The sequence below is a fragment of the Protopterus annectens genome, chromosome 3.part1 (genome assembly GCF_019279795.1).
Source record: "Protopterus annectens isolate FY-2018-M chromosome 3.part1, PAN1.0, whole genome shotgun sequence".
In the NCBI taxonomy this organism is placed as follows: domain Eukaryota; kingdom Metazoa; phylum Chordata; order Ceratodontiformes; family Protopteridae; genus Protopterus; species Protopterus annectens.
In genome coordinates this window covers 1,738,159,759-1,738,231,847 of record NC_056732.1, presented here as the reverse complement: position 1 = coordinate 1,738,231,847, position 72,089 = coordinate 1,738,159,759, and positions in this window count along the sequence as shown.

The window sequence follows — 72,089 nt, the reverse complement described above, 5'->3', positions numbered from 1 at the left end:
CCCTAGAATGGATGGGAAATGTACTGTGAAGCATACATTCTCAAGGAGTCTAGAGAGAGCTTGAATCAGTTGGTCACCCAAGTAAGGGAGAATTTGAATTTTCTGTGTGTTACAGAAGGCTACAACTGGAGTTAGGCACTTTGTAACAAAAAAAAAAAAAAAAAAAAACAGGGCTCTGTACTGGTCCTGCTCCTTTTTGGCATCTATTTCTCTGAGAAGGAGGCAAATGCTGAAGGTTTATGGCTAAGTTTGCAGATAATTGCAAGCTGAGAATTATCATCGACTCCCCTATAGACATTTCCCATTACCTGCATTTTTTGTATGGTACCTGTATTTCTTTTGCACTATGTTATTAATGTCTGCCCTCTTTGATTATCTCTGTACTATACCTGCAATGTGTATTGTACATATGAACTTTTGTATAGAAGATTTTGTTTTTGTATATGAGATTTTTTGTTTTTTTCATGGAGCTTATCTCCTCGAGCCTCTACTGAAAATGGACATGTATCCAGTTAGACTAGCCCGGTCAACAAATGTAAAATAAAAATAAAATAAATTAGCATTCTTTGAGGTTTGTCTCTAACAAATGGTGCCAAAGCCATGGTCTTAAACTCAATGCTAAGAAATGCACAATTGTGCCCTTTGGGAAGTCAACCACCCCAACTAATTACGATGTTAACAATATGCTCCTAAAACTCAACCCACTGGCCGGGGATCAGGGTACACAAGTAGGTAATAGTCTTACCTTCAACCACCATGTGGCCATAGTGATGAGGAACTCATTTTATGTTGTGCAACTTATAAATAAGGGTGTGGCATCTAGGTTCAAAGAGGTCATTATCTCACTGTACTCCACCCTTATCAGACCAGAGTACAGTGTTCCCTTTGATATGTACCTGACCAGGCATATGCAGCAATTAGAGCGACCTCATATTCCTTACAAAAAGAATACAAGGCATAACAAACATGCCATATGTGGAGCGTTTTAAAGCCCTTTCCCTCTCTACTCAGTCTCCTACAGACTGCTGAGTGGTGAACTATGCCTGGCTTACAAGGCATCCGCATACCCCACACTTCCAAATCTCCTACATACCAAGTCAGACAATACCAGAAATACAAGGTCTAGAGACCTGAATTTTGTCTGTGAGGTCTAGGGACCTGAACTGTGTCTGTGACTTAAACAGAACACGCTGGAGAGACAGATGCATGTCCCAGACACTGCCCCTCCTATGGAACTGGCTTCCCATCCATGTGAAGCTGAGTTCATCTATTAACCAGTTTAACAGCAACCTAGACCAGTAGATGGGGAACAGAAAATTTACACTGGGCCTGGTACCCATATCGGTTATGGACAGAGGTAGCTCATGTCCTGTTTGGATACAGGATATCATTATTCTTTTGGGAAAACATGGCTAGGCTTAGACCCACCCCTCAGGCTGTTAGCCTAGCAACAATCTATGAATCTTGGTGCCGTAGAAAGACCAAAAAGCAAGCACCAAACTGAAAATGTGATGAGCCAGACAGAAAATCTGAGAAATTTCCAGTGAGAATGTGGAGGTAGGTATCCTTCAGGTCTAGTGATACAATGTAAGCTTGGGACAGTGAAAGACAGAAGGGTATGCAAAGAGCATCTTGAAAAGTGGGTACCATTAGAAAGACACATGGAAGACAGAGATCCACAATGGGTCTCCATTGTCATTTCTTCTGGGCACTGTGAAAGATTCTGGAACAGAACCTTTTCCTATGAAAGAGGGTGGCACTCTTTTATGGTGCCTTGCTCTAGTAAAGTCCTGAATGACAGGGCTGGGCAAATGGAGCTGATTTTGCAGCAGAGAGGGAAAGACCTTTAGACAGGGGGAAGCTTTCCCATGGCATGGCACAGCCTTCTTTGATGACTGTCACAACCCATTAGTATGTGGTTACCACTTCCCAGAGGGGAAGGGACATAGAAAATCTTTTGAAAGAGAGGTGAAGGGACTGAGGAAGGGAGGGTGTATTTGGAAAGTCAGTCACCAGTTCTTGCCTTTGAAGACAGACCTCCCCTTAGATCCCTTATGTAGTTTATCCGAGAATCTTCCTAGGTGTTTTTTTTTTTTTTTTTTTTTTTTTGTTCATTTCTGAGAGGGCAGATGGTCCCTCTTAAAGGAAGTGGACTTAGCTGGGTAGCTCCTGTGGTACCTAGGGACTGCAGAAAGTAACATTTGCCTACAGTCCTTCATAGTTTTACCCTGCTCTTGTAAGGCTTTTGAAGAATTCTTCAGCTTTAGGACCAAACAGGAGGACTTGGTATCTAAAACCGTATTCTCCACTAGACAAAGTGTTCAGAGATGGGTTGGCTGCACAACCAAGCATGTCTAATGACTGAACCTGTGGATGCAGCCCTGGAAGTGACATCCACAGCATCATACCTGCATTTGATGCCATGCCTAGCAATTTGAGTTGCTTGTGACAGTAAGGTTTGAATTTCTTGCTTAGAATCTGCAGACTGTGGATCAGACATGAAATTATTCACAGACTGCAGGAGAGATAGCAATGTCTTACCATAACATTCCATCTGTGATGTTGACATTCACTAATCCTTGACTGTGGACTCTGTTCTGAGCCTCAGAACTGACTTGGCCATTTATTTCAGCTCGTGCCTTCCAAACTTTCGAGCTAGGCTGTACTCATAATGCTAGTCTCTAAATTAACTCAGATTGAGTTTGTTTACATTAGTGGCAGAGAAATAATTGACAAGAAGAGACCAGATATGTGTCCCAAATATGAAGCCAGTCTCCAGAAAATTCGATCCACTAAGAGTCTCAGGTTGGGAGAAGGTGGGGGGAGATTAGTGAAGATCGACAACATAGATGAAACATTATGGTAAGACAACTTCTTAAACTGATGTTGTCAATCTTGATGTAATCCTTGACAGTGGGACAGAGTCCCTAGCTACTTGAATCTTGGGAGGTCTTGCAGAAGAATATTCCTGAGCACCATCAAACTGAATGATGCAGTCCCCTAGAGAACTGATCTAATTTGTAATGAGTGATAAAGGTATATGGAAAAGACCATGTGGCTGCTGCACAGATGTCATCCAAAGAAGCGCTCGCATAAAAAACTGCAGAAGTTGCCACAGCTGTAGTTGAGTGCACTTTCACTGGACGTGGAAGGTGAAGCCCTTGAGAACTGTATATAAAAGTAATGCAATGCCTGAGCCATTTCGCTAAGGTAACCTTGGTAAGTGGGTTACCTAAGGAAGGTGAAAAGGCAACAATTTGGTCAGATTTTCTGAAATCCTTTGTTCTGTGAAGATAAAAATGTAGTTGTCTACGAACATCTAATAAATGTAGACAATATTATCCATTACTGGAGAAAAGACCAGTAGTTGCAATGTTTGACTGACATCGAGAACTGAAACTACCTTTGGCAAAAAAGAAGGGTTAGTCCTGAGGAAGAGTGTCTGTGAAAAATAATGTAGGGAGGTTTACAGGATAAGGCTTGAACCTTGGATACTCTTCCTGCAGAGGGGATAGCTACAAAAAATAAAGTTTTCCAAGTCAGAAACTTTAAGTCACATGTAGCTGATGGTTCAAAAGGGGAAAGGGTAAGAGATTGTAGAATCGTGGGTAAATCCCACAGAACAATTGGCACTTTAAATGGAGACCTTAACATAAGGATTCCCTTCAAAAAGGCCTTACAAAGTTTGTGACATAAGTGAAAAACCATTGAAACCAGTATGGAAATTAGATATCGCAGCTAGATGGACTTCATTTACTCTGATCCAGTTTCCTAGTAGAAGGCTTGTGATGGACCACAATGATTTGGAGGACAGGAGAGGAAAGGAGGAATACCTGGTAATCATGAGAATTGGAGAAGTCACACAGTGAGCTTGAGATGTTAGAGATCTGGATGAACCATTCCTTCTGGTTGAGATAAGAGATCTGGAGCTGGGTCCAGAATCCAAGGTTTTCTAAGTAGATGAGGTAAATGAAGGGAAACCAAAACTGTTGAGGACAGAATGGGGCAATGAGGATTATTCTGTTCTCCAACCTCTTTGTTTTCTTTAGAAAGTGGGATATCAGGGAAGCTAGGGAAAAGGCATACAGGAGACCAAGGGGGCCAATCATGGAGAAGAGCATCTGGGTGACTCCTCCAGGGGGGATTAGAGCAAAGTAACTGCTGCACTTTTTGTTCACAAGGGACACAAACGGGTCGCAACAAGGTTGACCTCAGGGGTGGAAAATCTTCATCCCCATGGGATTGAGAGACCACTCATGAGGCATTAGAACAGTTCTGCTGAGCTTGCCTGCTATCATGCTGGAGCTCCCCGGAATATGCATTGTCGTGAGAAAATGATTGCAAGAAATCACCCATTGTCAGACCCTGAGGGCTTCTTGACTAAGTGGGTAAGATTTGGTTCCCACTTGTTTGTTGATGTACCAGACCACCGACATGTCAAACTGAATTGCCACTGTTCCCAGAGGAAGGGCATCTTGGAGAACTTGCAACACCAAAAACACAACCCTCATCTCTAGAACACTGATGTGAAAATTGGCCTCCAGTTGGGACCAAGTGCCTTGGATCATCTTTCCCAGATAATATCCCCCCACCCTATCTGGAAAGCATCCATGGTCACTATGACTTGGGGCTGTGGAAGGATGAAAGGATGGCCTGAAAAAATCTCACTGGAATGGAGCCACCATGACAGGTCTAGTTTGCATCGATTGGTGATCAAGATGTGGTGCAACACTGGTTGATTTATTAAGGATCACTAGGAAGCCAGGAGCCACTGAAGAATTTGCATGTGATATCTGGCTAAGAGAACTAGAGTAAATTGCTGCTGCCACCAAGCCTAGCAGCTCTGAGATTAGTCTGTCTGGAATGCTTCTGTTCTGAATAATATGGTTGACTTATGATCTAATATTTTAGAGCCTTTCTACTGGGAGTGAAGCAAGTCCTGAAACTGTGCCTAGTACAGCTCAGACAAAGTCCAACTTCTGTGAATGTTGTAGATTTGACTTTTCATAATTTGAGATGCCTAAGAGGTGCAAAGATGTGGAGAGTAGTCTCTCGCCCATTCTAGTTGACACCTGGTGGTAGCAGTAAGGAACCAGTCATCAAGATACGGAAAAACTCAAACCCTGCAGTCGGAGATGAGCTGCTACCACTGCCCTGCATTTGGTAAACACCCTGGGGGTTGTGGTGAGACCAAAGGGCAGTATTCTGAACTGGAAATTACTTTCTCCTAGCTGGAAGCACAGGAATTTTCTGGATTGTTTGTAATACGCATCCTGAAGGACTTTTTCCAATCGTCTTTTTCCGAGTAAGGAAGTATCAACTGTACAGAGACCATCCGGAATTTGGTTTGACAAACTGCTTTGTTGAACTGACTAAGAACCAAAAATGGGTCTCCAGTCCTTACCTTTCTGGGCACTAAAAAGAATCTTGAGTAAAACCTGGATCTGCTTTGGTTTGGTGGGACTTCTTGGATGACTCCTTTTTTGGAGCAGATTTTGAATTTCTACAACTGCTGCTTCCTTGTGACTGGATGGAACATCCAAGAGTCTTTTTTCCATTTTTTGGTTTCAGTAAAAGGGAAGAAAAAGAAGTTGTCTTACCATAATGTTCCATCTGTGTTGTAGATCTTTATTCATTCATTACTGTTAGGACTTCAGTTCCGTCCTTGGAACCGACACGGCCATTTCCAAGCTCACGCCAACCAAAAACTCTCAGCTAAGCCCATAATGCCCCTCTCACAGTCTCTCCAGATTGAGTTTGCCTGCCCCCTATATTATAGAGATAGTAAGAGAAAAACAGTAGGAGACTGTCTGAGCAAATACCCTAACCAGGAATTCCTAAAGTCCACCGGGAGTCCAGGCAGAGGGAAGGAGGGTGGGAAGTAATGAATGAATAAAGATCTACAACACAGATAGAACATTATGGTAAGACATAACTTCTTTATCTGATGTTGTAAATCTTTATTCATTCCTTACTGTTAGAACAGAGTCCCCAGCTACTTGAGTCCTGGGTGGCCCTAAGGAAGGATATTCCTGAGCAACATAGAACCAAAAGATGCTCATCGTCTGGAGGCCAAATTCAATTTGTAATGAGTGATAAAGGCATGAGGTATTGCCCAAGTGACTGCTGCACAGATATCATCCATAGAGGCTCTGGAATGAAAAACCACAGAAGTAGTCATCGATCTAGTGGAATGAGCCTTTATTCTGGAAGGTAAGGATAGCTTACTCTGATGGTAGATAAAGGTAATGACGTTTTCTAAGCCAGGAGAATAGAGTCACTTTGGAGACAGGTTTACCCAATCTGGGTCCTGCAAAGGCCACAAACAATTGATCTGTTTTCCTGAAAGATTTAGTCTTGTCTAAAGAACAATGAAGCTGCCTATGAACATCAAGGGTATGCAACAGATACTCCTCTCTGTTTGAATGCAGAGGGAAGAAATCCGGCAGGTCAATAGATTGGTTAATGGAAAAAACAGAAATGACCTTGGGCAAGAAAGAAAGGTCAGTACGAAATGATACTCTATCCCTGTGGAAGTTCAAGTAAGGTCTCTTGACAATCAAGGCCTGCAACTCAGATACTCTTCTCGCTGAGGTAAGTGCTACTAGAAGTAGAGTCTTCCATGATAAAAATGTTATATGACAAGAATCAAAAGGCTTGAAAGGAGGGCCTGTTAATAACTGAAGTACCAAGGTAAAGTCACAAGGTTCTATGGGGGGCTGGACAGGAGGTTTAATGTGCAATACTCCTTTCAAAAAGGTTTTGCACAGGCGGTGTGATATAACAGAAGAATTATCAAATCCATTATGAAAACTTGCAATAGCTGCTAAATGTACAGTGATTGTCGATGCTGAGGCTCCTACATGTAGAAGAGTCGTCAGGTATTGTAGGATCTTTTGAATAGGCATAGAGAAAGGATCTAAGTTCTGATCTTTGGCCCAAGTAGAGAACCTAGTCCATTTACTGGAATAATTTTTCCTGGTGGAAGGTTTCTGTGAAGCCAGAAGAATTTCACGAATGGGAGATGAGATATCAGGCAGCCTGGCAATCACTGGAAGTGGAGAAACCATGCTGTGAGCTTGAGGCTGTGGAGACTGGCGTGAATCAGTCTGAGGATGAGATAGCAGACCTTGTGAATGATCCAGAATCCACAGGGTGTGAATCAGATGAGGCCATAGGAATGGGAACCAGACTTAACAGGGCCAATAAGGGGCAATGAGGACTTTGCTTCTCAACCTTTGAGCTTTCTGGAGGAATTTTGGGATGAGGGGAAATGGGAGAAAGGCATACAGTAACCCCGGGGCCAATCATGTGTTAGAGTCTCTCTCGGGGGTTCCCCTGAGGGGGGATCAGGGCAAAGTAGCTTCTGCATTTGTTGTTTAAGAGGGAAGCAAACAGATGACAGCAAGGCTTGCCCCAGCGGCGGAAAATCCAATCTGTTATTACCGGATTGAGGGGCCACTCATGAAGCATCAGGATGATCCTGCTCAGATTGTCTGCAATAATGTTGGAACTCACGGAAATGTGCATTGCTATAAGAAAGCGGTTGTAAGTTATCGCACAGTGCCAAATCCTCATGACTTCCCGACACAGGGGGTAAGACCTGGTTCCGCCTTGCTTGTTGATATACCAGACGACTGACATGTTGTCCGAATGAACTGAAATGGTCCCCGAAGGGGGGGATGTATGGAACGCTTGCGATGCTAAGAAAACTGCCCTCAGTTCCAGGACATTTATGTGCAAATTGGCCTCCATGGGGGATAAGGTGCCTTGGACAGTCTTTCCCTGGAAATGCCCCCCCACCCTAACAGGGAAGCATCCATGGTCATCAGGGCTGTGGGCTGGGGGAGACAGAACGGTCAACACCAAAAATTTGATTCTGGCTTCATCCACCATAGTATTTCTTCCTTGCAAAGGTTTGTAAGACGTATCATGTGGTCAAGTGGGTGAGTTAAGATCGACTATTGTGAAGAAAGGAGCCACTGTAGTATTCTCATGTGCAACCTGGCCAGTGGTACTAGAGTAATGGCAGCTGCCATGGAGCCTAACAGTTGCAGTACAAGGCAAGCTGGTACAAAGGTCTGTGGAAGAAGGGCTTGGATTTGGTGTCTTATTTTCAAAAGCCTGTGAGGAGGGAGGGAAGCTTGACAGGATGTTGTGTCAAAAATTACTCCAATTAATTGAATTGAATTCAATCCCCTAGCTGCCAGAAGCTGGTCCACAACCCACACTACATCTAGTTCAGAAAGACTACTGGTGTATCTGTAGGAGGCTGCTGAAGGAGAATCAGGTCTTTCAAGAAAGGGGCTAAACTGATGCCCCAAAAAAGGGGTTGTATGTTGGACAGTATCTGGTTCTTGGGAGATGTTTGAGAACTGAGATCATAGTCTGTGTAGCTGAATAAGCTATCGGCACCGTGGCTGGGGATGGTGCCGAAGCAGGTATGGTCGTGAAAGCCAGTGTTGAAACCAAGATGGCACTGAAGCCGATGGTGCTGAAGCTGGAACCACAATAGGAATCAAGATCAGAGACGGCACCAAGGGAGAAGACACAGGGCCTGGTGCTGAAGAGGTCTGCGCAGAGGGCGCCGGAGAAACATGGAGCTGACTTGATTCCATAACTGACGGGGATGCAGGAACTGAGCTACTCCGTTTTTCCTTGGGTTTCTTGGTCTTAGGAGGTGGTGAGACCTCCAACCCAGAGAGAGCCTCCGAAAAAGGCGTTTTGATTAAACCTTTCAGAATTAGCTTGTTTTTGCTCTCTGCTAGAGTGTGATTGCTAAAACTAGAACAAATATCACAAGCAGCATTTATATGGTCCACGCACAAACAGTAAACGCATCGAGTGTGGCCGTCCGAGTTTGGCATCTCACGTCCACATTTGTCACACTGTTTAAACCCCAACTTAACTTTGTCTGACATAGTACAGGCAAAGTACTGTTGTGTACACTTGTAGATGTTCGAGTGTATTCACTGTTGCAGTCATCAAATTTGGGGTTATCTGCTTGCAGTAGCCCTCAGTCAGCCTGATTATCAAAGTCTTGGGTCCTATGTCGGTTGCTGTCTCATCTTCCATGACGTCAGGTAGTCAGGGGTATAAAGCATGCAGCCGATGCCATTACATTAGTTTTTCTTGCCCCAGATGTCAGATGCCCCCATAATGGGAAGCAATTATATACAAGGTTACACCCCTAACAAAAAAGCATACACACCAAAAAGATTTAAGCATATTAAAACAAGAACAGAGGTATAGTCAATAGAAGTCAGAGGGCTAGAGGGAGGGTAACCAGGACTGCGACAGTGAATACACTCGAACATCTACATTTATGGTAAGTGTGCACAACTGTACTATGTTCTTCATGTTTCACTGTTGATGTCATCACATTTGGGTAGATTCCCAAAGCTAAGGGTGGGAGGAGGTAATTATAGCATTAGGACCAGCTATAAGGCTCTGCAAAACTGCAGTGGCAAAGCCAGCTCTGGATTTAGAAAAAATTGGCAAGTGGTAATGCTTGTTGAAGGTATGTACAGAACTCCAGGTAGCAGCTTCTAGGATGTCCCTGGTAGGGACTCCTCTGAGAAAGGCTGTAGAGGTAGACACAGCTCTGGTTGAATGTGGTCTTATCTCCTGTGGGGTAGGTTTTCCATGATGCTTATAGCAGAAATTAATGCCATGGCCTGTCCACTTAGAAATGGTTTGCTTTGAAATGGCCTTCCCCTCTTCCCCTGCAGAAAATGCAACCTGCAGCTGTTAAGATTTCCTGAGAGGTTTCGTCCTGTCCAAGTAAAATCTAAGTTGTCTGTGCATGTCCAAGGAGTGCAGTATTTGCTCCCCTTTGTTCTGTGAATTATAAAAGAAGGTTGGCAAATGAATGGACTGATTAAGGGCCACACTGGATACCACCTTGGGCATGAAGGAGAAATTGGTCCTGAGGGACACCCTGTCTGCATGAAAGATGATGAAAGGCTCCGCTGCCATGAGGGCCTGTAATTCAGACACCCTTCTTGCTGAAGTGATGGCTAGAAGGAAGGCTGTTTTCCAAGAAAGGAATTTCAACTCTGCATTTGCAGCTGGCTCAAATGGAGGTAGAGTGAGCTTTTCCAATACAAAGCTAAGGTCCCAGGCTGGAGTAGGGGCTCTCCTGGGTGGTCTTAAGTTTTTGACCCCACTGAGGAATTGCTTCAGCAGTGGATGAGAGAAGAGGGTTGGCTCTGTATTGTAATGAGCTGAAATTGCTGAGGCATGAAGTTTGATGGAAGAAAAGGAAAGGCCCTTGTGAAGCATCTCAGTTAAATATTGAAGAATATGAGGTAAACTGGGCACTGCTGTGCCCATCCCCTGAGTTTGGCTCCAGGAACAGAATCTTTTCCATTTTTCAGCATAGGATTTTCTAGTACTAGGCCTCCTTGCCTCCAGAATGACATCCATCACTTGCTTACTGTGGGATGGTAGCGGAGAGATCAGGTAATTAGCCAGGCTGCCAGGTTCAGGGTTGGATGCTGTGGGTGCAGAATCTGGCCCTCCTGCTGTGGCAAGAGGGCAGGGTTCTGAGGCAGGTGCCATGGTGCCAGCAGTGACACACTGCACAAGAGGGGGTACCAGTGTTGGCGTGGCCAGTCTGGTGCAATCAGTATTGTCCTTGGTTTGTCCTGTTTGATCTTTAGTAGCACTTTGGAGAGGAGAGGCAGAGAGGGAAAGGCATAAACTGATAGGTTTTTCCAGGTGAAGGACAGGGTTTCCACTTTCCAAGCTTGTTTGTGGGGAGCCCTTGTGCAGAATTTGTCCAATTGGTAGTTCTAGGGGAAGCCAAACAGGTCTATCTCTGGGTTCCCCCATTTGTTTCTCAGCATGTTGAATATCTTTGGTTCCAGTTTCCACTCGTGTGGGTCCATGAGATTTCTATTTAGGTTGTTTGCCAGTGTATTAATCTGCGGAGAGGGTATGAGTGGGTTCCCCCGCTTGTTTATGTACCACATAACAGTGGTGGTGTCCATCTTTACCAGTAATTGTCCTGGAAGAATGTAGTCCTTGAAGGCTGTCAGAGCATTCTATACAGCTAACATTTCATTTTGATTGATATGCAGGTGCAATTGACTTGGGTTCCATTTACCCTGAATGCACTGCCCTGCCAAGTGAGCCCCCCATACATAGTCTGATGCATCTGTTGTTAGGGTTTGGGCAGCAGAGAGTAGAGTGAATGGCAGTCCCTTGTTTTGGTGGCAGGCCTCTGCCCAAGGAACTACCTGTAGACAAGGTATGATAGGAATCGATTCCAGATCCTGAGAATGTTGACACCATAGGCTTTTTAGATACCATTGTAGTTTCCTCATATGCAGTCTTGCATATGGAATTAGTAGAATGCAAGAGGCCATGAACCCCAGGGCTTTCAGTATTTTCCTTGCAGATAGCTGGGTCTTTGTGGTCAGTAGTTTGAAGTAAGTTGTCAAATTAACTTGTTTCGCTGGTATGAGGCCATCTGGGAAGTTGTATTCAAGCTTCCTCCCAGGAATACAATTTGTTGGCAGGGTACAAGATGTGATTTCTTTTCATTTATGGTGTACCCCAGAGAAGTTAGTAATTTCTTTACAAATGCCACATGATTTAATAGTATGTCCTGGCTTTCTGCCTGAATTATAGACATCGTCCAGGTATGGGTATATTTGAATATTTCTTTGCCTGCAAAATGCAATGGCTGGAGCTAGGCACCTTGTGAATACCCTGGGCGCAGTAGATAAGCCAAAGGGCAGTGCAGAGAACTGATAGTGCATGTAGCCTGCTCTGAAGCGTAGATATCTTTTGCAAGATTCCCTTATTGGGATGTGCAGGTAAGCTTCCTTTAAATCCAGTGTTGCCAACCAGGCATTTTTGCCTAGCATGGGAAGCAGCTGATGAAGAGTCAGCATCTCGAATTTTGGGATTACCAAAAATGTGTTTAGGATAGACCGGTCCAGAATAGGACGCCAGGAATTGTTTTTTTCTGGGTATCAGAAAAAGTCTTGAGTAGAAACCTTGCCCCCATTCTTCTTCTGGGACAGGTTGAATAGCCCTGATGCTTAAAAGCGAGACAACTTCCTTTTGAGCCTCTGCCCACTGATTTGGGGGTAGGTCTGGCCAACCATTTGGGGTTGGTAAGGAGTGGAAGTGGAATCTGTACCCTTGGGAAACTATATTTAAAACCCATTTGTCCTGGGTAATGAGTTCCCAATTTTTTGCATGCAGGGCAATCTTTCCCCCTAAAGGAACAGTCAATTGAACAGGGCTTAGAAGGTTTAAAGTTAAGTAATTGAGACTGTTTACCATAGGGGGGAGTCTTACTACTCCCTGCTTTGGAAGTGGGAGTCCCCCACTGCTTAGGCCTGTGAGTACCTTGGGACTGAAGTCTGGGTGTTCTGCTGGTTCTGGGTTTGGACTGAGAAGGCCTGGAAGAGGCAGGAAAGGACCAATTCTTAGAGGGCCAATGCCTACTAAATCTGGGAGGCTGTACTTGCAGGAAATCTTTAACAGTTTGCATAGATTTAGCTTTTTTCTCCATCTTTTTAAGGAATTCTTCTGCTTTGTTGCCAAACAGGCGGTCTTGGTTTAAGGGAGCATCCAGTAATTTAGCTTTAACATGATCTGGCAAAGATTGTTCTTTAAGCCAAGCATGCCTTCTAAGTACAGACTCAGTGACAGCAGCCCTGCAAGATGCAAAACCACATTGCAAAGTATGTTTTCCAACTTGTTCAGCAAAATGCATTAAATCCTGTAATTCTTTATTTTCAGCACAGTCAGGAATTAACATCATTTTTTGTTTAAGCAATCCAATAATATGCTGCTGATACTTTTAACATATGAAACTGGCAGTTTAAGGCCCTATGGCCAAAGTTGCAGAAGTGTATACCTTCTTACCCAATCTATCCAGCACCCTGGAATCTCTATCAGAGGGGGTAGGATTTTTGGCAGTAGTAGCCTTAATGCGCTTGGGTCCCGGTGAAATGGTCTCAGGATCTGCAGTAGGATTTTTAAAGAGGAACCTGAGAGAGTCAGGAACCCTGTAATACCTATCAGGTTTTCTAGGAGCAGGAGGTACAGTATCAGGGGCCAAGCTAGACACCGAGAAGGCATCATCTACAATGTCCAGTACAGGAGGGATAGCTAAAGGCCTGTGTTGAGGCAGGAGTAAGAATTCCCTAAGCCTCTTTTTGGAGTCAGAGTAATCCTGGCTTTCCCAGCGGAAATTGCTCCCTAAGAGTATGCAAGGTTTCACCAAAAGAGAAATCCTCTGGAGGAGAAGCAGAGGGAATGGAGTCCTCTGCATCAGAATCCTCATAGGTAGATAAGAGCAAATCCTGGTCATCAGAGAAAACAGAAATTTCAGAATCCTGATCAGAAAAATCAGAAGGAAAATCAGTCCTAGGTCTCAGAGGGAGAAGGGTGGCTTCCCCTGATTAGAGTAATAAGGTCTTCAGCCATTCTTATTTGTTTTTTAGGCATAGGGGCCTGACCATGCGGTCTGGGCGTTGGTTTTCTGGGCATGGATCGAGTTTTAGACTTTGAAGAAGAAGATGGTGTCGGTTTAATATCCAAGTCAGTAGGCCTGAATACACCCTCAGAAGCTGGTGCCTGCACAGCAGCTCAAGACCCATCCAAGGTAGAGACATCCGCAGGTTCAACAGTCGAAGAAGCATCTCGCAGCATAACAGACTCTGAATGGGTCTCAGTAGAGGCCTGCGAATCTGAAGTAGCAGGTTATCAGGGGCTGTGAAAACACCTCACTGAGTACTGGCGACTAGCTTAGGAGAAACGTCATCGGCAGCTTTGGACCTATGCAGTCTGTCTTCACCTTTGCATTTTTTTGGAATGTCGGTAGTCGAGTGGCTTACCGAAGCCATTTCTGAATAATTGAAATGAGTACCAAAATATTTAGATGCAAAATGAACAGGCGATGAATAGTACAAGGTTTGAATAAGGCACAAAACTGAAAGGGAGGTACGTCGTGGTCAGGGCCTAGGCAAGGAATACAGTACGAATGAAAATCTTTATGAGGTAATTGATTTCCACAAGTAATGCAATTATTTACTTTTACTGACATCGGTTTAGGGCAAGAAAAAGTTTCCCCAAAGGGGTACTTAGCTTTTAGTTGAAGACTTCGGATCTGAAACTCGAAAACGAAAATTTCAGGAGTTGGCCGACCGGCACTTGCAAACTGCTTCTGCTTTGGGCATCACACGGCAAGAAAGACTGGGGTAATGGCTTCGTCTGTATGCTTTATACCCCTGATGTCATGGAAGAATAGACAGCAACTGACGCAGGACCCAAGACTTTGATAATCAGGCAGACTGAGGGCTACTGCAAGCAGATAACCCCAAATGTGATGACTGCAACAGTGAAACAAGAAGAACATCAAAGGGCTATACTAAAGGAAACAAAGGAAAGAAAAGGAGATAATACCAATGATGGTATTTAAAAATACCACAAGTGGTAAAGGAAGGCCTACCAAAGGCAGGAGAGATGGACAGTACCAACAATGGTAGAGATTTAATACCAAAGGTAAAGGGTAGGAAATATAAGCAGGTTATAGGCGATAGGTAAGAAAAGTCGAACTGACTAAAAAATGACAACGTTTTAAGAGAAACTGCAGAAAAACCACAAATTACCACTTAGCTTTGAGAGAGAGAGATTAGGCACGTCTGATGAGGAAAGCGGCAAATGAGATCTAGGGAGACTATGAGAGGGGCATTATGCATAGGTCTTGGCTGAGAGTTTTTGGCTAGGGCGAGCTTGGAAATGGCCATGTTCGTTCCGAGTACGGAACTGAAGTCCTAACAGTAAGGAGTGAATATTTACATCATCAGATTACATGTTTTGGCAATGATATCCCGTAGCCATTTGTCCAAAGATATCTGCTGCCAAGCAGATTGGTGCAGGGATAATCGTCCCCCAACTGCCTCCAGAGGAAGGCAATCAGGCCTCTGTTCAGGAGCGCTGGTAGGAGCTACCAGAGAAAGCATCTCTGGACCCCTGGTTCTGCGAGCCACCTCTGCCTCTAGGATGGCATTTTCCACTATTGCTTCCCCTCTGCCCTGGGGAAAGTCTTTGACACGAGTCTTGGAAAGTCCCTTGGGAATTTTTGAACCTAAGCCTCCCACTTCTCTGGTTCCTAGAATAGGGCTGTTAAGGAGTGGAGAAGCATATGCTTAAAGCAGAAAGAGTCTTTCCATCTTTCTCACATCTGGTCAAAGTCTTTTACTTTGGGTCCAAACAGTGATGATCAGTCAAATAGAGCATTGATGAATGAAGATTTAAATTGCTCCGCAAAGTCACACAAGCACATCCAGGCACGTCTCCTAATGGCTACGCCTGAACCAAACGCTCTCATCTCTTCAGCTGCGTGGGCAATTAGCCTCATGGAAGAGTTTGAAATTGATTCAAGGTTGGCAAGCTGGGTCTTGAACTCCTTCAGTTACTGCTCATATGACAGTATCTGAAAGTTCTTTGATCGATCACTCTGTAGTCTAAAGTGCGCCATGTAATTCAAAGACCTAAGAGCAAAGGTCGATGAAGAGGAAATGCACTTCTCGAATCTATCTGTAGTCCTAGACTCTGTTAGGAGGATGGATAGTAGGACTTTCTTCAGCAAGTTCCTTTTTTGTGGCTGCTGCTATCACCATGGCATCTGTGGGGATGCCCTTACTCCAATGCTGCTCTTCTTTAAGGGCAGAAAGGATCCAGTCAGGTCTCTTGGGGATTGGTTCAATGGATTGGTTCAATGGAGTCAGGGATCTTCCAAGCCTAATCAGCGATCAATTTAATGAACTTGTCAGCGGGCGGAGAGATCAAAGAGGTAGAGGGTTGGGCATGAAGAGCCTCCAGGTATACTGACTCCTCAGAGGCAGGCTGGAAGGAAGACCAGCCACCCCTTTAAGGATTTCCAAGATGTTCTTGAGGGAAACATTATCAGGGGGTGACCTGGGGGAACCTTCCTCTTCATCAAAATTGGTATCCTTACTGAAAGACTCCTCTGGGGAGTCTAAGTGCTTTCTCTTGCACTTTTTCTTCACAGGTACTTCCTCAGGGGGGTGTTCCGGGGAAGTATTCAAAGAAGAAACCACTAAGGTGGGTCGCTCCTGAGGCTTTTGTGCCCCGTCCCAGGGATGAGGCTGAGGGTAGCCAAAGTTGAGGGGATAGAGATGCCTGGCCAGACAAGGATGGCAAGGACTGGGAGTCTACAATGGAGAAGGCCATCCTCCCCCTTGTAAAGGGATGGCAGCCCAGAACAAAAATAGACTCCTTTCGAACCGTGGTCCCACCCTGCACAGAGGAGGTGGTCCCTGAAGCAGAAGCCTGGGTTGATCCAACAAGAGCCAAAGCACCTTGGAGCAAGGAAGGCTCCAAAAAAAGTCAAACCCTGCCCCTCAGAACTGGCCATGAAATCTTGGCCCTGGGAGACCTCCGGTTCCCAAGTTGAGCAGCTCAAGGCAATGAGCGGTTCTGGAGAAGAGGCTCTTACCACAACTGAGACAGTTGGAGCCAGGAAGGTCAGTGCCAGGGGCTCCAATGACAACTGGAGTTGGAGGAGAAAGATGAGATGGTGTTGAAGTAGGAGAGGTCCCGGTGCCAACTTGGCTTAGAACAGAGTAAGCAGACGGTAATCCCCACACTGTTAAGAGCTGGTCCAGCAGCCTCATGCTGTCCAATACTGAGAAGTTCTTAGTGGATTGAACGAAATAGAGGGAGACCTTGGTGGTCTTGACTCCACAAGAGGGCAAGGTGGTCAGTTCTTAAAATGATTGATTGAGGAAGAGTACCTAGACCTTGGGATGGATGTATTTTTTATATGCTCTGGTACCGATAAAACCTATGGTACTGAAATAGTAGTCTCTCGGAAATAGTCGTGGTAGGTGCCGAGTCAGTCTTGCTTATCGGTGCCGAAGGAACTGTCAACACTATAGGTAGTTTTGTAATCTTTGTGGATGGTTCTGAGGAAATACTCAGTACTGAGTGAGACCGTTTCTTTTGTTATGAAGTGGATGATGACTGGCTTCTGTCCTGGAGCCAGAAATGGCCTCATCAAAATCACATTTTAATATCAGTTTGTTTCTTCTCTCAGTTAACGTCCTGGTGGAGAAACTGTGACATTAGGAACAGTCTTCTTTCAGATGAACTGCCCCTAAAACAGTTGCGCTTCTGGCATCTTTTAAATCCAGAACTGCTGTTTGAAGGTTTTGCTGGGGAAGATTTATCAGCCATGATGCAGAAATAAAAAGGTTCACTTTTGTTACTGTCACACTGTTTGTAAAGCTTTTTTTTAGGTAGTTTCACTGTGTGATAGGTAATTAACTGAACATTTTCTCTTTTTGTTAAGCATCTGTTTGTTCTGATTTCCTGACAAGGAGTGCATCATATAACTGATTTATTTGCAGTTAAAAGCATTCTCTAGAGTCTCCTTGCTCCTTTATCTGTTTAAAACTTTCATTTAGTGTTTCGCTGCTGTTTTTCTGCTGTGATATAACATTTCTGTAGTATTTTTCTGCTTGAAATAGTGTAGCTAGTAGCTGTAGCATAGTCCCAGTTCAGATTTGCTATCTCAGGGCCTGTTTGTTTGCAGTGGTTGTTTGTTCTGAGCACATGTCCCAGGCCACCTTTAATTCGCAGAAGCCTTTCTTCACCTTAGTGAGAGTATTGTGTTAATTGGTTGCTGGCTGGTCTAAGGCTTATTGGTCCTTCTGAGCTTTTTTTTTTTTTTTTAAGTTTTCAGGTTGCACTTTCTGGTATTTAGGCCCTGCCTTTGAGAGGAATTCTGTTTATTCACACTGAACAGAGGGGCACTGACCACAACTCTAATCTGTGATGTATAACAATAAGTATCCATTTTTTTTTTGCTTATTTTTACTAGTTATTGCTTATTCTAACCATTCATAGCACTTTTTATTGTCTGCTGCCTATTTGTTACTGTATTTTATTGCCATAAACTAATCTGCACTATTGTACTGAAATTATTTGCCTTAGAGAGCCTGTTAAAATTATTTTTGTTACTGTCACACTGTAAAGCTTTTTTAGCTAGTTTCACTCTGTGAAAGGTATTAACTGGAAATGTTCTCTATTTGTTAAGCATCTGTTTGTTCTGAGTTCCTGCCAAGGACTGCATCTCAGAACTGATTTGTTTGCAGTTAAAAACATTCTCCAGAGTCTCCTTGCTCTTTTATCTGTTTAAAACTTTCATTTAGTGTTTTACTGCTGTGATAAACATTTCTGTAGTGTTTTTTCTGCCTAAAATACTGTAGCTAGTAGCATAGTTTCCCACCCTCCCTATTGGTGTCTTGTTCTTGGTAGCTTTGCAGTTGCTCACCACTAGTGTAAATTTGACAGAGAGAACATTTGGGAAGGCCAACTCCTTAGTTTCTTAACCTTGAATTATCTCATTTCTCCCTTTCCACTTTACTAAAAAAAACTTGACTCAGCTGCTTTTACAGTATTTGTTTCCTCTTCCTCCTCTTATCACTTCACCTTGTTTTTTTCTGCTACTTGTTCTCTAAAGCGTTCAATTCCATCTTCTCTGCTACATTTATTACTGCTATTTGTTAGCCTGTTTAAATTGTATTATTCAAAGCCTCTTAAGTTTTGGTTTAAGCACTTGGGCTTTAGGCCTACCCCTTAGCTCTCCCTGGCCTCTCTCCCTCAGATTCTGACAAATATGGATGGACAGTTTCTCCCACCAGCCTGGTTGATATGGGGCATCCGGAGACATTGTAGCAACTGCCTCATGTACACAGACAACCATCTACTACTACCACCTAGGAACACAATTTGTGAAAGATGCAATTACATAAAGAAGCTAGAGTCTATGCTCTCTCCCTCATAAGCCAGTATATCTGGCACTGAGAAGGTTGTCAACACAATCACTACACCTCAACAACCACCCACAACTACGTAACACACATCCACATATGCGTCGATTCTCAACAAAAACAAACCCAAAGGAGACCTCAGAGGCAAAAACACATGAGAACTCCACAACCCTCCACATCACATACCAAGCATAGTCCACACACCAGTGTATCGCAACCACTAAAGCCTAACCATAAACCCAACATATTAGTCATATCAGACTCCATTGTGAGACACAAAGATGTACCTCTCACCAGACTGGATAAGGAGAAAGCCACAGTTAGTTGTTTGTCAGGAGCCAGAATCAGCCATACCACACATGCACTCAAGTCTCACAATAACAGGTATTGTTATGACTCTGTCATAGTCCATGTTGGCATGAACGACTTGAGACATACCTCCCTGGACTATATGAAGACAGACATGATTGAGCTCACTGAATATGTGTCCCAGGCAGGAATGTCCCTAGCCTTAAGCAGCATTCTACCATAACCCAGAATGATGCCTCAATAAAAACAGAAAATGATTAACTTTAACAATTGGCTTAGTTTCTTGTGCCATTCCAGGAGGATCCAGTGCTCGACAGCCTGGGAAGATATGATCGACAGACTATGATGCTTTGCTAGAGATGGTCTGCATCTGTCTCACTTGGGCTTCAGGCTTCTGGCAAAGGCCCTTGCCTCCCCCATAGTGCCTTTTTTAGGAAAAGTCATGAGGTCGACACTACCAACAAATTCTCAACAAAATGCAAATTAAAGGTCATGCTGCTAAACGCTAGGAGTCTAAACATGAAACTACACTCATTGCAAGCATTCTGGAAGATGTTGACATTTGTACAGTCACAGAAACCTGGTTCAAAGCTGTGGAGAGCACCCCAGCCTTACATGGTTACCCATCCTATCATACATTCAGACCCCAAAATGTGGACAGCAAAACCAAAGGCAGTGGGGTTTGAATATATATTAAAGACGCACACACCTCCAGGCTGGTCAAATAGTATAACACACAGGAGACACTCCAGGTGGAGTTAACTGTTGACAAGGCCCCTATTCAAAATTATAGCTAGCTACAGGTCCCCCAATTTGACTCAAGATACCCACTCCATCTATCTGGACCTCTTCAAATCTGTCAACATTCAACCCTTTACCCTGATCCTGGGAGACTAATTACCCAACCACAGATTGGAAAAACTACTCATACCAGAACAGAAATGCCCAGAGATTCCTCGATTTTATCAGTGCAAATGCCTTGGAAAAGGTAGTTGATATCCCCACAAGAGGTGATACTATCTCGGACTTGGTATTAAACAACACAAGTAACCACTGCAGCACCCCTACAGTTTCATCCTCCCTGGTAAGATCCGAACATAAAGCAGTCCACTTTCGAAGTCGCCATCTCCCCTGATCCCCTCTAGCTAGGGTCAAACAAAAAAACTTCAAAGCTGATTACAACCTCCTGAGGGATGGTATAAACAGCTTCACAGACCCCTCCCCCATTGAAGGAACTGGCACCAATGTTCAAATCTACACCGAAGTACTATACGAGCATTTATATAGATGTATGCAATCAGGAGTACCTGACGGGACAAAATCATCCTCTGCAAGGAAGAGTAAACTTGTCTGGACATCTGCAATAAATAAACTATATAACAAAAGGAAAAATTGCTGTCCAGGACCAAGAAGGAGCAAGTGCCCAATTAGAAGCAATCTCTCCTTAGCCTGAACAAGCAAATACGAACACTAGTGAAACACTCTAAAGCCAATTAGAGTGAAAATTGGCCACATCTACCTTCTTCACATATGTCCACAATCTCAAAAGTAGCACCCAGATCTGTTCAGAACTGGTGGTCAAAGACACCACATACACAAATGCTGCAGATACAGCCAATCTACTGGCTGACAGATTCAGCAAAAAACTCTCCCCTCTGTCCCTCCAGTCAGTAAATCAGGGCATCTCCAGTACCTGACCCCCAAACCCTCATCTCTAGGCAACAGGTCATCACTGCCCTCTGAAAGGGAAAAAATACAGCCTCCATGGGACCCGATAATATCCCAGGCTGCATCGTACAAGAACTCACGCATGAACTTGCAGCACCACCTATTCAACCAAAGCCTGAGTAATGGCTTTGTCCCAGCCAAATGGAGGACAGCCACGGTCATCCCTTTGAGTGTCCACTGATTCAGGAAATTATAGACCCCATCAGCCTAAAGTACAGTTGTGTACCTACCATAAATGTAGATGTTCGAGTGTATTCACTGTTGCAGTCATTACACTTGGGTTATCCTGCTGGCAGGCTACCCGCAGTCGGCCTGAATTCCAAAGTCCTGGTCTGGCATCGGTTGCTGTCACCTCTTCCCTGATGTCAGTGCGCCAGGGGTGTAAAAGATGCAGCCGATGCCATTTTCTTCAGTTTTTCTTGCCCCAGATGTCAGGTGCCCCGAAAAGGGTAGGCTGTAAATATTATGATCATAAAAAAGCATGCACATAACCTTCATCTACAAGCAAATACACCACATAGGTTGTAAAGAATAGACAGGTACAGATAAGTCCCAGCAAAGAAAAAAGTGGGATGGTGGGAGGGTAACCTGGACTGCAACAGTGAATACACTCGAACATCTACATTTATGGTAGGTACACAACTGTACTATGTTCATCGTGTTTCACTGTTGCAGTCATTACACTTGGGTTGAATCCCAAAGCTGAGGTTGGGTGGCTGGGCCTAAATAGAGTTTGGAGTGGCTATGAGGCCCTGCAGAACTGCAGTAGCAAAGCCTGATCTGGATTTAGAGTAGAGAGGTAAATGGTAGTGCTTTGTAAAAGTGTGCACTGAAGTCCAAGTTGCAGCCTCCAAAATATCCTTGGTTGGTACTCCTCTGAGGAAGGCTGCTGAAGTGGCTGCTGCTCTGGTAAAATGTGGCCTAATGCCCTTGGGCACTGATTTGCCATGTTGAGAATAGCAGAAATGAATGCAGTGGCCTATCCATTTTGAAATAGTCTGCTCTGCAGCATATGCCACTAAGAGTTGCTCAGTTTTTCTGAAGGCTTTAGTCTTCTCCAAGTAAAAGCGTAGCTGTCTGTGTATGTCCAAAGTATGAAGAAGTCTCTCCCCCTTATTCTGTGGGTTTGGATAAATGGTAGGCAAATGTATGGTTTGGTTAAGAGCCATGCTGGACACTACCTTAGGCATAAATGTCGGGTTTGTCCTTAGAGAAACCCTGTCCTGATGGAAAATAATAAAAGGTTCCACAGCCATTAGTGCCTGTAACTCTGAGACTCTTCTTGCTGAAGTTATTGCTAGGAGAAGAGCGGTTTTCCATGACAAGTATTTTATCTCTGCTGTATTGGCTGGTTCAAAAGGAGGCAGTGTGAGTTTTTCCAAGACAAAATTGAGGTCCCATGTAGGTACTGGAGCTCTCCTTGGAGGTCTTATGTTTCTGGCCCCTATGAGAAACTGTCTTAGCAGTGGATGAGAAAAAATAGGTAGGTCCGTATTGTAATGAGCTGAAATGGCAGAGGCATGAATCTTAATTGATGAGAAGGATAGGCCTTTGTCCAGCATCTCAGTTAGGTATTGCAAAATCTGAGGAATATTAGGTTCAAGCGAGTCAATTCCCTGCGCTTGGTTCCAAGCACAGAATCTCTTCCATTTTTCTGCATATGATTTTCTGGTGCTCGGCCTCCTGGCCTCCAAAATAACATCCATAACTGCTTTAGAGAAAGGTGTGTTCTGAATGATTACATTATCCGCCATGCAGCCAGGTTTAGGGTTCTGAGTTGGCTGTGCAAGATCTGATTGTTCTGTTGGGTCAGCAAATGGGGTATTAGAGGCAATGTCCAGGCTGGGCCTTGAGACAAGCTCTTTAGGATTGGGTACCAGTGCTGGCATGGCCAGTCTGGGGCAATCTATCATTTTTGGCTTCTCTTCTCTGACCTTTAGGAGTACCTTGGAGAGGAGAGGCAGAGGAGGGAAGGCATATACTGTAAGAGCTTTCCAGCTGAATGAAAGGGCATCCACTTTCCATGCTTGCTTGTGATAAGTCTGAGTGCAGAATCTCTGTAGCTGGCAGTTGTGAGGGGAGGCGAATAGATCTATGTCTGGGTACCCCCATTTCCCTGTTATCATGTTGAAGATTTGTGGATCCAGTTTCCACTCGTGAGGATCCATGTGGTTTCTGCTTAGTTCGTCTGCCAAAGTATTTATCTTTCCTGGCAGGAATTGTGCTTGCAGATGTACTTGGTAAGTCAATGCTGTGTTCCACAAAGTCATGGCTTGCCTGCAGAGGGGGTAGGAATGTGTGCCCCCTTGCTTGTTTATGTACCACAACTGTAGTATTGTCCGTCTTTATCAGTAATTGTCCTGGATGAAGTAGGTCCTTGAAGGCTGTCAGGGCGTTTTGTACAGCTAGCATCTCTTTTTGATTGATATGAAGATGCATTTGGTTTGTGGGCCATGTGCCCTGAATACATTTTCCTGCCATGTGCACCCCCCAGGCCTAATCTGATGCATCTGTTGTTAGTGCCTGCCTGGCAATGGGTAAGGTGAATGGCTGTCCCTAGTTGTGGTGACAGGCCTGTGCCCACCATAGAAATTCCTGTTGCAGGCAGGGAATAAGAGTAATTACTGTTTCCAGGCTGTGGCAATGTTGAGTCCAAACACTTTTTAGTTACCATTGTAGTTTCCTCATATGCATTCTTGCACATGGAATTAGTAGAATGCAGGATGCCATGTAGCTCAGAGCCTGCAGAATTTTTCTTGCAGATTACTGGGTCTTTGTTGCCATGTATTTGAAGTAAGAAGTCAGATGCCTTTGCTTGTCTGGCATGAGATACGCCATCTGGGCAGTTGTGTTTAAGCTTGCACCCAGGAATATTATCTCTTGAGAGGGCACTAGTTTTGATTTCTTTTAGTTTACTGTGTACCCTAGGCAAATTAGTAATCCTTTTACATATGCCAGATGCCGTAGTAGAATATCTTTGTCCTTTGCTTGAATGAGGCAGTCGTCCAAGTATGGGTATATTTGAATTCCTCTGTCTGCAAAATGCAATTACTGGTGCCAGGCATTTTGTGAAGACCCTGGGCGCAGTAGATACGCCAAAGGGCAGTGTAAAGAAATGGCAGTGCATTGAGCCAGCTATGAATCTGAGGTATCTTCTGCAAGATTGTCTGATTGGGACATGCAGGTATGCCTCTTTGAGGTCCAAAGTTACAAGCCAAGCCTTCTTGTCCAGCATGCGCAAAAGCTGTTGTAGAGTCAACATTTTGAATTTTGGGATGTCCAGAAAAGTATTTAGAATAGACAGGTCCAAAATTGGTCCCCAGGCTTTGTCCTTTCTTGGTACTAAGAAAAGTCTTGAGTAAAATCCTTGTCCCTGCTCTTGTTGTGGCACTGGCTGAATAGCCCCCATCCATGTCCATGAGAGATAAAACTTGTTTTTGTGCCTCTTGCCATTGGTTGCGTGGCAGGTCTGGCATGCCTTTTGCCTTTGGAAGGGTGTGAAAGTGGAACCTGTAGCCCTGAGAGACTATATTTAAAACCCATTTGTCCTGGGTGATCTTGTGCCAGTTTTGTGAAAAAGAGTGCTAGCTTTCCCCATAAGGGTGCTGCCAAAAAATAAGTGCTTGGCATTGGGAGAGGGAAGTCATTGGGACTGTTTTCTATAAGGCTGTGATTTGTCTTCTCCGCTTTTGGAGGTAGGAGCACCCCATTGTTTGGGCCTGTATCAGCCCTGGGGAGGTTGCCTGCCTCTAGGGAGTCTGAATCTGCCTCTTTGTGGTCTGTATGACACTGGAAAAGACCAGTTCTTAGAGGGCCAGTTCCTGCTAAATCTGGGTGGCTGTACCTGTAAGAAATCTTTTACTGTCTGCATAGATTTTGCCTTATCCTCCATTTTCTTTAACACCTCCTCTGCCTTAACACCAAAGTATCATGCTGTAATGGAGCATCCAATAATTTTGCTTTAACATGATCAGGCAGATTCTGTTCCTTTAACCAAGCATGCCTTCTAATAACAGAACCTGTAACAGCGGCCCTGCACGAGGCATCCAGTGAATCATAGCCACATTGCAAAGTATGTTTTCTCACTTGTTCAGTTGCATGCAATAAATCCTGCAAATCTTTGTTCCCTGTACATTCAGAATTTGTCAACATTTTTTGCTTTAACAAAGACATTAAGTACTGCTGCTATTTGAGCATATGAAACTGACAATTTAAAGCCCTTACAGATCTGTCCAAAGCCCTAGAATCTCTGTCTGAGGGGACAGGGTTTTTGGCAGAAGCAGCCTTGACCCCTTTGGGACCATGTGAGATAGTTTCTGGGTCAGCTGCAGGGTTTTTGCAAAGAAATTTATGGGTGTCTGGAACCCTGTAGTATCGGTCTGGCTTAACAGGGGCAGGAGGTAAAGAGTCTGGAGACAGGCCGGACTCTGAGAAAACATCATCCACTATATCTAGAACAGGGGGAATTGCAAGAGGTCTGTGCTGAGGAAGCAAAAGAAAGTCTCCAAGTCTTTTCTTAGATTCGGAATAATCCTGGCTCTCCTAATGGAAATGCTCTCTCATGGTATGTAGGGTTTCCCCAAAAGAATAGTCCTCAGGAGGAGAAGCTGAAGGAATAGAATCTTCAGCATCAGAATCCTCCTAGGGAGGAACAGAATATCCCTGATCAGAAGAGGAATCGGAGGAAATGGAAACCTGATCAGAGGAATCATATTCAGTGTCTTGCCTAGGCCTCTTATCAGGAGGGGAATGGGAACCCCTGATTAGAGTAATAAGGTCTTCGGCCATTTTGAGCATCTGTTTCTTAGGCATAGAAGCCTGTCCTGGAGAATGCTGTACTGGTTTCCTTGTCTTTAAAACTGTTTTAGACTTTGTCTTGGATGCTGAAGTAGGCTTCATATAAAGTTGTGTAGGTCTGAAGACACCCTCAGAAGCAGATGCCTGCTCAGTGGCTCCGGACCCATCTGAGGGATTAATTTCTGAAGGGCCAATACCTTGAGTATCCAGAGGCCTAGCTGTCTCCATGTGGGAGTTGGTGATGGCCTGTGGCTCTGAGGTAGCGGGAGTCAGGGGCTGCGAAAGTGTCTCACTGAGCACTGGCGAACTGGTGACTGGCCTAGAAGAGGCTATGTCATCTGTTTTGGACCTCGGATGCTTGTCTTTGTCTTTATCTTTGCGTTTTTTATGAATTCCAGTCGTCGGTTGTTCTGACGGCATTATATAGTTAAACCTTCTGCCAAAATAATAAGCAAAATCGTACCTACGCTTAATAGTGCGTTGGTTAAATCTAGCACAAAACCGACAACTAGCAACATCATGGTCAGGGCCTAGGCAAGGAATACAGTAAGAGTGGAAATCCTTATGAGGTATTTGCTTCCCACAAGAAATACAATTGTTAACTTTTTCTGACATTGGTCTGGAGCAAGAAAAAAGTTTCCCCAACGGGGTACTTAGCTTTATTGAAGACTTCGGATCTGAAATTCGTTTTTGAAAATCTCAGGAGTCAGCCGACCGGCACTTGCGAACTGCTTATGCTTCGGGCACTGCGCGGCAAGAAAGACTGAAGAAAATGGCGTCGGCTGCATCTTTTATACCCCTGGCGCACTGATGTCAGGGAAGAGGTGACAGCAACCAACGCTGGACCAGGACTTTGGAATTCGGGCAGACTGTGGGTAGCCTGCCAGCAGGATAACCCAAGTGTAATCCTGGTATTATTTATGCTCTTAAATGCCCATGTAATTTATTCTATATTGGTGAAAGTAAGAGATCCTTTAGGATTAGACTACAAGAGCATATTCGTGATATAAGAAATAAAAAATTAGAAAGCCCTGTAGCTACCCATTTTTATGAAGTACATGGAGGGTCATGTGAAGGTCTAAAAGGCACTATTTTGGAACAAGTTTCAGCTATAAACACTATGTGTTTAAAAAATAAATTGTCTAAAGAAGCAGTTTTTATTTTAAAGTATGACACTTTGTTTCCTGGTGGATTAAATCAGGAGTACAATTGGAAGTTTCTTTTGTAAAGTGTTGATGAAATTGGTTAATTGTTTTATTGGTGAATTTTAATGTGATTGATGCATCTTTATAAGAGATATTTTTCTTTGTTTGTATTATCTCCTGGAAGGCTGTTAAGCCGAGGCACTAGAGAGGTTTTGGTGTGTTTTAATAAAAGGAAAAATCTACTGGCTTTGTTGTTTGGATTTATTCTGTTTTGATAGTGTGGTTTGGATAACCCAAGTGTAATGACTGCAACAGTGAAACACGATGATCATCTAGCCTGATCTGCAAGGCCATGGAACAGATCATGGACCTCATTAACAGGGACACTGGCAACCTCCAAATACTCGACTCCACAAAGTTTGGCTTTGTCAAAGGGAGGTCATGTCTGTTAAATGTGGCCAACTTCTTTGAGACGATCACCAAAGCCATGGACGGGGGAAGTCTGTGCACACCACCTACCTTGACCTGGGCAAAGCCTTCGACATTATTCCCCACTCGGGCATAAACTCTCTCAACTATGCATCAATCCATATGTTACCATATAATGTAACAAACTGGCTCACTGACAGAACCCACCTAATCAAAATGGGGGAAGTCACCTCAAGCAGTAGACCTGTAACAAGCTGCCTACCCCAGGGATTGGTCTTGGGCCCTCCGTTATTTGGGATATACTTCTCTGAGGTGCAGGCCAAAACCAGTGGGCTATGGCTGGCCATGCTTGCAGATGACTGCAAGCTGGGCACAATCATCAATTCCCCAAGTGATGTGGACGTCCTGCAAGAAGGTCTCACCCAAACAAATGACTGGTGCCAGAAACATGGCCTCAAGCTGAATGCCAAAAAATGCATCATCATCTCCTTTGGGAAAAGTAATGTCCTCACATATTATCACATTAATAATGATGTCCTAAGCACGTAATCAGTCGTGAGGGATTTGGGCACCCAGGTTGACAGCAACTTGCCTTTTGACCACCATGTTGCTTCCACTGTATGGAAAGCTTTCTATATGGCCCACCTTATAGGTAAGGGTATCTCATTCAGGGACAAAGAGGTCATAAGACACCTGTATTCTTCCCTTATAAGGCCAACTACTGAGTACAACACCCCCTTCGGCATGTACCTTGCAAAGCACATGCAGCAGCTGGAGAGACCACAGAGGTTCCTCACCAGAAGAATCCAGAGCTTCAAACACCTACCTTACACAGGGTAGGCTAAAAGCCCTGTCCCTCTACTCAGTTTCATACAGACTCCTCAGAGGTGACCTCAGTCTGGCATACAAAGCAATCTCAGACCCCGCTTTGATGGGACTGCTGCATATCTGCAAGTCAAGCTCCACTCGAGCAACCTGTACGAATGACCTCAACCTGGTCTGTGAAATCAATAGGACTTGTTGGCGTTACAGATTTGTGTCCCAGAGACTCCCCCATCTGTGGAATAGACTCCCTCTCTCCACATCAAGCAGAGGACCTCATTATCCCGTTTTTAAGTGCAACATGGATAACTAGATGGGAAACAGAAAATACACTCCTGAAATTCCACCTGTGTCCCTGCTGGACAGGGGCTGTGGGTGCTGACTTGTCTAAACATGGGCTACACTCTTGGCTAGGCTTATAAGGGCCTCAGGACCAATAGCCTAGTAATGTCCTATGATCCTATATAGGCCCCTCACAAACCCACACACAGACACAGAAGAGAGGAGAGCAACAATTTGTGTGTGTGTATAGAAAAGGAAGTACCAAAAATGGTAATCGAGAATACCTAAAAGGTAAAGGAAAAAGTAGGAGCAATGGTATGTAGAACCTACCTAAAGGTAGAGGGGAAAAAGGGAGAAAAATTACACACACACACACACACACACACACACACACACACAGAGGATAGCGAGAGCTGTGGGTACACAGCATCTGATACACAAAGCTGCAAACAAGATCTGAGGCAATTTAGAGAGGAACATTATGGGTACAGCCTAGCTCGACAGTTTGGAAGATGCCAGCTGAAGTAAATGGTAGAGTCAGTTCTGAGGTTCGGAACTGAGCTCACAGTCAAGGATTAGTGAAGACTGACATCAGATTACTTGATCATCAAAATACTTGATCTGCATTTGGTAGTTAATAACCCTGAAAGCAAAGGTGGCACAGGTGAAGACCTTCTTGCCCCACCTATCCATAGCCCTACTAACTGTCAGTGGGGAGCAGTTTAAAAGACATGTTTGAGGATAGGGAGACAGCAGCCTGGTCACCCAAAGGGTTCCTACAAAGATTTCAGTTCAGACACCTTGAAGAATCTGTCTTTTAGGTGCCAAAAGTTGAGAATTAGGAGTTGATGTCAACTGAAAGGCATCCTGATATGTACTGGAGGAAATGGAGAGGGGGCTAAAGTACCCATTTCCAGAAGACTGCAGCATCTCTTCTGAACATGTGAGATTCTCATTTGCCATTCAAAATGTCTCATCATGTACTGGATGGTTTCCCCAAAGGAGACTGCCTCAGTAGGGGGGTCAGGAGATGGGGAGTCCCCCTTCATCAAAGGAAAGCTGTTGAGGGGAATGCATCCATGAGGAATAATCCAGGAAGTGATAAGAATCCAGATCCTTTTCATCAGATGAAGAATCTTGAGTGTAAGTAGCTTGGCCTGTGACAGCTGTGACACAAAGGAAAGAGGTTTCAGGGCCATGATTGCTTTAAATAAGCCCAGAGAAAAGTCCATGCATTCTTTTTTTCTTGGGCTACTGTAGGAGAGGTCACAAGCCTAGTTTTCTGCTGCTTCTTTCTAGTTACAACATCCACTTGTACTAGTCTCAGAGGTTTGAAACATTTGCACATTTCAGGGTACCAGAAACCTCTTCCTTGACAATGATTTGAGGCACCCCGTGTGGCCCCTCGTAAACAGTGAGACATGGTTCATACAAGGCAGCCACTTGCAAGACCTCAGGAGCCATATCACCCTTTGATGGGGTCTTGGTAGAGGGCAACTTAGAGGGTATCTGATAGACCGCATTTTCTGTAACTTCAGCGGGTGCAGCTGACAGAGCAAGGTTGTCAGTTTTCTCAGAGTCTTCTGAGTTTTTTCTTATGTAAAAGGTTGACAAGCAGATGGGGGATTATGCCATTTTGGCACAGATCAGGCATTTTAGATGCTGAATTTCTAGGAATGTGCTCAGAAAGAAAAGCCTCGACCTAAGGGTTTTAGAAACAAATGGAACAGAGCTGGTTTTCTTGTCATAATCTGGACCTAAACAAAAAAGACACAATGTGCAAGTTTGTGTACAGGATCTGCCTACCACACTCTCATTTACCCTGCCTAGCTGACATCTAATGAAAGTGAGCTACACATTCAAAACACTTGAAAAATGAAGGTTCCCTAATGGGAAACTTGTCTGAAATATAAGAAGAAATGGTACCCACAATCTAATGAAGATTAGTCCAATATATGGCTGACACACACATTCGAGCTGGTGTTGAGATAGTCTTAGGTACTTGTGCTTATGTCCACCTATATACCCTGACGCATATATACTGAGGTTATGTGATGGATGTATGGTCTTGGGAAGGTGAAGATTTGGTACCGCAGCGGGACGTCAGCAGAAAAAACCTACATGTTAAGAATAGAGCAACAGTGACTTCAGTCAGTTAATCTGAGGTTCTCTGGGGGAGTGACAACAAAAACAAACCAGCACAAGGGAGAAGAGTGCCTAAATCTAATTTATTGTGGCAATATCTGAAAACTTCATACTGCAAACTGGTTTCAGCTGTGAGACCAGCCTTCCTCAGTGCAACAAAAATAGTATGGATAGCACATCCTGGTATATCCTTATATATCCAGAAATATTAAAGGCATATACACTCTAAAAAACAAATATGTACAAATTGTGAATAAAAATATATAGACAATGAACACGAAAAATAAATCCTATGACTAACAAAAAATCAGCAAAATCAGAAGCTGGCTCCAAATGACTAATTTGTTTCATTTAAACCAGGTTTGAATAAAGATCCTAACCTGGTAATCCATGAGGATTCCATATTATCTAAACTGTCATGCCAGCCTGCTTTAAGATTTCTGTGCATCTCAAATTTATCAATGATGGTGAATTTGAATTGTGCGGAGTGTGTTTGTATAAAGCATTAGAAATTGTATGATTTCTGATAGCGCTAAGGTGTTCACTTATCCGATGTCCGAATGGTCTGGAAGTTTGGCCTACGTAGAGAGAGAAACATGTACATGTGGCCAAATAGATCACCCAGTCAGTACTGTAGTTACCAAAAATTTTTATCTGGTATACCTTGGAGGTATTACAACTAGTAAATTCTTTAGTCTTAAAGATGTATCTGCATACACTGCAATGACCACAAGGAACACAACCTATCAATGGGTCACCAAATAAGGTTGTCTGCATGGGTATAGATGGATTATACCTTTTGTAATGTATAAAATGAGAGTTGATAGTTCTACCCCTACGATAGGAAAAAGCACATCTTTCTGGTAATATATCGTTCAAATGTTCATAAGCCCACAAAATATCCCAATGGTTGTTGATAATATCTCTAAATGAAGGTTTATTGCTTCCAACTGTAGTAACAAATCTGATGGGTTGAGATGTTAATGTATTGGGTCTGTCATGTGAGTGTTTATATTGTAAAAGTTGTGATCTAAGCATATCTTTAACTTCATTAATAGTTTGGGTAATGCGAAATCTATTGTAACCTCTACTTGCCAATCTGTTACTCAAATCTTGTTCACATTCTGTGTGGGATTCTTGGGAAGAACAAATTCATTTCATATGTAAAAATTGAGATTTGGGGATGTTGTTGATGATGTGGCGGGGGTGGTAAATTGATGAATGCAAAAGTGTATTATATTGTGGAAATTTCCTGTGAACACGAGTTGCCAAAGTTTGATCAGCCTGTCAAGAGACTAATACATCCAAAAAACAATTTCTTGATGTTGCATAGTTAGAGTAAACTGGATATCCCATGTATTGTTATTCAAATATTTGACAAACTCATGTGCCAAGGTCGCATCACCCCGCCACACCATCCAACAATCATCTAAATATTGTCTCCAAATATCCAATTCTTGCATAAAGATGTTATGAGAATCATATATGAATTGTTCTTCGAAAAATCCCATGAACAAATCTGCATATATGGGAGCAAAAGATGCTCCCATGGCTGTACCTCTGACTTGCCAATATGCTTGGCTTTCAAAGTAGAAAATATTTTTGGTTAACACATATTGGGTAAATTTTATTTAAAAAAAGTTGAATCCCGGAGTATATAATTGGGATCACTCTAACCAATATGCAATAGCTGATAAACCAGCATCATGTGGTATGCTGGTATAAAGGGAAGTCACGTCCAATGTACAAAGCAACCAGTCTGATTCCAATTGTGTATCTTGAATGATATTTAAAAAATCCGTAGTATCTTGCAGCCTGGATCTGACCATAGATAGTAATGGTTTTAAATAATATGTTAGAAATACTGATAAAGGTTCAGTAAGAGATCCCTTCCCAGAAACAATAGGTCTACCGGGTGGACATGTCGGATGTTTATGAATCTTTGGAAGCAAATATAGATACTGAGGAATGGGATCAGAAACTTGTTGTTTACATATTTGTTTGTTAAAAATACCTTCCGCAGTGGCCAGGTCCAGAAAAGAATCAATGTGTGTTTTGAAATTGGGTGTGGGGTCCACCACCATATGTATGTAAAACCGGGCATCAGACAGTTATTTATGGGCTTCCGCTTGGTAAATCACCCAATCTATTATTACAATGTTTCCCCCCTTATCAGCTGGTGCAATAATTATGTTATGATTGGAACTGAGTTCCTGTAGCGCTTGTTCTTGTCGAGTTAAATTGTGTCTCATAGGCTGATAGCCTAGAGAAAAATGTAAATCTTTGGTGACACATTCCTTGAATATGGCTACATGTTTGTCCATAGGAGGTTGAAAATCTGATCTCCCAAACTGGAACCCAGTAGATCTTTGAGAATTATCAGAATCTGAAAAAAATATTTTCAAGTTAATCAATCTACAGAAATCATTAAGTTCATTGACCAATATGTGTTCAGGGACAAAATATGCCGGCACAAAGTTTAGACACTTTTTAAGTAATTTATTATGGACAGATAATTCAAATGAAGATATGTTATGCATATTATTTATTGACTCACAATCTTCTGTAACAACTGTTGTAAACTGTGTGTGCTTCTTCCTGTGTTTTCTGCCCCCTCTACATGTCCTGGGTCTAAAGGGTCTGCTGATTGTTTTCGTTTTGCCACTGGGGACTCCTGGTTGGAAGGGCCGTCATAATCTGTGGCATAAGATGTATCATCTTCAGAAGTGCCACTTATTGATTGAGTGCTTTTTCTGAGTATAGACCTAGGCCTGTTTCTCCTGTTATTGACTTTGTAACTGGAATCAAAAAATCGGACACTTTTTTGAGTTACAAAATGTTTCCCTTTTTCATAGTCAGCCATATCACGTTGGAATTTTTGTGTTTTCTTTTTGATTAATTGCTCTTCTAATGTGGCTAAGCTTTGGCCAAATTTGTTAAATAATTATTATAAAAGTCTTCAGACTCAAAAACTTGAGCCTCTAGACAATTATTATGAATTTCTATAGTCTGAGAGTCAATCATACGTTCATAATAGGAGATAAGGGTGTTAAATAACATAGAGGCTCGGTGTTGGGTTTGTGCCCAGTCTTTGGACAACTGTTCATCAGTTAAACCCACAAGAGGTTGAATACGAATTCTTAACCCTCGAGGTGTAATATTTTTCAATTTTATATGCCTTGAATAACTTCAAATGCCAAATATTGGCTCTTAAAGTTCTCATATTTCTAGTTATTTTCTGAAACAGTATGCCACAAAGATGTTTAGCATCCCCCTTGTTGGTATTAGGATCACCAGGACCAGATGGGTTTAAACCAAAAACATCCAAATTATCCTTATCTGCAGATAACCCTTGTAAGATACCTTTCAGGTCCATGGTGCCACAAATAGCTGCAATATATTCAAAACTAAATGACAATAGAAAATATATGTACCAGGTGGCGATAACACACGATATTTATCAAAACAGGTCTAGGATCACCAGATCTAAAATATCTTCTGAAGATGTAAACATACCAACCAGCTTGAGGTTGCCATGTATTATAAAGTGCCTCCAAACAGATAATCTCAAAAGAACATATGGATGTCAATGTCCGATCTGTAGTCACATCATTAGAGGAAAATATAACAAAGGCCCAAAAATCAACAGCTGCTCTCAAAAATATATATAATGGATTGCCAATTCGTCTGATATAAGTAGCTGACCTTCGTCTCAAATACTGTCATATAAGAGATGCATCATAAAATTCCAATAGATCAACCAATACCAATTTATGAACTAAAAGAAACATTTTTTTTGGCCGACCTACGTCTCAGCCAATGTGTTATTCCAAACTTGATGAGAAAGTATATTTTGTTATTAGTTGGCAAAATGTGAAATGTTGGCCGACCTACATCTCCGCCAGTATGTTACACTAAGTTTGAATGGAAATTATATGTAATTGTTAATTGCTGGTGGCTAACTGCATCTAAGCCACCAATATCATATGTTAATAAATCAACCAATGGTAGTGGTCATCAAGGAACACCACTTATAAATAATATATATTTTTAAATGTAAGACAGCAAAGAAAAGGTTGATGGGCCCTGTTGCACTCATATGTTCTAAATCTAGACAGTATTCCACATATCCGTGGCTTTACCTTAATTGAATATAGGATGTATAACCTACTAATCGAAAAAAGGCATCCAATATTGAATTCTTACATGAACGGCCAAAATATACACACACCAAGCTCCTCAAGTTGTGTATAGAATCCTTACACCAAAAAACCTCAACCCACTAGAGATCTATTAGTTGCATAAATGTATAAAATTGTCTATAGCTTTGATCGATATCCATAATCAACATAAGCATATAGATATAACAAAAAGACACAATGTAGAATATGACTGACTACTTAAGATGAATCAAAATTACATATGCTGCCAAATGCACTAGATTCACATGTCAATAAACAAAAATTATATATGTTAGATGTATAAATAGTCCCAACTGTTGACAACAGCTCAGAGAGATTAAAGTTCAAAAATTATGTTCGATGTTTCGACATGTACTGATACCTTATAAATCATTACATCAGAAAAAAGACTGTTCCTGGTTGAACACGTGTCTATTATATCCTCATATACTGTTCCAATGCATTTCCCAAATGACTCCAAGGTTCATAGAAAAAATCTGAACCAAACACATATAAAAATATATATTTACTAGATCCAAACCATAAAGTGAGGTGCATCAAACCAATTGTTAAATCACAAAAGTCCATACACCCGCGCTGTTGGAAGGTCAAAAAAATCAACACAAATAATTATTATTAAATCCCGACATGAAAGCTGAGTCCCTTGCTTTGTATAACGTTTGATCAGAAACACCATCTAGTCCAGTATGTAGGCAAAAAAGTTTGTACCCGAAGCCGCGGCTTATGCGCCCAGTTCAATACTGTGTGATAACACTAACGATATTCCCATAAGTGGAAAAAGATGCCCGATAATCAGCCATCCATACTTATAAATACCTCATAAATGTAATTGAGCTGCTCCTCGTCAAAGGAAGTTAGTGGTTATGCTGCTCCACATCAGGGAAAGTCAATGGCGTTCTCCGAGGTAGGCCCAGTAATATCCAGACTGTAGAATAGAGTGAACTCCAAGCACACACAAATGATAAATGTCCAAAAATAAATATCCAAATAAAACAATACCAGAGGAGACCAAAACCGTTCCTAATATGATGAAATAATATACGAATAACCATGGATGAGCATCAAGCCACAAATTCTGCTGCCATTTCTCCCAGGCATCCCCAGCGTGTGAGAGAGTAGACCAGGAACAAACCAAATACACGCAAGGTAAAACAAGTGCACGGATCAAACCATGAGCATCAGAGTACAACAAAAATGAACCAGCACAAGGGAGAAGAGTGCCTAAATCTAATTTATTGTGGCAATAACTGAAAACTTCATACTGCAAACCGGTTTCGGCTGTGAGACCAGCCTTCCTCAGTGCAAAAAAATAGTATGGATAGCACATCCTGGTATATCCTTATATATCCAGAAATATTAAAGGCATATACACCCTAAAAAACAAATATGTACAAATTGTGAATAAAAATATATAGACAATGAACATGAAAAATAAATCCTATAACATTAACAAAAAATAAAAAAAATCAGCAAAATCAGAAGCTGGCTCCAAATGACTAATTTGTTTCATTTAAACCAGGTTTGAATAAAGCGCCTAACCTGGTAATCCATGAGGATTCCATATTATCTAATCTGTCATGCCAGCCTGCTTTAAGATTTCTGTGCATCTCAATTTTATCAATGATGGTGAATTTGAATTGTGCGGTTTTGTGAATCATAGTATGTTTGTATGATTTCTGATAGCGCTGAGGTGTTCACTTATCCGATGTCTGAATGGTCTGGAAGTTTGGCCTACGTAGAAAGAGAAACATGTAGCCAAATAGATCACCCAGTCAGTACTGCAGTTACCAAAAAGTTTTATCTGGTATACCTTGGAGGTATTACAACTAGTAAATTCTTTAGTCTTAAAGATGTATCTGCATGCACTGCAATGACCACAAGGAACACAACCTATCAATGGGTCACCAAATAAGGTTGTCTGCATGGGTAGAGACGGATTATACCTTTTGTAGTGTGTAAAATGAGAGTTGATAGTTCTACCCCTACGATAGGAAAAAGCACATCTTTCTGGTAATATATCGTTCAAATGTTCATGAGCCCGCAAAATATCCCAATGGTTGTTGATAATATCTCTAAATGAAGGTGTATTGCTTCCAAATGTAGTAACAAATCTGATGGGTTGAGATGTTAATGTATTGGGTCTGTCATGTGAGTGTTTATATTGTAAAAGTTGTGATGTAGGCATATCTTTAACTTCATTAATAGTTTGGGTAATGCGATATCTATTTAACCTCTACTTGCCAATCTGTCACTCAAATCTTGTTCACATTCTGTGTGGGATTTTTGGGAAGAACAAATTCGTTTCATATGTAAAAATTGAGCTTTGGGGATGTCGTTGATGTGGCGGGGGTGATAACTTGATGCATGCAAAAGTGTATTATATTGTGGAAATTTCCTGTGAACACGAGTTGCCAAAGTTTGATCAGCCCGTCAAGAGACTAATACATCCAAAAAAACAATTTATTGGTGTTGCATACTTAGAGTAAACTGGATATCCCATGTATTGTTACTTAAATATTTGACAAACTCATGTGCCAAGGGTCGCATCGCCCCGCCACACCATCCAACAATCATCTAAATATAGTCTCCAAATATACAATTCTTGCATAAAGATGTTATTATGAGAATCATATATTGGCAAGTCAGAGGTACAGCCATGGGAGCATCGTTTGCTCCCATATATGCAGATTTGTTCATGGGATTTTTCAAAGAACAATTCATATATGATTCTCATAACATCTTTATGCAAGAATTGGATATTTGGAGACAATATTTAGATGATTGTTGGATGATGTGGCAGGGTGATGCGACCTTGGCACATGAGTTTGTCAAATATTTGAATAACAATACATGGGATATCCAGTTTACTCTAACTATGCAACATCAAGAAATTGTTTTTTGGATGTATTAGTCTCTCGACAGGCTGATCAAACTTTGGCAACTCGTGTTCACAGGAAATTTCCACAATATAATACACTTTTGCATGCATCAAGTTACCACCCCGCCACATCATCAACAACATCCCCAAATCTCAATTTTTACATATGAAATGAATTTATTCTTCCCAAGAATTCCACACAGAATGTGAACAAGATTTGAGTAACAGATTGGCAAGTAGAGGTTACAATAGATATCGCATTACCCAAACTATTAATGAAGTTAAAGATATGCCTAGATCACAACTTTTACAATATAAACACTCACATGACAGATCCAATACATTAACATCTCAACCCATCAGATTTGTTACTACATTTGGAAGCAATAAACCTTCATTTAGAGATATTATCAACAACCATGGGGATATTTTGTGGGCTCATGAACATTTGAATGATATATTACCAGAAAGATGTGCTTTTTCCTATCATAGGGGTAGAACTATAAACTCTCATTTTACACATTACAAAAGGTATAATCCGTCTATACCCATGCAGACCACCTTATTTGGTGACCCATTGATAGGTTGTGTTCCTTGTGGTCATTGCAGTGCATGCAGACACATCTTTAAGACTAAAGAATTTACTAGTTGTAATACCTCCAAGGTATACCAGATAAAAATTTTTGGTAACTGCAGTACTGACTGGGTGATCTATTTGGCTACATGTACATGTTTCTCTTTCTACGTATGCCAAACTTCCAGACCATGCAGACATCGGATAAGTGAACACCTCAGCGCTATCAGAAATCATAAAATTTCTAATGCTTTATACAAACATACTATGATTCACAAAACCGCACAATTCAAATTCACCATCATTGATAAAATTGAGATGCACAGAAATCTTAAAGCAGGCTGGCATGACAGATTAGATAATATGGAATCCTCATGGATTACCAGGTTAGGAGCTTTATTCAAACCTGGTTTAAATGAAACAAATTAGTCATTTAGAGCCAGCTTCTGATTTTGCTGATGTTTTGTTAATGTCATAGGATTTATTTTTCATGTTCATTGTCTATATATTTTTATTCACAATCTGTACATATTTGTTTTTTAGGGTGTATATGCCTTTAATATTTCTGGATATATAAGGATATACCAGGATGTGCTATCCATACTATTTTTGTTGCACTGAGGAAGGCTGGTCTCACAGCTGAAACCAGTTTGCAGTATGAAGTTTTCAAACATTGCCACAATAAATTATATTTAGGCACTCTTCTCCCTTGTGCTAGTTCATTTTTGTTGTACTCTGATGCTCATGGTTTGATCCGTGCACTTGTTCTACCTTGCATGTATTTGGTTTGTCTCTGGGGGAGTGAGGCATTATGGGTAGAGGAGGGGGAGTTCAGCCAGCTGATGTCTCTCAGATTTCACCAGTCTCAGATCTGAGTTGCATCCAATAACCCACAGGTTTAGTCCAGATGGAGACATCAGATTAGCAGTTATCTAGGAGGTTTCTATGTTTTCAGGTGGGAGCTATTGATCATCAGTTCAGAGCCCTGCATTTTGGCCTCACCAGACAAACCCCCAAGCATTCACAAAAATGCAGCTCACATGCACCTCTTACAGGATCAGAATCTTCCCCTTACTTAGAAAACTGTCTCATTACTGTACCTACTATGGAAACACTTATTACAGCAAGAGATTACTAGTGCCACCTATGCCTATCCCTGAGAATTGAGGTCAACTTAGCAACATCACAACTTGATTCCTTACTGTCCCTTAACCTTTACCTGCTACCAGTTGCCTACAGTGAGAGCCAAGCTATCCCCAGACAGAATATCCACCATAACGCAAGCAGTTTTATATTTATCATGCAACCAAGCATCGGCAGTTTCTCAAGATGCTATGACTCGTGGCAGCTTCCATTTAGACAATGCTATATACCAGGCTCACGTAACACAGTCAATGTCACAACTATAAAGCTTTACAGACAAGCTATGCTGGTTAGGAAAAGGGCAGCAATATCACATTGCTTTCTTATAGCAAGGCACATACCAGGGACTTCCAATGTGACTGGGGAGTGGGTGAACAGACAGATCCTTTTCCCACATGAACAATGCCACAACTCTGAAGCACTCAAGATCTTCTGAAAGTTGGGAAGACTCTGTTGAAATCAATTTGATTTTCTCAAATATGACAAGGTACTTCATCATAATCATCATCCATCAAGACAGATTTTCCTCCAGGATACACATTAGCATACAACTGGCCTCCAAGACTCCTGTATGCATTTCACCCATTTCCATTTAAACCTAGATTTCTACAGACAGCTGAAAATGTGCATAGCTAAGGTCATCACACCACCATTCTGGCACCATCAAATATGTTTTCTCCTGCTATAGTCTCATCTGAAAAGAAAACCCTCTCTTCCTCAGGATGTCCTTCTGTCTCACCCAGACATCTGCCCTTCTTCAGCACTTCCTTCTGCTGTCTCAACCAGGCATCTGCTCTACTCACTTAACTGCATAGTTTGTCCACTTCCACTCATTGCTAGAAACCCTATGTTTTCAACTGAAGTCAAACTGTTTACAGTATCACAAAGTACATCTGCTAAAAAGATATACAAAGTGGAATAAAATTATTTGGACTGTCCAATGGCACGTAGATCTCTTCTCTGCCACTATATCCTAGGTACTAGCTTTTCTAGCAGAGATCTTTAATAAAGGAGCAAGTTATTTCTCTATTAAAAGTTCACTACCTGGCTGTCATACCTTCTGTGACAGATCCACACAGTCTACCAGTTTTTGTTATGCCATGTACCACTGTGTACGTTTGATTATCTACCTCACTATATGCTGCTAATATTGTAACAATACAATATGCTTAAGAGCAGGCCTTGCTCACTGATTACTGGTATAACTGAACTTTTGTTGACCTGTAAGTTGTTTGTCAGCTTAAAAGATGTTTACCAAAATGTGGGGGATTCCAATGAGAAACTATATCACAAGTTTGTGAGCTAACTGTTCTTTAGAAAAGGGAAGTAACGCATAAGATCAGACTTTACGAGACTTGTTTACAACTTAGGAAATGATCTGTAATTTTCTAAAATATTCCATCAACTCATGATGAGTTTGTAATGTCATATTTTCTACAATATTCCATCAACTCATGATAAGCTTGTGATCAATATGTCATTAGTTGAACCCATTGACCCTGTTGTTGGTCAAGACTATAAAAAGCTCAAAGGCTAAAATGGAAATCATCATCCGGATTTGATCACAGCACCAGCGTGAACTGAGCTTAGAGCCAATTTTCCAGTGTCGGCCTTGCCTTGACTGAACAGATAGCTGCACTGGATAGGATTAAAGTCTCCCTATCAGTGGCAAAGATGATTTTGTTCATGCATATGCTTGTAAGTACATGATTTATTAGTCTTTTTCTGTTTAGTAAATTTTTGTTTAATAAATTGTTAAGTTTGAGCCTTGGTGTCTTGTGTCATTTCTAATCCTGTGTTAACCTCAGACTTTAAAGTAGGGGACTAGTTCATTTGGCGCAGCGATCAGGGTCTGAGGTTTGCAGTGGAAATGTCACAAAAACCATTGTTTTTCCTTTAAAACATATAGGCATAGGTAAGATGGATGCTGTGTCAGGCACGCCAAATAAGTTGGGCATTGGTACTATGATGCCAGCATTGTTTGGGAAATGGGATCCTCTTGCTAAGGTGTTAAGTCAAGTTTCACCCCCTCCTTCCCCAAAACCTTTGCAAGAAAGGCCTAAGGCAGACCCCGATAGTCTAGCTAAAGCTTTATCAGAACTAAAATTGGATGATAAGGGGAGAAAGGTGAAGGAGGGGGTGGGAGCAGCCGGATGGCTGTTCTTTGAGGCAATTCAGGAATTAGACAGAGATGTAGAGAAACTAAAAGAAAAAGTTTTAGAGTTAGAAGAGCAATGTAAAGAACATGCTCATATACACAGAATGGATAGAGATGCCTTAGAAAAGGCAGATATGGCACTTGTTAAAGCAGGAGAGGAAGCTGAACACTGGAAATCTAATTCAGTGACTTTAGCTACTCGAATAATTCAGCAGCATAGACAGCAGAATGAAAGAAAATGTCACCCGCCCTCAAGGCCTCGGGTTCGTGCTTTGCTGTGTAAGGCAAAGTTTGACCCCGAGAAGTGGGAAGGTGATCTCCCCTCAACTGATGAGGGTGATAGTGATTTTAAAATAGTAAATTCCCCATCAGTGGAGGCACGCCCAGTTATTGAGAGAAAGGGACAGTATACTGGGGGGGGGCGGTGCCACAACAATGGGTTGAGGTGCGGAGTTATACCCAAGCTGAATTATTTAAATGTAATCCAAACCTATAAGCAAAAGCCAGGGGAAACTGTTTTAGCGTGGTTTCTTCGGGTTTGGGATACAGGGGGAGAAGCAGTGTCTCTAAATGCCAAAGAAATGCACCAATGTGCATGCTTGGTGTTTCACCCACGGTTAAAACAAATAGTAAATAATGCGAATCATGATGATCCCCAGGTGAATACACTGGTGGTGTGATTAGCCTCGGCTTTCCGAGTTACTTGGCCTGATGCTACAGCAGTAGCTGATGAACATAAGCCTTAAAAAACAATAGCGGAGGCAATACAACAGTTAAGAGAAATGGCTATGTTGACTACCATTTATTCATTGGCATTAGTGCTTCCGAAAGGACAAGATGCACAAATGATGGCCAGCAATATGAGAAGTAAATTGATCAAAAATGCACCACAGTAGTGGAAAGGGCAGCTGATGGCTGCCCTGGCAGGCTGTATAGGTCAACAGATATGGGATGTAATAGCCACTCTAAATCAAATGGCAGAATTAGTGGAAGAAAAAGCAGAAAAGAGCTAAAAAAGCAAATGCAGAGAAACCAAAAGATAAATCTGGTGAAAAACTTACAAGAAAGCAAATGTTTCTGGATCTATTAAGGTGGGGGGTAAAAGTTGCAAAAAATAGATGGAATAGCTACTGAGAAATTATATAAAAAATGGAAGCAAAAACAAAAAGAGAAAGGCTCAAGCTCTGCAGGCAAAAAGCAAACCCCTACACAAAGTCCAACCAGAAGCACCACTGAAGGGAAGGTAGGGTGGAATCAATTATATTCTGACATCCCTACTGACGAGGAGCTAGCACAGTGGCAAAAGGGAGAATTTAGTGATGAGAGAGATTGGGGGGAAAAAAGAAATGGAGAACCCCGGTTGAAAAAACAGAGACAAACTGACTAGTAGGCGGGTCCCCAGTAGCTAGGGGTACAGTAAGAGCAATTACACCTGGGGACCAACGCCCTTAAGTACCTCTTACCATTTTTTGGAGGGGAGGGCCACAGCATGTAATGGCTCTGGTAGACACAGGATCAGAAATAACCATTTTTGCAGGCAACCCCCGTAAATTTCGTGGACAATATGTAGAAATTGATGGTTAAGGAGGGGCAAAAACACTAGGTACCAAAACCAAGGTTAAAATAGCTTTTGGGGGTGGTATTCCAATTTTCATTGAAGCAGTAATAGCTCCTGTACCTGAACACATTTTAGGAATAGATGTGTTAAAGGGTAGAACTTTAGAAACTACTGTAGGGCCATTTAGGTTTGGAGTGCGGCATTGTTCAGTCAACGCAGTTAAGGCTGTAGTCCAAGGCAATGCTAAGTGGGAACCACTTTATATTCCCACACCTAAAACAATAGTAAACATCAAACAGTATTGTATTCCAGGTGGGCACGCCGAGATCACTGAAATGATCCAAGAACTGTTTCGGGTTGGCATACTTGAGTCAACTGTGAGTCCATTCAACAGTCCGGTGTGGCCGGTAAAGAAACCTGATGGGTCATGGTGAATGACTGTACATTATCAAGGTCTGAACAAGGTGGCCCCACTTCTAGCAGCAGCTGTTCCAGATATTGTTACGATCGTGGAAAGATTGTCTTCATCTGCTGGGCCATATCGTGCAGTTTTGGACTTAGCAAATGCTTTCTTCTCCATTCCAGTAGGAGAAGAAAGCAGAGTCCAATTTGCTTTTACTTGGGAGGGGAGCAGTATACCTTCCAAGTGTTACCACAGGGATATCTGCACAGCCCTACCCTGTGTCATGGACTAGTGGCTAGAGACCTAGCCAAGTTACAGCTGGGCAAAGTGACTATTTTCCATTACATTGATGACATAATGATTACTGGAGAGAAGCCTGACGTGGATATTGCATTAAAAACTGTAATCAAACACCTCCAGAACAGAGGGTGTGCTATAAATGAAAATAAAACACAACAAGAGACATCAGTAAAATTCCTTGGTATGATTTAAAATGGAGCAAAAAGGAAAATTCCTGCAGCGGCACTAGAGAGTATTCAGAAAATTGCAGTCCCAAAAACAAAACAGCAGGCACAGGCCTTCTTGGGAGCAATGGGCTTCTGGAGGGCATTTGTACCTCACCTTGGACTGAATTTGCGGCCCATTCAATATGTAACAAGGAAAAAAATGTGACTTTCAATGGGGTCCCAAGCAGCAAATGGCTTTTGAAGAAGCAAAAAAGGCCCTACAGCAGAGTGTGGGGCTGGGCCCAGTTGATCCACAGCAACCTTTCATCCTTGAAGTAACAGTTGCCAATAATGTTATGTCTTGGGGGCTGTGGCAGAAGGATGACACAGAGAGAGAGACCCTTGGGATTTTGGTCCAAATCCCTGACTGGAGCGCAAGTGAGATATAGCCCCCTTGAACAACATGTGCTGGGAGGATACACAGCATTGATCCATGTGAAAGGAAAGTACAGTTTTGTACCTACCATAAATGTAGATGTTCGAGGATTCCATTGCTGCAGTCCTTACTATTGGCTATAGTCCGCATCCAGTCGGCCCGAATACCAGAGTATAAGGCTGACGTCGGTCAGGGCGCATTAGACTGACGTCAGTACGTCAGGGTACTAATGCGCATGACCGGCGTCATATCCTCAGTCTTTTCTTGCCCCAGATGTCAGAAGACCCTAAAAAGACAAGGCCCAAAATACCTGCACCAAAACATGAACAATATATACAAAAATATAAGCAGGTAAACACACCTACACAACCACCCCTAAACACAGAGGGGAAGGAGGGAGGGCAAATTGGACTGCAGCAATGGAATCCTCGAACATCTACATTTATGGTAGGTACAAAACTGTACTATGTTCTTCATTTTCCATTGCTGCAGTCCTTACTATTGGGTAGAATCCCAAAGCAGAGGTAAGGGAGGCTGGCAAATCATAAAGAAGCAGGAGCTGACAACATGCCTTGCAAAACAGCTGTGGCAAAACCAGCCCTAGACTTAGAGTAGACAGGAAGGTGATAATGCTTAGAGAAAGTATGCACTGAACTCCAAGTAGCTGCTTCCAAAATATCCTTAGTTGCCACCCCCCGTAGAAATGCTGTTGAAGTGGCAGTAGCCCTAGTGGAATGAGGCCTAATCCCAGCTGGAACCTCCTTGCCATGATGGGAATAACAAAATGCAATGCAAAAGCCAATCCACCTAGAAATAGTTTGTTTTGACACAGGCTTGCCCTGCGAACTCAAAGCAAAAAAAAAAAACAAACAACTGCTGAGACTGCCTAAAATCCTTAGTCCTGCTTAAGTAATAACGCAATTGCCTGTGTACATCTAAAGTATGCAAAATCTTTTCCCCTTTATTTTGGGGGTCTGCATAAAAAGTAGGCAAATGAATAGTTTGGTTTAAAGCCACACTAGAAACCACCTTAGGCATAAAGGAAGGATTAGTACGTAATGATACCCTATCCTTATGGAAAATCAAAAAGGGCTCGACTGCCATAAGGGCCTGCAACTCAGACACCCCTCTTGCAGAAGTAATAGCCAACAAAAAAGCAGTCTTCCATGACAAATATTTCAATTCAGCAGTAGCCGCAGGCTCAAAAGGTTGTAGAGTAAGTTTTCCAACACAAAATTGAGATCCCAAGCAGGAGTAGGAGCTCACGTGGGGTCTTATATTTTTGCCCTCTAAGAAACTGCTTGAACAAAGGATGCGAAAACAATGGTGGGTCACAATCATAGTGAGCTGAGATTGCTGCAGCATGAATCTTAATGGAAGAGAAGGACAGACCCTTGTCCAGTAACTCAGTAAGATATTGAAGAGCCATACTCAAATTAGGCTCAGAAATCTCCAAATTCTTTGCTTTACTCCAAAATAAAAATCTCTTCCATTTTGCTGCGTACACTTTCCTTGTACTAGGTCTTCTAGCTTCCATAATCACATTTAAAACTTGTTGAGGAAGTTGAGACCTGCTGTGGTTCAACACAGAATATGCCAGGCTGTCAGATGAAGAGAGTGAAGCTTGACATTGAGCAGATGACCGTCCTGCTGGGATAACAGATGTGGAATCAAAGGTTAAGGCCATGGAGGCTTCTTTACCAGACTCCGTAGAGGGTACCAGTGTTGCCGAGGCCAATCTGGAGCTATCAAAATCATCCTTGGCCTGTCCTGTCTGACCTTTAACAGTACCTTTGGAAGAAGAGGCAGAGGTGGAAAGGCATACACATGAAGGTTTGTCCAACTGAAAGACAGAGCATCCACTTTCCAAGCTGTGTGATGAAACCCCTTTGTGCAAAACTGTGGCAGCTGGTGGTTTAGTGGAGAAGCGAACAGATCTATGTCTGGAGTTCCCCATGACACTGTCAATTTCTGAAATACATGAAGATCCAGTTTCCACTTGTGGGGATCCATGATTTGTCTGCTTAACACATCTGCTAAGGAGTTCTGTGCTCCTGGCAGAAACCTCGCCTGAAGAGTTAGGTGCAAGCGTAGCGCAGTCTCCCATAAAATCATTGCTTGCCTGCATAGAGGATAAGAATGTGTTCCCCCTTGTTTGTTGAAGTACCACATGACAGGTGTGTTGTCTGTTAGGATCAACACCTGCCCTGGAAGAAGTAACTCCTTGAAAGCCATCAATGCGAACTGGACTGCTAACATCTCCTTCATGTTGATATGTAGATGCTGTAGTCTGGCAGGCCACTTGTCTTGTATCCACTTTCCATTTAGATGAGCTCCCCAAGCAATGTCTGAGGCATCTGTCGGTAAAATCTGACTCGCCTCTGGCCGGGTCACAGAGAGTCCCTTGTTTAGGTGACATTCCTGAGCCCACCACAAAAATTCTCTTTGAAGGCAAGGTATTATTTGAATGACAGTGTCTAAATCCTGGCAGTGCTGTGTCCATACATTTTGAGATACCATTGTAACTTCCTCATATGCAGTTTGGCATTGGGAAGCACCAGAATACAAGATGCCATGAACCCTAATGCTTGAAGGACTGTCTCTGCAGTCAGCACGGACTGATGAGATAGTGGATGGAAGTAAAGTGATAGACTCTTTTGTTTGTCCGGGGTTAAAAAGGCCATCTGGGCTGCTGTATTCAGTCTCACACCCAGAAAGCACATGTCTTGAGAGGGTACTAGACTGGACTTTATTTCGTTCACAGAATACCCTAGGCATCTTAGCACTGCTATAAGATATTCCAGATGCTGAAGAAGGTCTTCCTCGTCTTGAGCCAGAAACAGGCAGTCGTCTAAATAAGGATAGATTTGAAGTCCTTGTAGCCTGAAGTAAGCTATCACTGGAGCCAGAACCTTTGTGAATACTCTGGGCGCAGTAGATAAGCCAAAGGGCAATGCAGAGAACTGATAATGAGAATCTCCAGCTCGAAACCGCAGATACTTCCTGTAACTTAGCCTGATAGGCACATGAAGGTAAGCTTCCTTGAGATCTAAAGTTACCATCCAGTGATCTTTGCCCAGCAGGGGTAAAAGCTGTTGTAACGTCAACATCTTGAACTTGGGAATGTCCAGATAAGTGTTGAGGAGAGATAAATCCAAAAGCAGTCTCCACGTGTTCCCCTTCTTTGGTACTAGGAACATGCGAGAATAAAATCCTAGGCCCCTTTCTGATACAGGGACTGGCTGAATGATGTCCAACACCCATCTGTCTTGAGTAATTAAATCCCAATTTTCTTTGAAAAGAGACAGTCGTCCTTCCAAAGGAGCTGCCAGTCGAGAATCTACTGGCACCTGAAAAGGCAGGTCATTGGGTCTGATTACGAAAGGACTCACCCCCGCCCTCACCAGCAGTCTGAGCAGGTGAACTCCTGATCTAGGCCTAAAAGAACCTTGAGCCCTGCCCCTACCACGTCTAGACCTACCCCTAGACTGGGAATCATAAGCAGGATATGTCCACCCCTTAGCAGGCCAATTTCTACTAAACTTGGTGGCTGTACCTGCAAAAATCTTTAACAGTTTGCATAGACTTAGCTTTGTCCTCCATTTTCTTTAAAACTGCTTCCACAGGTGAACCAAACAACACATCAGACTGTAAAGGAGCATCCAAAATCCTTGTCTTAACATGCTCAGCCAAATTTTGATCCCTCAACCAGGCATGCCTGCGAAGAACAGAACTAGTGGCAGCCACCCTCGAGGAGGCCTGCACAGCATCAAAACCACATTGCAAAGAATGCTTGCCCACTTGTTCAGACACATAAACTAAATCCAGCAAGTCTTTACAATCAATACCTTCCGCCAAAGCATCCACCTTAGATTTCAATTGTGAAAGGAGATAATTTTGATATTTCAGCATGTGAAACTGACAATTCAACGCTCTCATGGCTAGAGTGGAAGAAGTATATACTTTCTTACCCCACCTATCTAACGCCCTTGCCTCTTTGTCAGTGGGAACAGGATTTTTAACCACAGAGGCCTTAACACCTTTAGGCCCCTGAGAAATAGTTTCTGGGTCCGCCCTAGGACTCTTAAACAAATACTTATGAGCCGGGCACCCTATAGTACCTATCAGGTTTAACAGGAGCAGGAGGCAAAGAATCAGGGTTCAGGGAAGCCTCTGCAAAACATCTTCCACCACATTCAACACAGGAGGTATAGCTAAGGGCCTATGCTGGGGTAAAACAAGAATTCCCTAAGCCTCTTCCTGGAATCAGAGTAATCCTGGCCTTCCCATTTAAAGTGCTCCCTCATGGAATGCAGAGTCTCTGAAAATGAAAAATCCTCAGGAGGAGAAGCAAGGAGTGGCATCATCCACATCAGAATCAGAATAATGAGGATACTCCTGCAAATCTTCCGCAGAAGACTCAGAAGCCCCTGAACCCTGTTCAAAACTGTCAAACTCTGGTTCCACTCTAGGCCTCTTATCAGGAGGGCCCATAGAACCTCTAATCATAGTAATCAAATCTTCTGCCATTTTAAGCATATGTTTCTTAGGTACAGAACCCGAAGGCTAGGAGAAGCCCTACTGAAGCTGAAGTTGCCCTACCTCTAAAAGAAGTTTTGGCAACAGAAGGAGAGGCTCTAACTACTTTGGGAAGAGAGGGAAGAATAGTTACCTGAGAAGCCCCTCAGCCTGGCCTGCCTCCTGAGAGGGTACATCCTGTAACAGTAAAGTTTCTGCCTGAGACTCCATAGAAACTCCTGGCAAAACCTCTGGCTCCACTGAGCCACCTAAAGAACCGACGTCCGGGACTGCCGGTTCATCAACCCTAGGCTTCGCTGTTTTGTCCTTGCGCTTCTTGGGCCGAAGCGGCGCCGGAGCATCCGGCGGCATTTTATAATTGCAACGCTTCCCAAACACTAATCTGGCACAGTCTAACCTCCTCTTAATAGTGCGTTTGTTAAACCTAGCACAAGAGCGGCAACCAACAACGCCGTGCTCAGGCCCTAAACAAGGTATACACAATGTATGGTAATCCCTATGAGGTATTTGTTTCCCACAAGAAATACAGTTATTCACTTTTCTGACATCCGTTAAATACTGAGGCAAGAAAAAACCAAAATGTTCCCCAACGGGGTACTTAGCCAACTCTGATTCGGTCTGAAACTCCGGTTTCGGAAATATTTCAGAACGCCAACCTGCACTCGCAAAACTGCTTCTGCATCGGACCACGCGGCAAAAAAGACTGAGGATATGACGCCGGTCATGCGCATTAGTACCCTGACGTACTGACGTCAGTCTAATGCGCCCTGACCGACGTCAGCCTTATACTCTGGTATTCGGGCCGACTGGATGCGGACTATACCCAATAGTAAGGACTGCAGCAATGGAAAACGAAGAACATCAACAAACAGTGACAGTTAAGAGAGACTACCCAATCCAGGGGTGGTTACGAGATAATAATTTAATAAAAACTCTAATAGCACAATCTTTGACTGTACAAAAATGGAAGTGGTATTTACAGGAAAGGGCAAACATCGTACCTGGAGTATCTCAAGCACAACAGTTGGCTGGACTGGTAATTTTGGATGATGCTTATGCAATAAAACAACAGCGACATGAGCTTCCAAAATCCCCAATCACTGAAGTATTACCATTTGATAATTTAAATGCAGAAAAACAGAAACATACATGGTATACTGATGGTTCTGCTAAAATTGGATCAAATGGTCGGACCTGGACTGCGGTGGCTTATTGCCCACGAACAGAAACTGTGTTATTTGACTAAGGTACTGCCGGTTCAAATAATCAGGCAAAATTAGGAGCTGTTGCCCTGGTCATCGATAGTTTATCACCTGGAGATGAAGCATACATCTATATGGACAGCTGGGCAGTTTTTAAGGGACTGACAACCTGGTTACCTGCCTGGCAACAACAGAATTGGAAGATCCATGGCAGTCCTCTATGGGGAGGGCTCAGAAGACTGGCAACAGATTTGGGAAAAAGCTCAACAATGTAAAATCAGTGTTGGACATGTAGGTGCCCATGCATCACTTGTGACCAATGAAAGGAGGCATAACCAGCAGGTAGATAAGATGGCCGCGGTACGTGTTGCTGAAGAGAAAGCAGAAAGTGCTAGTATGGCAAGATGGGCCCATGATCGGAGTAGGCACTTGGGAAGAGATGCAACAATAGAATGGGCATGGAGGCATGGTATGCAGTTGAATAAGGAAATAACTACAGACGTTATAAAGCAGTGTGAAATCTGCCAAAGGAATAAACAAAAGCAACTGCAAGCAGAAGCATGTGGACACATTCACCGAGGCAGTCGTTCAGCACAAATCTGGCAAATAGACTTTATTGGTCCTTTACCACTGGATAAAAATCAGCAATATTGCCTAACAATGGTGGACACTTATTCAGGATTACTAATGGTTTCCCCATGCAAAAAGGCAAACCAACAGGCAGTATTAAAAGGATTGAATAAATTGTGTGACACATATGGGATTCCCAGTGAAATCCAAAGTGACCAGGTCAGCCACTTTACCGGAGCGGAGGTTCAAGAATGGCAAAGAAAAATGGAGTTCGATGGGTGCTGCATATCCCATATCATCCTCAAGCTGCTGGTTTGATTAAAAGGTATAATGGGCTCCTTAAAAAAACAAATCCAAAAAAATACAAGTGATGGAACGTTACGAGGCTGGGCAAAGGTATTAGAATTAGCTGTGAGCCAGCTGAATAATAGGCCTCAAAAGCATCAAGGAACCCCTTTGCAAATGCATATGAATGACATTCGGTCCAACTGTTGTATTTTAAAACTAGAAAAGCTGAACCCAAATGCCATATACCCTCTTTTGACAAATACTGATCAAACTCGGTTCTGGCTATGCGCATTGACTGAACAAAGAGTGCCAGCACAAGATATAGCGTTAGTTGAGACAGGTTGGAAACTCTTTCTCCCAAAAAATTAGCACTGGGGGCAAAAAGGACTATTAGGGGAAAATTGGGAGGTTTTTACATTATGGGAGCCAAAACAAGAAGTGATAGTAAAGGCCATCAATTTAGATAAGACACAGACGATTCAAAAAGGACAACCTTTAGTAAAAAATTGTATGCATCAAGATGCTGTTATTTCGTTACAAGACTGTGATACTAAATCAAGCAAATGGCTGGAAATGAAAGTTATGGTGACCACAACCAAATGAACATGGGACTGTGATTTGTGATGGACCTGGTGATACTGTTTTAGTATTACTTGATTTTGCTAAACAACCATTGTATTTTCCTCTTCATAGATTATTGCCACTGTTTGGGAAGGCACCAACCTTTTCCGACGACAACACTTAGTTGGGCCATATGACTGTCTTGATCCTATCCCTCTATTCGAAGAGGAAGGTGTTGCAAATTTAATGTCAGACTGTGACTTTTATTGAAAATTGGGAGATGATCTATATGCGGTGACACCTAAACCTGCCTTAAGACGGAGAACATTACAACTGTATGTAGACTAAACTGTGATAGACATCCTGAAAAATGTGTTTCCAACCCTTTTGGAGGTTTATACCAAAGGCTAAATGAGTCGGGATTTCCACTAGCCAAGTCTCCATTAGATTCCTCCTGCATAGCTGAATTTCAAAGGAAAAATGACACCGCGGAAACCCGATCACCGAGTTTGGAAATGTATGCCATGGACAATAGTTTAACTGAATTTGATGGTTTGGGACATGTGGTAAGGTATACAAGAGGATGTAAAACTGTAAGTAGTGCTAAAGTTATACAACATATTAAAATGATAGTTAACATGACAGCAGTTGACATTACTACCGGGTATCCACATTGTAAAATTGTACAATTATGGCCGGTTAATTCCTTGCATATCAAATACAAACATTACAAATATAAAATAAATAAACGTGATGTTACAGGTATTCTTGATACCGCACTAGGTGCAATCAGAACAGAAACTGGATTCTTAAACAGTGTAGATATAAGATACTCTATGTAGCAAATTGAGCCGTTTGGGCATGGACTTAAATATGGCCTTTAAGCTACTAGCAGATCATGATCCCGAACTGGGACAAAAAAACTGAAGACAGTATTTTAACTCAAACTGTCTTGTGGAGGTGGATTAAACATACAAATACATATACAGAACAGATTTTAAATAACCTCACAGCAGAAGTAAATCAGATCTTTTGTATCCTATCTCAGTTGGTTGCAAATCAGCAATATTTGCAATTCACTCAAACTTGGGGGGCTAAAAAGGCAGCCCATTGGCAAAGGGAACTGCAACTATATCAGTGGTTAAAGCAAATAGATTTTGCATGTGAAAATAAGTCTTGTATACTGATTTTTGACTATCTTGCTAGTAAGAAAAAAACAAAGCAGGTCTGTCCATTTGTTACATTGCCCTTGCAATTTGAACATAATTGGTGGGTACCTCAAATTGAGTCTACTTTGAATGATTATAGTGATGTACCCATTTGATTTGGCAGGTTGTGAGACTTGGCCCCAGGGGTGGATATGCATGATGGTGAAAAGGAAGCCTCACCCATGCTTACATAATGGAACTGGGGAATGCACCTGGCACAGGTATGTAGTAAATGGTACAGACATCTACCAACTAAATGATACCAACTGTTTGTGTAATATCCTCCTGTAAATTAGCCTGGAGTGATGGGATAATCACAACCTGTGCAGCATACTGTAAAAGTAATATCCATGCAGTTATTGATTTTTGTACTGGAAAACTTATTAGATTGACTAGACGGATGGACATCACATTTAATGCTAGCATAGAACCATCTAGGATACTCCCCCAGTCCCATCTCTTTACCGCATTCTACCTAACAAACCCTTTCTGCACTTGCTTTTAGTCCTTTTTAATTTAATTACATTTTTTCAAACTGTGTGCGGACTAATATTGCTACATACTCAAGTGTGCCAGCTTGCACTGCACATGAATTGTTTTTACTACTGTTTTTGCTACTTTTCTAAAAAAAAAAAAAAAAATTGTAAGCCTGTTTCCTACCTTTCCTGTAATTAGTGTTCCAGATACGGATTTGCTGTATCCAGGACTGTTTGTAAGCTTCTGAGCCCCCCAAGACTTTCTGTGTTGGAGGGAAGCCTTCTAGCTTATGAGTGGGAGTGGTAAGCACTGGGTAACCTGTCTACCACATAGGGAATGGTTCTGGCCCAGAATTTGTAGTTATTGGCCGTTTGGGCGGTCTTCCATCTCTCTCAACTTTCTGATTTGAAGGCCTGTATTTGCACTTGTTTCTGTCCTGTAACTCCTGGGCCCATCTCATTTGCTCACTCAAAAAAAAAAAAAAAAAAATGTATCTGCTTTTACTGTATTTGTGTTTCTTCCTACTTTATTTTGCTTTTGCGTCATCTTAATAATACTCAATTGTATTTATTACTGCTTGGTGTGACTCATTCTAAGCCTTTTAGTTTAAGCACTTGGGCTTCAAACCAGTTGTTTTACATTAAGAAGGTTTGTGGTCTGCACTGTAGTGGCAGAACAGGTAGCTTACATCCTTCTCAGTTGGGAACTGCTGATTGAGGGCTCAGTGTCTGTTATTCTAAAAGTGTATTAATTCTGGTTTAGCACTTGGGCTTCAGGCCAGTTATTTTTACATTAAGAGGGTTTGTGGTCTGCACTCTCGTGGGAGGAGAGGCTGGACTCTGCCCTTCTGAGCTGGGAATTTCTGGTTAAAGGCTTATAGTGCCTGCATATTTGAACTGCTTCTTACTGAAATTGGTACACCTTGTTTGCTGTAGCATAGACTAGATCCAGGCCTGCTGAATCTAGCTTTGTTTGTATAACTTGAGCACTAATCCAGGCATTCTTTAAAGTATTTAATTGTATTTATTACTGCTTGGTAGTAACTTGATTAAAGTGTAGCTATCATTCTAAGTCTTTTGGATTAAGCACTTGGGCTTCAGACCAGTTGTTTTACATTAAGGAAGGTTTGTGGCCTGCACTGTGGTGGCAGGACAGGTAGCTTACATCCTTCTAAGTTGGGAACTGCTGATTGAGGGCTCAGTGTCTGTTATTCTAAAAGTGTATTAGTTCTGGTTTAAGCACTTGGGCTTCAGGCCAGTTATTTTACATTAAGAAGGTTCGTGGTCTGCACGCTTGTGGGAGGAGAGGCTGGACTCTGCCCTTCTGAGATGGGAATTTCTGGTTAAAGGCTTATAGTGCCTGCATATTTGAACTGTTTCTTACTGAAATTGGTACACCTTGTTTGCTGTAGCATAGACTAGATCCAGGCCTGCTGAATCTAGCTTTGTTTGTATGCTTATTGTTTGTTTGCTTGTTATTTCCCTGAAATGCTAATTCCACCTAAAACACGGCTTTTCAGCGCTTCTGTGGATCCCTAGTGATATCTGCATTGCTTACTGTACTTATTTCCTTGTTTCACATGAAAGAAAGTTACTGTTTGTCGTTTTTGCATTTAAGTTACCTGTAACACATTGCATTTAAGTTACCTGGCACTTGCTCACTAAAGCAATTATATAAGTCAGCACTAAAAAATTAAAAGCACTACACCCTCACAAACTCCCCTTGAGTACATTGTTCCCCATTGGCCCTTTTTTTCAATTATAAAGGAATTCCCAATACTATTCTAGCATGTCCAAAGGTCAGTTGTCAATCTCCTCTCCGGTCCAGCTGGTGAATCTTGAGGCAATGTTACAACTGCCTCATGTACACAGACAACCCTCTCCTCCTCCCCCCAACAAATTCCAACACATGTGAGAGATGCAACCATATAGTCAAACTGGAGGCTAAGCTCTCTCAACTCAGTACTGGCATAACCAGTCAGGAAGAGATGGAAACCACACTCACTACAATTCCAGTCTCACATAGACCTACCACGACAGCAAACCAAACACATAAACACACAAAAACATACTCTGAGGCTCTAAATAAAAATCTGCCTAAGCAGCAGAGACCTCCAAAGCAGACACCCAAGCAACCGCTACCCCAAAACAAAACACGTGCAACAAACAGCTCACAAAGCCAGTGTGCCGAACTGTCACAGCCCTTAAGGCTAAACAACACACCTGATACACTTGTAATAGGTGACTATCATCAGGCACACTGACGTCCTGCTCACCAGGCTGAACAAGGAGGACACGGTGAGCTGCCTGTCAGGTGCTAGGATCCGCCACATAACACAAGCACTCAGGTCACTCCAAGGCAAGTACAAATATGACTCTGTCATTGTCCATGCTGGTGTGAATGACCTGAGACGTACTTCCCTGGACTACATGAAAAGAGACAGAGGAGCTCTCTGAGCATGTAGCCCATGCCAGTATGACCCTGACCTTGAGTAACATCTTACCCTCACCAAGAATGATGCCACAATATGAAGACAAGATGATTAATTTCAACAATTGGCTTAAGTATTGGTGTCATTCAAAGGATCAATGCCTGTCAGCCTGGGATGACATGCTCGACAAGCCACGATGCTTCGCCAGGGACGGCTTGCACCTGTCACCCCTGGGCTTTCGGATATTGGCAAAGGCTCTTGCTTCCCCCCATAGTGCCTTTTTTAGGCAAGGCTCAAAAGACAAACCCACCTCCATAGGTATCACAAGGGAAAAGAAACTAAGAGTAATGCTACTCAACGCCAGAAGTCTAAACCTCAAGATGCACACACTCAAAACTCTCCTTAGCATGCAGAACATCGAAATCTGTGCAGTAACAGAAACCTGGTTCTAGGCTCCCGAGAGCACCCCAGCACTACCAGGTTATACCTCATACCATGCTTTTCGGCCCCAAAACTTGGACCAAACCACAAAAGGAGGGGGAGTATCAATATTCGTCAAAGATACCCACACCTCCAGGTTGGTGGCACAGCACGAAGCATCAGAGACTATCCATGTGCAACTAACAGTGGGTAAAACTGCTTTCCAGTTTATAGCCTGCTACAGATCACCCTCCCAAACCCAGGAACCCCACTCGGCCTTCCTGAGAACACTGGAAAATATGAAGGTCTCTCCAAACACCATTATATTGGGCGACTTCAACTACCCAAACATAGACTGGGAGCATTACTCTAGCTCCAACACCCTAGCCCAAAGGTTCCTAGAATTTATAAACTCAAATGCTATGGAACAACTTGTTACCACTCCCACAAGAGGGGAAAACATACTGGACCTGATCATCACCAACATGGGGACTCTATGCTCCAGACCAGAAGTGTATCCCTCATTGGTAAGATCAGACAATAAACTAATCTCACTGAATATTCACATCCCGACCCCACCCCCTGCCCAGAAAACCACAGTGAAAAACTTCTCTAAAGCAAATTTCACACTCCTCAAAACTGAGGTGGAATCCTTCAAAGCTCCCGAGCCTGTGGAAAATACAGCCCAGACCGCAGAATCCTTTATAAACACATTCTATGAACACCTTCAGGAATGCATGGATCATGCAATCCCAAATAAAACCAAGACCCAATCCTCCAAAGGCAGACGTCCTGTCTGGTGGACCCCAGCCATAAACAAGCTATACAATAGGAGGAGGAAGCTACTACATGATAGAACAAAATCCCAAAAAGGGAAGGCATCTCTGATCAGTATTAGCAAAAAACTACGGGCACTCATAAAATCGTCTAAGGCCAGCTTCGAGAGAAAAATTGCACAGGACACTAAGGATAATCACAAGGCTTTCTTTAGTTATGTTAGGAACCTGAGTGGGAAATCCAGATATGCTCAGAATTAGTCCAAAATGACAAAAAATACATCGAACCCACAGACACTGCCAACATCCTAGCTGACAGGTTCAGCGCAAACTTCTCCCCCCTCCCCCCCAAAAGGGCAAATATCTATCCCAGCAGAGTGCTGCCCCCCTGACATCTCAGATGCTCAGGTAAGAGCCACCCTCTCCAAAGCAAAAAACACAGCATCAATGGGACCAGACGGTGTCCCGGGCTGCGTCCTACATGAACTCCAAGAGCAGCTAAACCCAAACATAAAACTACTGTTCAATCTCAGCCTTACTACAGGATATGTACCCAAAGAGTGGCGTACAGCAACAGTGGTCCCTCTCCACAAAAGTGGTGCCTCAACGGATCCTGGAAATTATCGCCCCATAAGCCTGACTAGCTTGGTCTGCAAAGCTATTGAAAGGATCATCATGAATTTCATAAATAAAGATATTGGGGACCTACAGACACTGGATCCTACCCAGTTTGGCTTTGTTAAGGGGAGATCCTGCCTCTTAAACCTGGTTGATTTCTTTGAAACAGTCACCAAGGCCATTGAGGGGAAGGTGGTCCACACAGCCTACCTGGACCTCGCAAAAGCCTTCGATACAATACCCCACTCGGGCATTATAGATAAGCTCACTAGCTTAAATATAAACCCCTATGTCACTAGATGGGTTGCAAATTGGCTCAAGGACAGAACCCACATGGTTAGAATTGCTGGAGACATGTCAGACTCCAAACCAGTTACAAGTGGCATCCCACAAGGCTCTCTTGTTCGGTATATATTTCTCGGAGGTACAGGCCAACACAGAAGGACTGTGGCTGACCAAGTTCGCAGATGACTGCAAACTGGGCGCCATAATCGACTTTCCAGCCGACACAAGCATCCTCCAAAAGGGCCTCATAGGAACAGACAACTGGTGCCAGAGCCATGGCCTCAAGCTAAACGCCAAAAAGTGTATAGTCATCCCCTTTGGCAAAAACAAAGTGCCCACAAATTACCACATAGGTGGTAATCCATTAAGTAGGGAAAAAGTAATTAGGGACCTGGGGACCCAAGTTGATAGCAATCTCTCATTTGACAACCACGTGGCCAAAGTGGTTAGAAAAACATTTTATATAGCCCACCTAATCATGAAGGGATTCACATCTAGATCAGGGGAGGTCATCGTGCCTCTTTACTCATCCATCATCAGGCCCATAATTGAGTACAATGCCCCTTTTGGGATGTACCTTACCAGACACCTGCAGCAACCGGAAAGACCCCAAAAGTACCTCACCAAGAGGATCAAAGGGCTCAAACAGATGCCATATGCTGCCCGGTTAAAGAAACTCCAGCTCTACTCAGTGGCATACCGCCTGCTCAGAGGCGATCTGTGCCTGACGTATAAAGCCATGTCCAACCCGGAATTAATGGACATGCTGCACCTCAGAAAATCCAAATCCCATCGAGCTATGTGCTCGAGAGACTTGAACCTCAGCACTGAAATAAATAGGACATGCTGGAGGGACAGACTGATAACCCAGAGGCTCCCTTCACTCTGGAATAAAATCCCACTCCAGGTTAGGCAGAGTCCCTCATTGACTCTCTTCAAGAGGAATCTTGATGAGTGGATGGGAGATCGTAGGTTTACCCCGGGTATCACTTCTGTGTCACTGTTAGACAAAGGCACAGTATACTTACCTCGAAAAAGGGCATAGCAAAATTAATTTAAAATGGGTGGCGAAAGCCAAACACACTCTGGCTAGGCTTATAAATGCCCTAGGGCAGATAGCCTAGTATGAACCTATTACACACTTTTAGATGGCCATCTCTAGTCCACCCGGACTTTCTACAGATTAAGCAGGAAGGACAAATAGTGTAGCAGCTTTTAAATAAAACATTAAATGATGCGCATCAAACAGTGATTAAAATGATTAAAGACAAAGGTACCATTGTAAAAATTGCAAATGAAATACAAGATATAACTGTTTCGCATTGGTATGATATGTTTATGTGGTCATCTAAAGCTTTGGTGTGGTTTAATTTGTTATTGCATCCTTTGCTTTTGACCACAATAGTTTCAGTCTTATTTTGCTTAATATCATGCTGCATTTACTGCAAGGTGATGAGAAGGTACAAATTGATGCTGTCAGTCTTAACTCTTATAAGGGATACGCAGCATACGTTGCTCGATGCAAGGTGGCCTGTGAAGTTATGTGTTATTTCTCTATTAAAAGTTCACTACCTGGCTGTCATACCTTCTGTGACGGATCCACACAGTCTACCAGTTTTTGTTATGCCTAGAGACACGTACCACTGTCTATGTTTGATTATCTACCTCACTATATGCTGCTAATATTGTAACAATACAATACACTTAAGAGCAGGCCTTGCTCACGGATTACTGGTATAACTGAACTTTTGTTGACCTGTAAGTTGTTTGTCAGCTTAAAAGATGTTTACCAAAATCTGGGGGATTCCAATGAGAAACTATATCACAAGTTTGTGAGCTAACTGTTCTTTAGAAAAGGGAAGTAAAGCATAAGACCAGACATTACGAGACTTGTTTACAACTTGGGAAATTATCTGTAATTTTCTAAAATATTCCATCAACTCATGATGAGTTTGTAATGTCATATTTTCTACAATATTCCATCAACTCATGATAAGCTTGTGATCAATATGTCATTAGTTGAACCTATTGACCCTGTTGTTTGTTCAAGAATTTAAAAAGCTCAAAGGCCAAAATGGAAATCATCATCATCATCCGGATTTAATCACAGCACCAGCCTGAACTGAGCTTAGAGCCATTTTGCCAGTATCGGCCTTGCCTTGACTGAACAGATATAGCTGCACTGGATAGGATTAAAGTCTCCCTATCAGTGGCAAAGATTACTTTGTTTATGCATATGCTTGTAAGTACATGATTTATTAGTCTTTCTGTTTATCTAGCAAATTTTTGTTTAATAAATTAAGTTTGAGCCTTGGTTTCTTGTGTCATTTCTAATCCTGTGTTAACCTCGCACTTTAAAGTAGCAGATTAGTTCATCATCTAATCCAACAAGGGTTTTCCTCTTCATCCTTAGACTCACAATTTTTTTTTTTTTTTTTTTACTCTAGACCACTTTTGTCTTGCCCTGCTCTTCGATTGGATTTAAATTTAATTCTGCAGAAATATATATACCTTTCATTTGACATTACTCGCTCCAGAGATATCACATTTCTATCATAAAAATATTCCTTCTGGTAGCAATTACTTTAGCAAAGTCAGTATCAGAACCCCAGGCTTTAACCTCCAGATTTTGTGTTATTTTGCTATCTTTTATGCCAAAGGTGGACATGCAATAAAATCTGACTCAATCCATTATTCTTTCCAAACCATCTCAACAGAGATGAACATCAGTTGCATTTTAGAGATGTGCGTGTACAACTCAGCTTTCACCTTTGCAGAACAAGAGATTTTTAGGATGGCCATCAGTTTGTCTCCTTCTCAAATGCAAAAATGTCACAAAGTAAAGAATAGTTGTGTAAAATCTTACCATAAAGTACAGTTTTGTACCTACCATAAATGTAGATGTCCGAACAGGATAGCATCTGCAGTCATAACAAATGGGTTGTCCTGTCGTCAGGCAGCCCTTCGGTCGGCCGGATTCCAAAGTCTGGGTCCGGCTTCGGCTGATGTCGCACTTCACCCGACGTCATCTCTGCTGGTCTTCGGGTATAAAGACATCAGCCGACGCCATTTTCCTCAGTGTTTCTTGCCCCAGATGCCAATTGCCCTCTTGGAAAGCTAAATTTTGGATAAATGCCAATGTTTCCAAAATAGTAGAAGGCAAACACAAAAATAAGCATGTATGTACATATATACAAACAAATACACCATAAGAGACTCCCCCCCAGCTAGCTATTAGGAGGGTAAATACCCTAGGAGTACAACAGAGGGGAAGGAGGGTGGGTAATCCTGACTGCAGATGCTATCCTGTTCGGACATCTACATTTATGGTAGGTACAAAACTGTACTATGTCCTTCAAGGATGCATCTGCAGTCATAACAAATGGGTAGAATACCATAGCCAAACTAGGGAGGAGGAAGAAGAATTATGGTGTAGTTAGGATCCCTTGCAGTACAGCAGTGGCAAACCCTGCTCGGGATCTAGAGTATAGAGGTAAATTGTAATGCTTGGCAAATGTATGCACGGAGGTCCAAGTAGCCACCTCAATAATGTCCTTGGTTGCCACTCCTCGTAAGAAAGCTGTGGTAGTGGCTGTAGCCCTTGTAGAATGAGGTCTTATGTTCTGTGGAATTGGTTTTCCATGGTAAGAGTAACAGAATCTTATGCAATTTCCTATCCATTTGGAGATTGTCTGTTTGGAAATTGCTTTTCCTTCCCTTCCTGTTGCATAGGCTACTAAAAGCAGGTCAGTTTTTCTATTACCTTTGGTTCTGTCCAGGTAGTAGCGTAACTGTCTATGTACATCCAAGGTATGCAGCAGTCTTTCCCCCCTGTTCTGTGGATTGGGAAAGAAGGTAGGTAGGTGGATTGCCTGGTTTAAGGACACTCTGGATACCACCTTAGGCATAAATGTAGGATTAGTTCTCATGGACACCCTATCTTGATGGAAGATTAGGAAGGGTTGTACTGCCATTAAGGCCTGTAGTTCCGAAACCCTCCTTGCTGAAGTAATTGCCAGTAGGAAAGCAGTTTTCCATGATAGATGTTGAAGATCTGCTGTTGCTGCTGGTTCAAATGGAGGGAGTGTCAATTTTTCTAGCACAAAGTTCAAGTCCCATGCTGGTAATGGTGGTTTCCTAGGAGGTTTTACATTCTTGATCCCTCTGAGGAACTGTCTGAGTAGAGGATGCGAAAAGACAGGTGGATCGAAGCTGTATTCTGCTGAAATAGCTGATGCATGTATCTTGATGGAGGAATAGGACAGGCCTGTATGTAGAAGCTCTGCCAAGTACTCCAGGATGTTAGCAATGTCTAGGTTCGACACATCTTTTCCTCTTTCAGTGCTCCAAATGACAAACCTTTTCCATTTTCCTGCATAGTTCTTTCTTGTTGAAGGTCTGCGGGCTTCAAGGATAATGTCTTTAACCCTTTGGGATAGGTCTGGGTTAGTTGCTGCTATGTGATGTTCCAGGCAGTCAGTTGCAAGGTTTTTAGGTTTGGGTGCATGATGTTGTAGTTGTTCTGAGTTAACATCAAAGGCATCAGGGGTATTGACCACATTCTCCCCTGAGACATGCTCCTCAGCAATGGATACCAGTGTTGTCTTGGCCAATTCGGAGCAATCAGGATTATCCTTGGATGTTCCTCTTTGATTTTCAGTAGTACCTTGTGCATCAAAGGAAGAGGTGGGAATGCATATGCTGTCAGGCCTTTCCAATTGAAGGATAGAGAGTCCATCTTCCATGCAAGTGGGTGGTATGTCCTTGTGCAGAATTTTTTGAGCTGGTGATTGAGTGGGGATGCGAATAGGTCTATTTGTGGCATTCCCCATTTCTTTGTGATGGCCTTGAAGATGTCCGGATGTAGCATCCATTCGTGAGCATCCGAGGTGGTTCTGCTTAACATGTCTGCTAGGATGTTTTCTTTTCCCGGCACAAATATTGCCTGTAACTGGATGTTGTAGCTCAGAGCCATATTCCAAAGGTCCAGAGTCATTCTGCATAGGGGGTATGAATGAGTGCCTCCCTGTTTGTTGATGTACCACATGACTGTGGTGTTGTCTGTCCTTATCATTAAATGGCCTTCTTTGAGGAATGGTCTGAATTTCTGGATTGCTAGTTTTACTGCCAGCATTTCTTTTTGGTTTATGTGCAGGTGCAGCTGGTCTGGAGTCCACAATCTTTGTATGCATTTGTCCAACATGTGCACCCCCCAGCCTAGGTCTGAGGCGTCCGTTGTGATGGTTTGGCTTGCTTGAAAGTTGTGGAAGGGCAAGCCTGGGTTTGACTGGCATGCTTGAGCCCACCATAGGAACTCCTATTTCAGGCATGGGATTAGTGGGATTTCGGTTTCTAAGCTGTGCCTGTGTTGAGACCATAAATTCTTTAGGTACCACTGTAGTTTTCTCATATGCAGTCTGGCATGTGGGACCAGGATTATGCATGATGCCATGAAGCCCAAGGCCTGCAGTACTTTTCTTGCTGTTAGTTTGTTCTGTTTTGTTAATGCCAAGAAGTAAAGAGGGAGTTGTTCTTGTTTTTCTGCAGTTAGGAATGCCATTTGTTTTACTGTGTCCAATTCCGCACCCAAGAATGTTCTTGTTTGGGATGGTATCAGTCTTGACTTTTTTAAATTGACTGTGTATCCCAGGGCTTGTAGTAAGCAAATGACTCTTTGTAAATCTGTTGTCAGCTTGCTTTTGTTGTCCGCATGTAACAGGCAGTCGTCCAGATATGGATAAATTTGGATTCCCTGTAGCCTGCAGTGAGCGATTACTGATGCCAGGCATTTTGTGAATACTCTGGGCGCAGTAGATAAGCCAAAGGGCAATGCTGAGAATTGATAATGCTCTGATCCTGCAAGAAATCTGAGGTATCTTCTGCAATTTGGTCGTATGGGGACGTGCAGGTATGCCTCCTTGAGATCTAGAGTTACCAGCCAACACTCCTTGCCCAGCATGGGAAGAAGTTGCTGTAGGGTCAGCATTTTGAATTTTGGGACAATGATGTATGTGTTTAAGACGGACAGGTCGAGAATAGGTCTCCAACTTTTCTCTTTTCTTGGTACTAGGAAGAGTCTGGAGTAGAATCCTTTGCCTTGTTCTGTTATTGGTACTCTTTCCACAGCTCTCATCTTTGTTAATTGAGCTATCTGCTTTAGAGCTTCTGTTTTTGATTTGGAGGTAGGTTTGGCATTCCTCTTTTACTGGTAAGGTGTGGAAGTGGAACCTGTAGCCTTGGTCTATGGTTTGCAAAATCCACTTGTCTTTTGTGATATAGTGCCAATTTTTCAAAAAATAAGGCTAACTTTCCGCCTAAAGGTGCTGCTATTTGCTCCCTGGTAGGCGGTGTCAGAGCCAAGTCACTGTGTTTGTCCTGTTGCAGTGGCAGTGGTTGTGTCTGTGCCTCGGTTATTGCCTTGCCACTGTCGTCCTCTGTAGGCACCTCCTCTGGATTGATTTCTGCCTCTAGAGCGTCTATTCCTGCCTCTTTGAGATTTTGAGGAGTCTGGAAAGGACCAATTTTTGGCAGGCCAGTTCCTGCTAAACCTTGGGGCTGAACCTGTAAGAAATCCTTAACTGTTTGTACAGATTTTGCCTTCTCTTCCATTTTCTTCATTACTTGCTGAGCAGGTGTACCAAATAAACTGGCCCTATCCATAGGAGCATCTAACAGCTTTGCTTTAACATGATCCGGCAAGACCTGTTCTTTCAACCATGCATGCCTTCTTATCACTGTGCCAGTCATGGCTGATCTAAATGAAGCCTCCAGTGCATCATAGCCACATTTTAAAGAATGGTTACTAACCTGCTGAATGTTATTCACCATTTCTAAAACATATTTCTTATCTAAGGAGTCATCAGAGGACAGCTTCTTAGTTAACTGATCAAGCATAAACTCTTGGTATTGGATCATATGAAACTGACAGTTTAGAGCTCTAGCTGAGAGAGTAGCAGAGGTGTAAACTTTTTCCCCATCTCTAATGACCTGGATTCCCTTTCAGAAGGAATAGGGTTTTTGCTGAAGTCGAGGCCACTGCCTTAGGCCCCTGGGATATAGTCTCAGGATCTGCAAGTGGGGCCTTGTATAGGTGGTGATGAGTGTCTGGCACCCTGTAAAATCTATCTGGTTTGGCAGGGGCTGGAGGTAAAGTATCAGGTGCAGTGCAAACATCATTAAATGCATCATCCACAACAGGCAGTACTGGAGGTATAGCTAAGGGCCTATGCTGTGGTAAGTGCAGAAAAGTCCTAAGCCTTTTTCTTGAATCTGAGAAATCTTGTCCCTGCCATTGGAATTGTTCTCTCATGGCATGTAAGGTTTCTCCAAAGGAAAATTCCTCTGGTGGGGAGGCAGATGGAATGGATTCTTCAGCATCGGAATCTTCATAAGTAGAAAAAGGAGCCTCTGGCTGATCTGTAATGTCTGAGTCATCCGAAGAATCATCAGGGGCCACTGGCTCGGGGGCTCTGCTCTAGGTCTCTTTTCTGGGGGCTGAGAGGCCCTGTCTGGGTGAGATTGGGATCCTCTAATTAAGGATATTAAATCCTCTGCCAGAGTAAGCATTTGTGAATTAGAAGAGGGCCTGTGTGAGGGGGGCTTAACAGGCACTGATTTAACAGTTTTGGCTGCTTTAGCCCTGGCAAAGGCCTTAATAGACATGGCTGCAGGAGGCCTAGCAGCACCACGTGCTGGGGTAGAGACATCCAAAGGGATGGTGTCTGATAAATCACTAGGAACCACAGTAGTAGGCAAAACTTCAGAGGCCGATTCAACTAAGGTAGCAGGAGCCTCAGTAGTAGTCATGGATTCGGCTGAAGGTTGACCGGTTTTATCGGTTTCGGCCGAAACCGAGACACTCGCTTGCTTAACCGTGGTTTCGGCGAAACCGCGGACCGCGAGTGTCGGTCTTTTCTTGCGTTTTTAACAATTTGGGTAGTCGGAAGATCCGACGGCATAATGTACGCAAAATCTGAGCGAAAAACTGTTCAGCAAACTCCGACCGGCGCCTAAGCGTTAAATCGGTTGAAGGAAGTACAGGCTGAACAGGCTGCTACGTCGTGGTCTGGGCCTAAGCAAGGCAGGCAGTAAGAGTGGAAATATTTATGAGGTATTTGTTTCCCACAAGTTAAACAGTTATTGACTTTTTCTGACATCGGCTGAGGCAAGAAAGAGTCCCCAACGGGGTACTTAGCTTTTTAGAAGTCTTCGAAGAAGTATTCGGTAGTAGTAATCTCTGGATCTGACCGACTGGCACTTGCGAACAGCTTCTGCTTCGGGTGCCACGCGGCAAGAAAGACTGAGGAAAATGGCGACGGCTGATGCCTTTATACCCGAAGACCAGCAGAGATGACGTCGGGTGAAGTGCGACATCAGCCGAAGCCGGACCCAGACTTTGGAATCCGGCCGACCGAAGGGCTGCCTGACGACAGGACAACCCATTTGTTATGACTGCAGATGCATCCTTGAAGGACATCCATAGATGTCCTTCTCCTCCATGTTGCAGTATTCTAGGTGTGGAATTTCCTGCCCTCTTGTGACTCGTACATTGGCTTCTATACAAAAGCTTTGGCTTGGCTGTTGCAGTGTGAGTGGGACGTCACACGTAGGGCCATAAACCAGGGGCCTTAAATGTGATGTCTGCATGCACAATCCACAGAACTTGAAGGCCAGCAGACAGAGAATAAGGCCCAGAAGGAGGGATGCCAGTTGTTTACAAGTGTGTGACTTGGGGACCTACTGCAATGTAGATAATACAGGTAAGGAATAAGACCTGGGGGGACTGGTGGGCGGGAAGGAATACTGCAATACTGAAGAGAAGGACATCTATGGTTATGGCAAAATTTTACACAAAGTACACTTGTGTACACCTACCACAAATGTAGATGTTCTAGTGTACTCGCCTGTTGCAGTCATCATACTTGGGTTATCTGCCTGGAGGTAGCCCTCAGTCAGCCCGAATACCAGAGTCTTGGGACTTCTACATCACATGCTGTTGCCTCTTCCATGACGTCAGGGGTATAAAACATGCAGCCGACGCCATTACATCAGTTTTTCTTGCCCCAAATGACAGGAGCCCCCAAAAATAGGAAGCTATCAAATGGTGTGGAACACCGCCAGTAAAAAGTAAATACCCCTGCCATAAAATATGGCCACAGAGAGGACAGGTAGAAAGGATAGAGAAAGTCGGGGCTGGAGGGAGGGAAACCAGGACTGCAACAGTGAATACACTCGAACATCTACATTTATGGTAAGTGTACACGACTGTACTATGTTCTTTGTGTTTCACTGTTGCGGTCATCACACTTGGGTTGATTCCCAAAGCTGAGGAAGGGTGGGGGCAGTCAAGAAGTGTTAGGGCTGGCTAGCAGGCCTTGTAAGACTGCTGTAGCAAATCCAGCTCTGGATTTAGAAAAAAAAAAAAAGGCAAGTGGTAATGCTTGGTGAAGGTGTGTACAGAACTCCAGGTTGCAGCTTCCAGGATGTCCCTGGTAGGGGGGAACTCTGTGAAATGCTGTAGAGGTTGAGGTAGCCCTAGTGGAATAAGTTCTGATCCCCTGTGGGGTAGGTTTGCCATGGTGCTTGTAGCAGAAATGGATGTGGTGTGCTATCCATTTTGAAATGGTTTGCTTTGAAATGGCCTTGCCCTCTGCCCCTGTAGCAAAGCTGACTAGCAGCTGGTCAGATTTTCTGAAAGGTTTAGTCCTGTCAAGGTAGAACCTGAGCTGTCTTGTGCATGTCCAAGGAGTGCAGAAACCTTTCCCCTTTATTCTGAGGATTAGGAGAAAAAGGTTGGCAAATAGATGGATTGGTTTAAAGCCAGACTGGACACCACCTTGGGCATAAATTATGGGTTAGTCCTGAAGGAAACCCTGTCAGCATGGAAAATAATGAAGGGTTGCACAGCCATTAGTGCCTGTAACTCAGACACGCTTTTTGCTGAAGTGATGGCTAGCAGTAAGGCTGTTTTTCTAGAGAGGAATTTTAACTCTGCTGAAGAAGCAGGTTCAAAAGGGGGAAGCGTGAGCTTCTCCAGTACAAAGTTAAGGTCCCAGGCCGGGGTGGGAGCTCTCCTAGGGGGTTTTAACTTGTTAGCGCCTCTGAGGAACTGCTTGATGAGAGGGTGAGAAAAGAGGGGTGGTTCAGTATTATAATGAGCTGAGATGGCAGAGGCATGAATCTTAATGGATGAGAAGGACAGGCCTCTGTGGAGCAGCTCTGCTAGGTAATCAAGGATTTGAGGTAAGGTGGGCACAGCTGTGTCCTTTCCTTGAGACTGACTTCAGGAACAATATCTTTTCTACTATTCAGCATAGGATTTCCTAGTACTAGGCTTTCTGGCTTCAAGGATGACATCCAGCACCCATTTGCTAAGGGTTGCTGGTGTTGAATTCAGGTGATAAGCCAGGCTGCAAGGTTTAGAGTTTTCAGCTGTGGATGCAAAATCTGTCCCTCCTGCTGAGACAGCAGGGAAGGGGTCTGATGCAGGTGCCAGGATGGCACTGCTGTCAGGCTGTGTAGGAGTGGGTACAAGTGCTGGTGTGGCCAGTCTGGGGCAATTAGGATTGTCCTTGGCCTGTCCTGTTTGATCTTGAGCAGAGGGGCAGAGGAGGAAAGGCATAAATTGAGAGGTTTTCCCATGTAAAAGATAGGGCATCCACCTTCCAGGCTCTGCTGTGAGGTTTCCTGGTGCAAAATTTGCTCAATTGGTGGTTTTGAAGGGAGGCAAAGAGGCCCACCTACGATGTCCCCCACCTGTGGATTAGAAGTTTGAATGAGTTGTGTTACAGTTTCCACTGGTGTGGGTCCAGCAGATTTCTGCTCGTCTGCCAGTGAGTTTTGTTTGCCTGGCAGGAATTGAGCTTGCAGGTGCACTTGGTTGCTCAAGGCTGTGTTCCACAGGGCCATGGCTAACCTACAGAGTGGGTAGGAATGAGTTACCCCTGTTTGTTTGTGTACCACATAACTGTGGTGTTGTCTGTCTTTATCAGGAGCTGTCCTGGAAGGATAAGGTATTTGAAGGCTGTCAGAGCATTCTGTACAGCTAACATCTCTTTTTGGTTGATATGCAGGGGAATTTGTCCTGGGCAACATTTGTCTTGAATGCATTTGCCTGACATGTAAGCCCGGATGCATCTGTCATCAGGGTTTGGGTGGTGAGGGGGTGAGTGAAAGGAAGTCCCTTGTTGTGGTTGCATGCCTCCGTCCACCAAAGGAACTGTGCCCTTAGACAAGGTATGATAGGAATCACTGTTTCCAGGACCTGAGAATGTTGCCACCAGAGACTTTTTAATTACCACTGACGTTTCCTCATATGCAGTCTTGCATATGGAATAAGCAGAATGCATGAGGCCATGAACCCTAGGGCTTGCAGATAGCTGGGTTTTTGTGGCCATTACGTTGAAGTAGTTTGTTAAATAGACCTGATTTTCTTGAGTGAGGAATGCCACCTGGGAAGTTGTGTTCAAGCTTGCTCCCAGGAATACAATTTTTTGACTAGGCACCAGTTGTGATTTCTTTTTGTTGATGGTGTACCCCAGTGAAGTTAGGAGTCTTTTTACAAATGCCAGGTGCTGAAGTAGCAATTCCTGACTGTCCGCCTGAATCAGGCATCGTCCAGATTTGGGTAAACTTGAATATTTCTCTGTCTGCAGTATGCAATGGCTGGAGCCAAACACTGTGAATACTCTGGGCGCAGTAGATAAGCCAAAGGGAAATGCAAAGAACTGATGGTGCAGAGCCTGCCCTGAAACGTCGATATTTCCAGCAAGACTCCCCTATGGGGATGTGCAGATAAACTTCTTTTAAGTCTAGGGTGACTAACCGGGCATCCTTGGCTAGCACAGGAAAAAGCTGTTGCACATTTTGAATTTTGGGATCACCAGAAACGTGTTGAGGACTGACAGATCCAGGACAGGGTGCCAACAGCTCTCTTTTCTGGGCACCAGGAACAGTCTGGAGTAGAAACCTTGTCCCCTTTGTTCTAATGGAACAGGTTAATAGCCCTGATATTGAAAAGGGAAAGTACTTGCTTTTGAGCCTCTGCCCACTGGTTTGGAGGAAGATCTGGCAACCCACTTGGGGTTGGCAGTGAGTGAAGATAGAATCTGTATCCCTGGGATACAATGTTTAGAACCCATTGGTCCTGAGTAATGGACATCCAGTTTTTTGCATGAAGGGTGAGCCTTCCTCCTAGGGGTACAAGTACTTGGGCATGGTTGGGAAGGATGACTGAGAAGTCATTGTGAACTTTTTCCATAAGGGGGTGGCTTACCACTCCCTGTTTTGGAGGTGGGAGCACTCCATTGTTTAGATCTTTGCATACCCTGAGACTGTAGTCTTGGTGGTCTGTTTCTCCTGGGTTTGGACTGAGAAGGCCTGGGAGGGACTGGAAAGGACCACTTTTTAGAAGGCCAGTGTCTACTGAATGTAGGTGGCTGCACCTGTAAGAAATCTTAGACAGTTTGCATAGATTTTGCTTTTTCCTCCATCTTTTTAAAAACTTCTTCTACTTTTGTGCCCAACAAACAATCCTATTTAATGGAGCAACTAGTAATTTTGCTTTGACATGGTCTGGCAACATTTGTTCCTTCAGCCAAGCATGCCTTCTAAGTACAGACCCAGTGACAGCAGCCCTGCAAGATGCTTCTAAGGCATCAAACCCACAGTGCAAAGTAAGTTTACTAACTTGGATTGCAGAATGCCTTAACTCTTGTAAATCTTTATTTTCTGCACAATCTGGAAGTAACACCATTTTTGTTTGATTAGTTCCATAATATGTTGCTGGTACTTCAACATGTGAAACTGGCAATTCAAAGTCCTAATAGCAAGAGTTGCAGAGGTATATACCTTCTTACCCAATCTGTCTAAAGTTCTGGATTTCCTGTCTGAAGGGGTAGGGTTTCTGGCTGTATTAGCCTTAATGCCTTTAGGTCGCTGGGAAATGGTCTCTGGATCTGCAGTAGGATTCTTGGAGAGAAATTTGTGAGTCAGGTACTCTGTAGTACCTGTCAGGTTTCCTAGGGGCTGGTGGTAAAGTGTAAGACTGGATTCCATGAAGACATCGACAATATCTAAAAATTCTCTGAGTTTCTTTTTGGACTGAGGATAGTCCTGGCATTCCCAGTGGAAATGTTCTCTTAAGGTATGCAAGGTTTCACCGAAAGAAAAATCCTCTGGAGGGGAGGCAGAGGGAATGGAATCCTCTGCATCTGAATCCTCATCAGTAGATAAGGGTATGTCCTGATAAATCAGAAGGGTCAGAGCCATCAGACTCCTGGTCTATAGAATCAGAAGGAAATAAGAAGTTATGTTCCTACCATAACGTTCCATGTTAGTTGTCTTCTCTCGCCTTCTTTCTTGCTTGATGGGTTTGGAGCCGATCCCTCGGCTCCGACTCGGCACTTGCTTTAGCTCGAGAACTCCTTTTACCAGCTCGAGGCAGCCCCATATCCCATGATGCAAGGCAGGAAGTACCCAGATCTCGTTTGTTGACAAAAGGGCAATAACACCAAGCATAAAAATACTTCCCAAAGGAAGAAGAAACTTACAGATGGAAAAGGACCAGGTTAGAATGGTCTTTAGCATTATAGTTTCTTGTACAAGGTCTGTCCAGGCCAGGGGGAAGGAGAGAGGGTCGCAAGAAAGAAGGCGAGAAGACAACTAACATGGAAGCGTTATGGTAGGAACATAACTTCTTAATGTTAAGTTGTCAATCTCGCCTTCATTCTTGCTTGATGGGACCGTCCCTAGCACCTCTATCCTGGGTGGCTCAATGGAACAAACTCTTGAGGACGGTAGAGCCAAAACTGGCTCTGTCCCTGGAGGCCAAGTCCAATTTGTAATGGGAAACAAAAGTGTGAGGAGTGGCCCAAGTGGCCGCTGCACAAATAGTGTCCAAAGGCAGTCTAGCTTGAAAAGCTGCAGAAGTAGCTAAACTCCTAGTTGAATGTGCTTTAGGTTTTGAGCACAGCTGTTTTCCCCTGATCGTATAAATTTCAGTGATGACCGAAGAAAGCCATCTGGACAAAGTCACTTTAGAAACAGGAAGGCCTTTTTTATTATCCGCATAGGAAACAAAAAGTTGATCAGATTTCCTAAATTTTTTTGTTCTGTCCAAATAATATCTCAGCTGACGATGGACGTCAAGATAATGTAGCTTTTGTTCAGCTCTATCTGAATAGTTAGGAAAAAATACAGGGAGATCAATGGATTGATTCAGATTGTTTTTTGAAGCGACTTTAGGTAAAAACGATGGATTAGTTCTCAAAGATACTCTGTCTTTGTGAAAAACCAAATAGGGGGGTCGAACCGAAAGAGCATGAAGTTCAGACACCCTCCTGGCAGATGTAATAGCCACTAGGAATAAAGTTTTCCAAGAAAGATATTTCAGGGAACAAGAAACAGCTGGCTCGAAGGGGGGAAGAATCAAG